This window comes from Aquarana catesbeiana, linkage group LG01 (assembly GCF_042186555.1).
Source record: "Aquarana catesbeiana isolate 2022-GZ linkage group LG01, ASM4218655v1, whole genome shotgun sequence".
Lineage (NCBI taxonomy): Eukaryota > Metazoa > Chordata > Amphibia > Anura > Ranidae > Aquarana > Aquarana catesbeiana.
This window is the reverse complement of record NC_133324.1, coordinates 628746091-628818179: the sequence shown is the minus strand read 5'-3', so window position 1 is coordinate 628818179 and position 72089 is coordinate 628746091. Positions and strand designations below refer to the sequence as shown.

General features: G+C 43.5%; 1 protein-coding gene across 2 annotated transcripts; it reads left to right on the top strand.

Moving 5' to 3' along the window:
- The first annotated feature begins 33701 nt into the window (after positions 1–33701).
- LOC141109020 (N-acylethanolamine-hydrolyzing acid amidase-like) lies at positions 33702–71654 on the top strand. Of its 2 annotated transcripts, none has more exons than XM_073600980.1 (11): positions 33702–33999; positions 39224–39391; positions 46346–46472; positions 48843–48933; positions 51915–51991; positions 52141–52313; positions 57882–57944; positions 63613–63679; positions 66534–66562; positions 66946–67023; positions 68260–71654. In XM_073600980.1, exons 1-10 carry the CDS (start codon positions 33734–33736, stop codon positions 67019–67021), a joined length of 1137 nt encoding a protein of 378 aa, XP_073457081.1. In that variant the 5' UTR covers positions 33702–33733; the 3' UTR covers positions 67022–67023; positions 68260–71654. The 2 variants fall into 2 exon arrangements, with proteins under 2 accessions (XP_073457081.1, XP_073457079.1); XM_073600978.1 differs by having other exon boundaries at positions 68256–71654.
- The last annotated feature ends 435 nt before the right edge of the window (positions 71655–72089 follow it).

The following is a 72089-nucleotide window of genomic DNA, read 5'->3' as shown; positions in this document are numbered from 1 at the left end:
ATCACCTCAGTGCTATCAGTGCCCTCACCTCAATAATGTAGTATACATGCATGTACAGTAATATCAAGCTCAATTCTCTCTGGCCAGATTGGTATTCCAAGATCCCAGGGTACTCTGTAGTAAGGTCTTCCTCCTCAGTAATGGGGTTGTGGTCCCTTTAAGAATGTGTGGTCCGTATACTGGGGTGCACTCATATACCATGTGGGGACATAGAGGATAGCTCAATAGTGTAATATGCTTACAAATCACTTTATTTAGCCTAAAATGCTGCTTACATCAATAAAAAATTACACAGACACATCAGGGATACCATTCCTCATGGTATGACATTACTGTTTAACTGCCTGCTGACCAGGTGCCGCAGTTATATTGCGGCAGAATGGCTCAGCTGCGCAAATTGCCGTACCGGTATGGCGGTCCCTTTAATTTCAATACTGTACTGGCACTGATTAGCACTGTAGTTCACTGATAAGCACTCACTGATGAGCACTGTAGGGCACTGATGAACACTCACTGATGGACATTATAGGTCACTGATGAGCATTGTAGGACACTGATGTGCACCGATGAGCACTGTAGGGCACTGATGAGAACTCACTGATGGGCACTATAGGGCAGCCCTCAAATTTTCCACTCACCTACTCGCATTTTGTGAGTGGAAAATGAGGACTGGGGAGCTGCCTGGGAGCGGGACGTGTGACTTATATCAAAGTCCCTGGGCCAGGAGGCGGGGCTATATGTGACAGTGAGCGTGGGGAACACACAGCAATTGAATTGAAAGCTGTTACACCGATGTTCCTCGGCACTCTGATGATCTGGCCAGAAATCCTCTACCTCTCCTCTCTTCCCCTGCATAGGTAGGCTGCATTGTTGGGCACAGGTGAGGCAGCATTGTTGGACACAGGTAGGCTACATTGATGGACACAGGTAGGCTGCATTGTTGGGCACAGGTGAGGCAGCATTGTTGAACACAGGTAGGCTGCATTGTTGGACACAGGTAGGCTGCATTCTTGGGCACAGGTGAGGCAGCATTGTTGGACACAGGTAGGCTGCATTGTTGGACACAGGTAGGCTGCATTGTTGGGCACAGGTAGGCTGCATTGATAGACACAGGTAGGCTGCACTGATGGACACAGGTGAAGCAGTATTGATGGACACATGTAGGCTGCATTGCTGGGCACAGGTAGGCTGCATTGCTGGGCACAGGTAGGCTGCATTGATGGACACAGGTAGGTTGCATTGATGAGCACAGGTAGTGTGCATTGTTGGGCACAGGTGAAGCAGCATTGATGGACACAGGTAGGCTGCATTGCTGGGCACAGGTGAAGCAGCTTGTACCGATAGCAGTAAGTACTTGGCTGTGACACACCTAATTCTACACCTTCATTCCTCTCAGTGCTCAGAGAGGACTGAAGGTATAGTGGGGTTGGAGATCCCAGCTGATGAGGAGCAAGGAGAGGTCCTCTTTGTTCTTTGGTGTGGGTCTTTAAGGTACGCTTGCCAACGAACTGCATGGCAGGTCAACATATGTCTGGTCAAGCATGTGGTGCCCAAGCGGGAGATGTTTTGGCCACGCGAGATACGCTTGAGACATATGTTGCAAATAGTAGCGGTGGGATCGCACTACACTAACTTGTAAATACTGTAGCTGCCTGCGGTACTGTACTAATAGGATCAGAAGAACACCACTAATTTTCTTCAGGTAGCTTTAGGTGCACACTATGCAGAGCACGCACTAACTAACTTGTAAATACTGCAGCTGCCTGCGGTACTGTACTAATAGGATCAGAAGAACACCACCAATTTTCTTCAGGTAGCTTTAGGTGCACACTGTGCAGAGGAAGCACTACACTAACTTGTAAATACTGCAGCCGCCTGCTGTACTGTACTAATAGGGTCAGAAGAACACCACTAATTTTCTTCAGGTAGCTTTAGGTGCATACCGTGCAGAGCACGCACTACACTAATTTGTAAATACTGCAGCTGCCTGCGGTACTGTACTAATAGGATCAGAAGAACACTACTAATCTTCTTCAAGTAGCTTTAGGTGCACACTGTGCAGAGGACGTACTAATAGGATCAGAAGAACACTACTAATCTTCTTCAGGTAGCTTTAGGTGCACACTGTGCAGAGGACGCACTACACTAACTTGTAAATACTGCAGCTGCCTGCGGTACTGTACTAATAGGATCAGAAGAACACCATTAATTTTCTTCAGGTAGCTTTAGGTGCACACTGTGCAGAGGACGCACTACACTAACTTGTAAATACTGCAGCTGCCTGCAGTACTGTACTAATAGGATCAGAAGAACACCACTAGTTTTCTTCAGGTAGCTTTAGGTGCACACTGTGTAAAGGATGCACTACACTAACTTGTAAATAATACAGCTACCTGCGGTACTGTACTAATAGGATCAGAAGAACACCACCAATTTTCTTCAGGTAGCTTTAGGTGCACACTGTGCAGAGGACGCACTACACTAACTTGTAAATACTGTAGCTGCCTGCGGTACTGTACTAGTAGGATTAGAAGAACACCACCAATTTTCTTCAGGTAGCTTCAGGTGCACACTGTGCAGAGGACGCACTACACTAACTGTAAATACTGTAGCTAATAGGACTAATAGGATCAGAAGAACACCAGCAATTTTCTTCAGGTAGCTGTAAATACTGTAAAAACACCTGCCTGCCTGCCTGTCAGTAGTAGGAAGAGAATAACAGGAACGGATCTAGCTAAACTGAATACAGTGTATAAATATATATATATATATATATATATATATATATATATATATATATATATATATATATATATATATATACAACACCTAGGGTGTATATATATATACACAATACACTGTAAGTGCAGATAACTGACTTGCCTGCCTACTCTATCTAACTCTATCAAATGACACTGTCTCTCTGTCTATCGATCTCTCTCTCAATGCCGGAACACACTACACAGGGCCGCCATGCAGGTGGCCTTATATAGTGTGGGGCGTGTACTAAACCCCCTGAGCCATAATTGGCCAAAGCTACCCTGGCTTTGGCCAATTACGGCTCTCTGTACAGAAGGCGCTGTGATTGGCCAAGCATGCGGGTCATAGTGCATGCTTGGCCAATCATCAGCCAGCAATGCACTGCGTTATGGGCCGTGACGCGCCACTCGAATTTGGTGCGAACGACCCATATCGTTCATAATTCGGTGAACGTTTGAACATGCGATGTTCGAGTCGAACATGGGTTCGACTCGAACACGAAGCCCATCCCTAATGAGCAGACGATCTGTCTGTTCTCCCCTCAGAGAACCAGAAACTGTATGTTTACATACACAGTTCCAGGTTCGCCGTGTCTAAGCAGGGATCGCGGGAGCCCGGCGGTGATCGAGACCGCCGGGCACTCGCATCGGCTCAGGGGGAAAGCAGAAGTGACATTACATAACGTCGTTTAGCCCAGCCATGCCATTCTGCCGCAGTACAACTGCGGCGGCTGGTCGGCATGTGGTTAAATAAGACACTTACAACCATTAGGTTGGAAAGGACAAGGCCATAGCTTTATTAAATTCCAACACATAAGGTGAACATATTTAACCAGTGCCAGTCACAGTCGTGCTGGACAGACAGCCTACTTCCAATTTTCCATCAAGGGCATAGCCCATTACAGCAACTTTAACTGCTGGCAAGGTCAAGAAACAGCAACATACTATAACAGAGGAAAAAGGGGGCGGGAGGGTGGGCAGCTCTTCCAACCGACTCTTCCGAAAGACCCAGAATTCCCTGGGGCACACGTTCTCTGAGATGAGGCCCATCCCATCCCCATGTTTCAACCAATCATTCCCCTTGACCAGCACCTGGCCATGCCCCCATCAGTCAAGGCTCTCTTTCCCTAGGGAGGGGGCTCAAGAGGCCTTCATTGTTAAATGGAAAAGTGCCTCTGAGAACAGAAGGGATTCACTTCATGGGAAAACAGTCAGTAATTTAAACAAAATAATTGGGAACAGAAGAACTACAGTACCCAGCATATACAGTATCTCACAAAAGTAAGTACACCCTCACATTTTTGTAAATATTTTATTCTATCTTTTCATGTGACAAAACTGAAGAAATTACACTTTGCTACAATGTAAAGTAGTGAGTGTACGGCTTTGTAAATTTGCTGTCTCCTCAAAATAACTCAACACAAAGCCATTAATGTCTAAACTGCTGGCAACAAAAGTGAGTACACCCCTAAATGAAAATGTCCAAATTGGGCCCAAAGTGTCAAGTGTAGTTATTTTGCAGCACAGCATTAACCCTATTGGGCATGGAGTTCACCAGAGCTTCACGGGTTGCCATTGGAGTCCTCTTCCACTCCTCCATGACGACATCACAGAGCTGGTAGATGTTATAGACTTGCGCTCCTCCACCCTCCGTTTGAGGATGGCCCACAGATGCTCAATAGGGTTTAGGTATGGAGACATGCTTGGCCAGTCCATCACCTTTACCCTCAGCTTCTATAGCAAGGCAGTGGTCATCTTGGAGGTGTGTTTGGGGTCGTTATCATGTTAGAATACTGCCCTGCGGCCCAGTCTCCGCAGGGAGGGGATCATGCTCTGCTTCAGTATATCACAGTACATGTTGGCATTCATGGTTCCCTCAATGAACTGTAGCTCCCCAGTGTCGGCAGCACTCATGCAGCCACAGACCATGACACTCCCACCACCATGCTTGACTGTAGGCAAGACACACTTATCTTTGTACTTCTCCCCTGGTTTCCGCCACACACGCTTGACACCATCTGAACCAAATAAGTTTATTTTGGTCTCATCAGACCACAGGACATGGTTCCAGTAATCCATGTCCTTAGTCTGCTTGTCTTCAGCAAACTGTTTGCGGCCTTTCTTGTGCATCATCTTTAGAAGAGGGTTCCTTCTGGGATGACAGCCATGCAGACCAGTTTGATGCAGTGTGCGGCATGTGGTCTGAGCACTGACAGGCTGACCCCCCCACCCCCCACCCCTTCAACCTCTGCAGCAATGCTGGCAGCATTCATACATCTATTTCCCAAAAAAGAAAAACAAAAAAAACTGCGCTATAAATAAAAATTTGAAAAGATGGTATATGCAATACACACATATATGTGACAATGATATCAAATCAGTGTTATAAATTAATAGCAAAGTTCATTAGTGTAAAGGAAACAGGAGGAGTCCCCTGGTAGTTCTCCGTAAGATTCCAGTGAAAAATGGAAAGCAAGTACACCCTGCACAGTGAACCTCCACCACCAAACATATGCGCTTACCAGATGGGAAGCACAAAAAATCACATCTCAGGACAACGTCCGGGTAGGACTGCAAGACAGTGGAGACAATCCTCTGGATACCCCCGTGGAAGGTAAGCATGCGAGCTAGATCCCGGTATGCTGTCTGCGATCTCTTTCCATGCAGCGTGGCTCCAACCAACCAGCAACCCAGGTTATAAACATAAGAGTGGAAGAAGGGCAGCCATAGCGTAAATCCGGTAAAGAGATTTATTAAAATACGGTAAAAAACACTTACAGAGTATCTGTTGTAAAAAGAGCAAACGCCGGCCGGCAAGCGAGCGCCCATTCGTGGTGAGTTGCTCTGACGTCATTGCAACTCACCACGAACGGGCGTTCACTTGCCGCTCATGTGCACAGGGCAGTTGAAACCTTTTCTGAATGCTGTAAACTTGACAGCTGGAAACAGTGAAAAACATCAGTTTTACAGCTTTTACATACCACGTTTATGTGAGTTTAGCAGCGGTTATAAGGTTGAGGTTAGAAGCGTTTTTAAAGATAACCTCAGGATACCCTCCCAAATGCCCACAATGCATGAAAAGCAAGTATATTATTAACTATGTCAGCCATTCAGTGAGAGAAGAGAGAGCAGCAGCAGAGAGAGCAGTGTACTTGTAGATAGCTGTCTTATTTTTTGTTTTCACTATCGATCCCATCATGAGCATGTGTGAGGAAATGATCCTGATGTCGCTGTTGCTGAGGCTCCGAAGACGTTGAAAATTGCATGAAAGAACCAAAAAAGCAAAAAAAGCACAGTTTTGCCTTTAAAAAGGTCCCCGACCCTTTAAAAAAAAAAAAAGCAGTGGCTGAAAAAAGCATAGATGTGAACGTGTTCCATATGAATCCATGTTAAATAGATTGTAGTGCATTGTTGTGCAGGGCGGGGCATTTGTTCTTAGGTGTGGTGTAGAGGGGAAAGGAAAATGTGGCATGCGAAGCGCGTCATGGCAAAAAATTGGCGTGGTGTTTAAACTAAATAGTGGGCGTGGCTTAAAGAGGGCATGACTCAAATGAGTGTGGTCCGAGTCTGAGATGATTGAGGGATGGAGGGAGAAAGAAAGAAATAAATAGGGAGGGAAGGTGAGAGAAGGAAAGAAAGAAAGAAATGGGGAGGGAAGGAGAGAGGAGAAAGGAAAGAAGGAGGGATGGAGGGACAGCAGGCCCAGATCCTACACCACAATAGAAATATGTGTATTCCATAAAGTTTAACAATCAGCAGATAAAGATACTCCAAATACCTGGTGTTAGCGTTCAATCATCCCGGCACCATGGTTGTTATGGTGTCAGGATGATTGAAGCACATTATTTCTATTATTACATTGTAATATAAAAAGGAAATAATGCAGAAAGAGTGGGAGCCCTGAGCTTGTCACTTGCCACGTCGCCTGCCACCAGATGCCATCAGGTGTCCTCAGCTTAGTCCCTACTTACATCAGACATTCCCAGCAGAGTCCCTCCTTACATCAAGTGTCCCCAGCGGAATCCTTCCTTACATCCTTACATCAGGTGTCCACATCAAAGTCCCTCCTTACATCAGGTATCCCCAGCGGAGTCCCTCCTTACATCAGGTAAGAAAAAGACAATCCCCTAATGGTGGACTTTTAAGGCACATGAAAAGTAAAATAGTGTTTTGGTACAAAAATAATTTATTGAGTGTATATTATAAAATCATGTCAGTCATGTAACATATAATATCCGGAATGCATATTTAACATCAATGTACATACAGTAATATAAAATACTCTTGCATCCTACGCGTTTCGGAGTGTGCGTATCTCCTTCCTCAGGGGTGGGTATAAGCAAGAGAAATTTCTATTATATTTGTAATGAATTGCTGAATTAGCATTCCGTATAATCCCAATTAAAAACAATAGAAAGGTAGGTCTGCCAGAAAGATTCTCGATTTAAAAATCCATGCCCGATCAAAAACAAAAGTATTCAACCCCCCCACACAAAAATGGAGAGAGGGCACAACAACAGGGTGTATTCTGAGGTTACACTGGGGCCAAATGGAAAGTCCTGAAGGTAGCCGTTGAAGAACCAACGAATGATAGTTGTAATGTATAGGAAGCTGATCGTGGCTTCACACTCGAGAATTGCTTAAGTTCTGACAGCTCATACCGGCATCCAGTAGCACAATGCAGTGTGTGCCCAGCAGAGTATCTCCTTACATTAGGTGTCCCCAGCGGAGTGCCTCCTTACATCAGGTGTCCCCAGCGAAGTCTCTCCTTACATCAGGTGTCCCCAGCAGAGTGCCTCCTTACATCAGGTGTCCCCAATGGAGTACCTCCTTAGATCAGGCGGCAGCTCCATGTGTCTTTGCAGGTCTTGGTCCCCTGTGTTCAGTGGAGAGGGGAGGGGCCTCCGATCCGTGCAGTTAACCAGCTTCAGCATAGAGTTGTCTACTTGTACACTGAAGAGAGAAGCCAATTGGCTGCACAGATTGGAGGCCCCTCCCCTCTCCACTGAACTCAAGGGGAAAGAACCTGCTAGCCGGAAAAAGAACCTGCAGCGGCGGTAGCCATATTTTTGGAGCCAGAAGCTCAGCTGCGGTGCCAAAAACAGTCCAGATTTCCTGGGACAAAAGCAAAATCCCGGGATTTTGATCGGGACGGCCTCAGATCGGGAAGAAGGTCCAAAAATCAGGATTGTCCTTGGAAAATCAGGACTGTTGGCAAGTATGGCTTTATTGTTCATTCCTGCCTAAATGAATAAATGGGTTTTACTAAACCACCACCCCCCCCCACTTCTACTTGCTTACCAGGGCTTAAATTACATTTTACTGGGCCCCATCAGGTCAACAGAGGGGTCCAGGAGGTGGGAACAGAAGAGGGACTTTTTTGAGTGTAAGCGGATAAAGTCAGTGCCGCTGTTCCAATGCACCCCGGGGGGTGTAGGTGGGTTTGGGGGGCCCTGCCAGGAAGGCTGTACACGGCCCCATGATTTCTAACAGTGGCCCTACTGCAAGTGTAGATTTTGTCTAATTCTTTGAGTTCAGCTTTAAAAGGACCTTGAATTTTTGCTGCAAGGGCTACTTTAGGATTCTTATATACAGTATCTCACAAAAGTGAGTAGACCCCTCACATTTGTGTAAATATTTTATTATATCTTTTCATGTGACAACACTGAAGAAATTACACTTTGCTACAATGTAATGAAGTGAGTGTACAGCTTATATAACAGTATAAATTTGCTGTCCCCTCAAAATAACTCAACACACAGCCAATAATGTCTAAACCACTGGCAACAAAAGTGAGTACACCCCTAAGTGAAAATGTCCAAATTGGACCCAATTAGCCATTTTCCCTCCCCGTTGTCATGTGACTCGTTAGTGTTACAAAGTCTCAGGTGTGAATGGGGAGCAGGTGTGTTAAATTTGGTGCTATCGCTCTCACTCTCGCATATTGGTTACTGGAAGTTCAACAAGGCACGGCAAAGAACTCTCTGAGGATCTAAAAAAAAGAATTGTTGCTCTACATAAAGATGGCCTAGGCTATAAGAAGATTGCCAAGACCCTGAAACTGAGATGCAGCACGGTGGCCAAGACCATACAGCAGTTTAACAGAACAGGTTCCACTCAGAACAGGCCTCGCCGTGGTCGACCAAAGAAGTTGAGTGCACGTGCTCAGCGTCATATTCAGAGGTTGTCTTTGGGAAATAGACGTATGAGTTCTGCCAGCACTGCTGCAGAGGTTGAAGGGGTGGGGGGTCAGCCTGTCAGTGCTCAGACCATACGCCGCACACTGCATCAAATTGGTCTGCGTGGCTGTCGTCCCAACAGGAAGCCTCTTCTAAAGATAATGCGCAAGAAAGCCTGCAGTTTGCTGAAGACAAGCAGACTAAGGTCATGGATTACTGGAACCATGCCCTGTGGTTTGATGAGACCAAGATGAACTTATTTGATTCAGATAGTGTCAAGCGTGTGTGGCAGCAACCAGGTGAGAAGTACAAAGACAAGTGTGTCTTGCCTACAGTCAAGCATGGTGGTGGGAGTGTCATGGTCTGGGGCTGCATAAGTGCTGCCGGCACTGGGGACCTACAGTTCGTTGAGGGAACAATGAATGCCAACACGTACTGTGACATACTGAAGCAGAGCATGAACCCGCCCCCCTTGGAGACCAGCCTGCATAGCAGTATTCCAGCATGATAATGACCCCAAAAACACCTCCAAGATGACCACTGCCTTGCTAAAGAAGCTGAGGGTAAAGGTGATGGACTGGCCAAGCATGTCTCCAGACCTAAAGCCTATTGAGAATCTGTAGGGCATTCTCAAATGGAAGGTGGAGGAGCGCAAAGTCTCTAACATCTACCAGCTCCATGATGTCATCATGGAGGAGTGGAGGAGGACTCCAGTGGAAACCTGTGAAGCTCTGGTGAACTCCATGTCCAAGAGGGTTAATTGCTGGAAAATAATGGTGGCCACACAAAATATTGACACTTTCGGCCCAATTTGGACATTTTCACTCAGGGGTGTACTAACTATTGTTGCCAGCGGTTTAGACATTAATGGCTCTGTGTTGAGTTATTTTGAGGGGACAGCAAATTTACACTGTTATACAAGCTGCACACTCACTACTTTACATTGTAACAAAGTGTCATTTCTTCAGTGTTGTCACATGAAAAGATATTATAAAATATTTACAAAAATGTGAGGGGTGTATTCACTTTTGTGAGATATTGTACCTGCCTGGAGTTCCGTTTTTTTGTCATGTAAGGCTTTGTAAGGCCCCGTTCCCACTTGTGATTATTTTGAGCAATTCGCATGTGGTTTTGCGTGTTGCCTGGTCAGCCTATTCACTTGAATGGGCTGCCCTACACAGGCTTTCTGCCTGAAAAGAATCCCCTGCTTCTTTTCGGGGCGAGAAACTTCATGTGAGGCAACAATAGCAGCAGAATCGCATCGCATTTGGGGCGCCATTAAAATAATACTAAAGCTTTGTTTGTTTTTTCTAAAAAAACAAACATGTCATACTTACATAGTTACATAGTTACATAGTAGGCGAGGTTGAAGAAAGACACAAGTCCATCTAGTCCAACCTATATGTGTGATTTTATGTCAGTACTACATTGTATATCCCTGTATGCTGTGCTCGTTCAGGTGCTTATCTAATAGTTTTTTGAAATTATCGATGCTACCCGCTGAAACCACTGCCTGTGGAAGGGAATTCCACATCCTTGCCGCTCTTACAGTAAAGAACCATCTATGTAATTTGAGGTTAAACCGCTTTTCTTCTAATTTTAGTGAATGGCCGCGAGTCTTATTAAATTCCCTTACACGGAAAAGTTCTATCCCTATTGTGGGGTCACCAGTACAGTATTTGTACATTGAAATCATATCCCCTCTCAAGCGTCTCTTCTTCAGAGAGAACAAGTTCAGTGCTCATAACATTTCCTTGTAACTAAGGTCCTCCAGTCCCTTTATTAGTTTTATTGCCCTTCTCTGGACTCTCTCCCGTTCCAGTACATCCTTCCTGAGGACTGGTGCCCAGAACTGGACTGCATACTCCAGGTGCGGCCTGACCAGAGTCTTGTAGAGTGGGAGAATTATCGTTTTATCTCTGGAGTTAATCCCCTTTTTAATGCATGCCAATATTCTGTTTGCTTTGCTTGCAGCATATTGGCATTGCATGCCAGTGCTGAGCCTGTTATCTACTAGGATCCCCAGGTCCTTTTCCATCCTAGATTCCTTCAGAGGTTCTCCCCCCAGTGAGTAGATTGCATTCCTATTTTTGCCACCCAAATGCATTATTTTACATTTTTCTACATTAAACCTCATTTGCCATGTAGTTGCCCACCCCAATAATTTGTTCAGATCTTTTTGCAAGGTTTCCACATCCTGCGGAGAAGTTATTGCCCTGCTTAGCTTAGTATCATCCGCAAATACAGAGATTAAACTGTTCATCACATCCCCCAGGTCATTTATGAATAAATTAAATAGGATTGGTCCCAGGACAGAACCCTGGGGGACCCCACTTTCCACCCCTGCCCATTCTGAGTACTCCCCATTTATTACTACCCTTTGAACTCGCCCCTGTAGCCAGTTTTCAATCCATGCCAACTTACCTAACTTTGTACAATAAACGTTTATGGGGAACTGTATCAAATGCTTTGGAAAATCATGATACACCAAGTCTACGGGCCTTCCTTTATCTAGATGGCAGCTCAACTCCTCATAGAAGGTTAATAGATTGGTTTGGCAAGAACGATTCTTCATGAATCCATGCTGATTACTGCTAATGATACTCTTGTCATTACTAAAATCTTGTATATAGTCCCTTATCATCCCCTCCAAAAGCTTGCATACAATTGATGTTAGGCTAACGGGTCTGTAATTCCCAGGGATGTATCTTGGCCCCTTTTTAAATATTGGTGCTACATTGGCTTTTCTCCAGTCAGCTAGTACCATTCCAGTCTGTAGACTGTTCATAAAAATTAGGAACAATGGTCTGGCAATTACTTGACTGAGTTCCTTAAGGACCCTTGGGTGCAAGCCACCTGGTCCCAGGGACTATTAATGTTAAGTTTATCATGTCCATTCCTAATTTTATCCTCTGTTAGCCATGAGGCTGCTTCCTGAGACGTGTCTTTAGGATAAACATTGCAGATTTGGTTACTGATGTAGCACCCTGGGGTTTAGTCAGGGAGCTCCTCACAAATTTACTTGCCAGGAGTAGTTATCCTGGTCGATTGATAGAGATCTATTGATTTCTCCCTAAGTTTGGCCTTGTTTCACTTTTCTCTTCTACCATTAGGTGGCCGTTTACTTGGTGGTACTAGATATGAGAAGGGCAACCCAAGGTCAGGTTATGAGTATATGGGGTATCTCAGCCAATAGGCAGGGGTTTTCTTGAATCCCTTGGCCTGCTGGGAGAACCTATATATTCGGGTGAGGTCAGGTGATCTATGTTCTGTGCCACCTGGGCAGCTGTCTGGGTGGACATGTGTTGTATTGCCCGGGCTGCTAGGCCGGAGATTGGGCCTATCCCGGGCAAATCTGGCTGCTAGGCTGCCTAAGGGCCAGTGTTAATTTTGGCAGCAATTTTCTATTTAGTTTTAGTCTTAGTCTTAGGAATAAAATGGCATTTTAGTTTTAGTCCCATTTTAGTCCTCTGCAATTGTTTTATTTTTTGTTGTATTTAGTTGACTAAATCTCCAGTACATGGGGGCGTGGCTTCGGCATGGCGGCGAGAGGACGCTAGAACTAAGAGCTCCCGGCCAGCGGCACCCTCGCAGCCTACAATAAGCAGTAAACCCCACATTACTGGTACCCACCGGCACCCCAGACAGCCTGCAGACCAAACCGCCGCTATCTACACTACATAGATCGATACCTGAGACAGCACAAACTGTCTGCTTCCACTCCAGCGATCCCTAAGATGGCGCTGGCCAGCCAAGCAGCAGTGGACACACAGGGAGAGGCGGCTGCACCAGAAATCCCACAGCAGCCAGGAGAGGACTTCACCATGCCGCCCTACTCTCATATCAGCGATCTATCTTCCTGCCTTCCAAGATCCCTGGCAGCCACGACCGACATAGAGGTGTTATTCAGCCCAAGACAGACGTCTTCATTTGCTTCTCCCTCCCATGCTGAACTCAGTATCAACTCGGCACGGCCTGCAGGAGAGCTGAGAAACACACTGCAGCTGCAGGACACAGTGAGTATCCCTACATCATCCCAGCACCTAGAGTTACCATTAGGCGCTGACCATGTGCACAAATTATGGTCACTTCCACAAAGGCTCCCCACCAGAGATGATTTTGAATCACTAGCTGCCAGAGTGGAGACAGCTATGAGGAGGGAGATACAATCCATCAAGCAGGAAGTGTCAGCACTAGACTCCCATATTGATATAGTGGAAAAAGAGCAGAGAGAGACAACCCAGGCTGTGCAAGCTGTGCAGACCTCACATGTTGAAATTATTGACCAACTGATACAACTACAGCTGCTTCTGGATGATCTAGAGAACCGCAGACAGAACATACGCCTCAGGGGGGTCCCTGAATCCATCCCGCAGTCTGAGCTCCGTACGATGGTAACCTCCGTCTTTGACCATTACCTAGACCGCCCAAGAGAAGAGACACGGATATAACTATTGATCGGGTTCACAGAACCCTCGGCCCACACCCTAATATGCCTGACAGACCCAGAGATGTGCTCTGTTGCCTACAAACCTTTAACCTCAAGGAAGAAATCCTTTGACAGGCTTGGCGAGTGGGGGTCCTGGAATTTGATGGAACAGCAATCCACCTGCTCCTTGATATCTCCAGGAAAACCCTGATGATGAGACGGGCACTTAAACCACTCTTGGACAGCATTGGAGAGAAAGGCCTCACATACAAATGGGGACATCCGTTCCACCTCATTGTTCACAAGGGTACTGACACCTTCTCACTACGTCACCCCTCAGAGCTTCCACATTTGTTCATGTTTGCTGAAATGAACCCGATCTCTGTTCCCAACTGGCTCTTGGTAACTGTACCGACGAACCCACAGCGCCAGCCTACTAATGGCAGAATCCAAAGAACCCGGAACAACCGCCGCTCCCAAAGAGGCCCAGCCAAAGTTCCCCGGGAACCGGTCTCCTGATCCTACATGTAGACCCGATGACACCGATTGACTCCTATATGACTCATGCATACTCCTCTTACCTGCATTACTCCACCCCTTCCTCATCAAGGAGCGTTCAACCATCCCGCGACCAGATTAGTCGGGCCCTTCGTGTTCACCATTGATGCCTGGGGTGGGACTGGACTTCCCGACATATCCCAAAACGAGACACTCCAGACCTTCCTGCTAAGTCAGTACCCCCTTTTTTTTCTTTTTCTGTGTCACTGCCTCCCTCTCTTTCAGGTTGGAGGGAATGGGACGTTCCCACCAAAGGAGCGAAGAGGAAGTTCGCAAACACAAGAAGCATTACCAACAAAGGAGAAAGTGTTTGTATTGAGTATTTTATAATAACCTGTTTCCACCTGTTATAGCTTGTATTTCTATTTTACTTTTTCGGTTTCATGCTGAGTTGTGGAGGGTCAGCCGGGGTGGATACAGGAACCTTGAGTCCCTGCCGCACCGGCTGACCCGCCACTTTGTTAGACCTGTTACCCTCAACAATACAGTCACCTGTTGGGCACCCCACTAGTCTCCTTAGAGGGCGCAATGCCCACACCCGATGGGTCATACACTGAGGGCCCCACTGGGGGAGTTACTCAAAAAAACACTGCTGCGTGATATTCGAGTTTTTCCTCAAGTGGACCCTCCGATTACCAGTGGGAAGGGACAGGCCCTCGGTAAGCCATAGAGATTTGGGTTACGGACACAGATGACAGGGTGACCATGAGACACACCCGAGGGCTGGGGAATGCTTGTTCATGTATTATTGGATTTTTGGATTTTCTCTTTTTTTTTTTTTTTTCTTTTTTCTCTTATTATGTTTTTCCTTTTTTCAAAAACCACTTGGTCTGCAAAGCCAGAATCTGGCGCTATAGATAACCATTAGCTGTTAACTGTTCAATAGTTTCTTTACTGGTTTACATGGTCATTGTCGGGTCCTCCAATATTGAACCTAATAAGATTGTATTGCCTTACATGTTGGTGCTGCTGTACCGGTAATATACCGACATTGCTGCAGGGGTCCCAAAGGCTAGGGCTCTGCGATTGACTGTGCCCTTCCACCTCCCACACTAGGTATACTCTGCCCTGGTGGCAGTAGCTCTCCTCTACGGAGCTCCTTCTCTTGATAGACCCCTTACCGTTTCTCTTATCTTTCGTCTAACTCTTTACGCCCCATCTTTTTCCTCTTTCTTTTCTCCCTATCCATTTTACTTCATACCAATTACCTTCACCCTTCCCCCTCTCCTCCCTTCCACCTCAACCCCACCCACCCTTCTCCCTCTCACCTGGGGAACCGCAATGGCTCTTAAATTCCTATCATGGAACATTAAATCTAAAGGGAAGGAGTATCCTCTTATCCAAATCCCTACAATGGCAGTTCCTAGATGAACACCAAGATCACGAGGGCAGGTTCCTTGTATTGAAGGGCAAAATCAATTCACATACATTTACCCTTGTGAACTTCTACCTACCAAATACAAACCAAGCCCAAGTCTTGGGAGCTTTTTTAACCACACTATAGTCTTTCCGGGAGGGTACCCTTGTTTTGGGAGGGGACTTCAACCTCACCCTAGATCCTTCTAAGGACTCCACTGTAAATTCATCCTCCCTACCCCAAAGTGCAAGACGAAATCTGAGAGAGCTGCTACATGCTCACCAACTGGCCGATATCTGGAGAATTTTCTATCCCCAGGAAAGGGATTACTCCTTCTACTCCCCCATCCACAGATCCTACTCTAGGATTGATTTCTTTCTACTACAACACTCTGCGATTACCCTGGTCTCCAAAGCCGAGATTGGCCAGATAACGCTCTCCGATCACGCCCCAGTCCTCTTGGAACTCACTCTCCCATGCTCACCCCCAAAGACACCAACGTGGCGCCTGAACACTCCTCAAAGAGCTGAAACATCAGCGGATTTTAACAGAGAAATGCGCACCTATTTTGACAACAATACAGGCTCGGAAGCTAACCCGCTTTCAGTGTGGTCTGCACACAAATGTTACATCAGGGGGGTCCTCATAAAACATGGCCACGTGGCCAAGCAACGCCGTGCCAAAACTCTGACAGACCTCTTGACAAAACTCCCCGCCTTTGAGAAGCAACATAAGAGACGACCCGACCACACATTGGAGGTGGATCTGTTTCATACTAGAGAAGCGATTAGAGAACACTCCCTATACAAGGCCAAACATGTCATACTAATGGCCCGCCGCACCTTCTATGAGTATGGTGACAAATGCGGCCGCTTGCTGGCTAATGCTCTAAGAGAAAAACGCACCCAATCATACATACCTGCCCTTCGAGCACCTTCCAGATCCAAGATCCATGCCTCACCAGATCTAGCAGCTGCCTTTCGGGACTTTTACTCGAAGCTCTATAACTTAGATCCGGCACATGCTGCTAGCCCATTAGCCCCATGCCTCTCCAATATACGGGAGTACCTACAAGAGGCAAAACTCTCTTCTCTTACGCAAGCAGAACAGGAACAATTATCCCAACCTCTCCGGGCGGAAGAGGTTGAGGCTGCCATAGCAGATACACAACCAGGGAAGGCCCCCGGACCTGATGGCTTCACGCTCCCCTATTACAAAGCATTTCAGACCCAACTAAGCTTTTCACAAAAATATTAGTTTCCAGGCTCAGCGGTCTAATGCAATGCCTAGTTGCGCTTGAGCAGCTGGGTTTCAAACAGACACGAGAAGCAAGTGATAACACTATCAGGACATTAAACATAATAGAGAAAGCAAAGAGAACCAACACCCCCTTTTATTCTTATACACCGAGGCCGAAAAGGCGTTTGACATGGTGGACTAGGTGTTCTTACAGGAAGTGCTCTATTCATTCGGAATGCCGAATTCTATCAGAAACTGGATCTCTGCCCTCTATACCAACCCCACAGCCATTGTCTGAGTGAATGGGACAGATTCTGATAGGTTTGCAATATCCAACTGCACTAGGCAGGGATGCCCACTTTCCCCCTTACTGTTCATCCTATCCCTAGAGCCACTTCTTCGCCATATAAAAATTAGCCCAAACATTAGTGCCGTTTACTCCAACCGCAACTGCTATTTTATCAACATAAAATAGCGGCATATGCCGACGATCTTTTATTTTTTATCACCAAACCTATAACTTCTCTGCCCTCATTGCTACAAGATTTGAAACAATATGGCACTCTCTCCAACTTTAAAGTTAACCTCCAAAAATCGGAAGCGATTACCATTTCTGTACCAGACCGTACCCTGTCAAGCCTACGCCCCTTTTAACCGTTTAAATGGGCCACCCGTTCTATCCAATATTTGGGTACCAGAATCCCTGCAAACCCAAAGGATATCTTCCCCCTGAATTTTCAACCCTTCCTATTGACGCTCACTGCAGATCTCAATAAATGGGACCCCCTTGCCCTCTCCTGGTTTGGCCGCTGTATTGTTTTGAAGATGAAGGCAATGTCAAGACTCTTATATTTGTTACAAGCCTTACCAGTCAAACTACCCCAGACTTTCTTTCATGCTGTATGCTCAGCGTTTATTAAGATCCTCTGGTGCGGCAAACATCCACGAATTGGTAGGTCGTTGTTACTAAGGCTGAGAGGTGGCATCGGCTTACCAGATCCCGCTTTATATTACACAGCGACGCACATGACACAAGTGGTGGACTGGTGACGCCATGGGTAGTTGAAGCTTTGGGTTGCGCTGGAGCAAGAAATGGCCTGGGCACCGCTGGCCGGGTTGCCATGGGCGGGGAAGCAAGCAACCTCTCACTTAAGTACATGTCTGTTGGGGCGTGTCCAAGATGGCGACCGGAGCGGACGTGCAGTAAGATAGCTCCGCTGCCTTCCCGGTCAAAAATCCTGCTTCCCTGCAGATTATTACCCCTGATTGCCCAAAACAAGCTGCAATCCACAGCGGAGGTCGGTGGGACCCTGGGGAAGAGGCTGGGTCGCACTCCACGGACCCCACGGAAGACGCCCGGGACCTGCTGTAGCCGAGCCTGCTACTAGGCCCGAAATCCCGCTCCCGGCCTGCAGTCCTCTATCCCTGTGAACTGCGGACACAGATTGCTCAGGAGGAGGTGGTGATCCACGGCAGGGGAAGGTAGGACGTGGAGGGAGACACTGTTACACAGCCCGCGGCCCCCACAGAGGTCACTTTGATTCCGCTGCTGATCTACCTGACTCCCCTGTCTGTAGGCCTCAGACCCTACTATATTGCAGCCCGCTCCCTGTGCGCGGCCCCCACAGGCTGAAGTAGAGGTGGAGGGAGATATGACCAGGGGGAAGGGTGCTATATCAGCCCGCAAGTCCCAGGACAGTGTCCCAGGTACCCCCACATGGACCCCACGTCCCGCTAAGGGCTCTAAGCATGCATGCATGAGGACATAGCATGAGGCATGCATGAGGACATAGAACAGGCTCCTCTAGAAAGGGAACAGGAGCAATCTAACTTTGAGGCACTTATGCAGGCTATCACTAATTGCCAATCTACCCTCACAGGGAAAATTGAACAAATGCAGCTAGATATTAGCCTCATAAGAAGAGACATGGACACATTCAGAAACCGCCTTTCTGAGGCTGAACGCCGTGTGGGAGATGCGGAGGATGTATTGCAAGATCATACGGTCTCACTTCGCACGCTACAGACAAAAATTAAGGCCCTTGAAACTCGTGCAGAAGATGCCGAAAATAGAAATAGAAGGAACAACCTCCGTATAGTGGGTCTCCCAGAAGGTACTGAGGGTGCTGAGCCCACATCATTCACGGAAAAACTCCTGCGTGAATTATTGCCACAGGCGGCTTTTTCAGATGTCTTTGTGGTGGAGAGGGCACACAGAATGCCTGCTACCCGGGGGCCCCCGGGAGCTCCTCCACGCACGTTTATTCTGAAATTACTGAACTTTAGAGATCGGGACCTTGTTCTCCGTGAATCTAGAAAGATCGAGCAACTGCGCTATGAAGGGGCTAAACTAATGATCTTCCCAGATTTTTCAATTGATACCCAAAAGCAGCGACGTTCATTTGACCAAGTAAAAATGAACCTACGCAACAAGAAAATAAAATACAGCATGCTGTTCCCGGCGAGGCTGAGGGTTCAGGACGGAGAGAAGGTGCGCTTCTTTACTTCCCCTGAGGAGGCATCGCAGTGGCTGGAAACCATTCAGAGACACTGATGAGCTGCTTTAGATACAAGATTGCAAGGATCAATAAAGTCAGAAAAAGGGGAGAGACAGAACATTTCTACTGTTCGTTCTTAACAAAGCGGTTCCCCCCTGATGATATCACTGAGGAGGCTTGCGAGGGAGGAGAGTAACAAGTTCAAGATAAGTGCCCCCGGAGGAATCTGTTTGTTTCTCCGGGTGAAGTTGACTCTTTTATTCTGCAGGGAACATTTATCCTTCACCAGCAGGGGGAGGTTCGGTCCCCTTTTTGTTCACTACCTCAATTGGCAGTTGCCATGAAAGTTTTTGGGAATGAAGCACACCGAGGTTTGGGGGGTGGTGCGGGGTGGGGGGTGGGGGGACGGATGGGGAGCACAAGTTCTTGCTCCAAGTTGAGACTTTTGAATTTTTTTTCTTTCCTTTTCCTTTTTTGCTGCTACATATACCTAGTCTGCTGTGTTACTATATACTATATTGAAGAACAAGGCTATTTGCATATGTGTCCACTAGATGGCATGAGAGGGCTAATGTCTAACTCTATGTGTACAAGCTGTATGCTACTTTTGATTTCATTTTTCCTCCTTAAACTTACAATGACCCTGAAGAGGGTTGACTATCAACCTGGTGTTATATTTTTTACAGTGAACCAATGCCACCACTGACAGTACTGTCGTGGAATGTTAGAGGGCTAAATTCCAAAATCAAACGATCTCTGGTTTTTAACTTCCTGAAAAAATATAACCCGCATATATGTCTGCTACAGGAGACACACCTGGTGGGGGGCAGGACGCCGGCACTGTGGAAACCGTGGGTCGGTGCATATTACCACTCGACTTATTCCTCATATTCCCTGGGTGTCAGTGTCCTAATTCACAAGTCGGTGGGGTTTACACTGTTGGATCTCCATCTAGATGCAGATGGCAGATATATAGCTATACATGCAATGTGTGATAGAGTGGAGCTACTCATAGTAGGGATATATATCCCCCCCCCCCTGCCACGGTGGAGATCCTTAAAAAAATCACTCCGATATTGGCTCAGTACCCTTCAGCTGGGATAATTATAGCAGGGGACTTCAACATGACCCCAGACCCAGACCTGGATAGAATGGGTGTGGGGCCATCCGGGGTGACCCCCTTGGCACTGTGGGCTGACAACTACGGATTTACAGATGTCTGGAGGATGAGGCATCCGGGTGTGAGGCAATACACATGCCACTCTGCGGCGCATGCCTCCTTCTCTAGGATAGATCTGATATATTCCTCTGGATCTCTCCTCCCCAGAATACTTGAGGTAGATATTCTGCCTCAGGGTATTTCAGACCACGCTCCCCTCCTATTAAAAATACAGACAGACTCCCCTGTTGCCAACGTTCTTTGGCGACTATCGGGGCTCTGGATTGCGGATGAGAGGGTGGTTCCCCTGGTGGAGGGCGAGTTGGAAATCTATTGGACGATCAATGAGGGTACAGTCTCTCCCCCTACGCTGTGGGATGCCTTCAAGGCCTACACTAGGGGGCAATATCAGACGGCAATTGGGAGGGTCAGGAAAGATACCCGGTTGGCACTAGAAGAAGCTGAAAAAAAAGTACTCCTTTTAGAAAAAGAATATGTGCACACGAGAAACGTATTAACATATGATACTATGCAATCCTTACATAGAGAGATCTCTCTTTTGCGAATTGAGACCACTAGAAAACAGCTGCTGGCTCAGTCGCAGAGGATCTTCGAGCAGGGAGAGAAGACGGGTAGAATGCTAGCCTGGTTGGCCAAGGAACGTTCACCTTCCATGCATATAGCCCATATTAGGGATGACGAGGGCGTGATCCACTCAGACTCCGGGGATATTAATAGGCAATTTACACAATACTATCAACGATTATACACCTCTAGGGTCTCCTTTGATGAGGAAGATCTGTGTACATTCTTGGATCGGATAGATTTTCCCCAACTGACCACAGAGGCTAGAAACAAATTAGAGGAACCAATTACTCTTAGAGAGGTCCAGGTAGCAATGACATCTCTCCAGTCGGCAAAAACCCCGGGCCCTGACGGCCTACCCGCAGAATTTTATAAGGCAAATAAGGACCTTCTTAACCCTATCTTTCATAAACTGCTCCTCACGATGCTAAAAGAGGGCTCCCTCCCTCCCTCAATGTCGGAGGCGGTGATTGTAGTCATAGCTAAACCCAACAAAGACCCCACGTTGTGCTCATCCTATCGTCCCATATCACTTTTAAATGTGGATGCCAAAATAACTACCAAGATCCTAGCAAATAGACTTAACTCGGTTATTTTATCAATTATACATGGCGACCAGACAGGCTTTATGCCAGGTAAGGGCACTGACATAAACCTACGCAGATTATACACTAATATCTCGCACGCGGAGAGGTCTCAGTCCCGAGGTGTAGTGGCCTCCTTAGATGCCGAGAAGGCCTTCGATTCAGTTGAATGGAGGTTCCTGTGGAGTGTGCTGCAGCGATTCAATTTTGGCCCCCGGTTCATTTCATGGATAAAATTGCTCTACTCACACCCCACAGCTAGAGTCCGTACAAATGGGCTGCTCTCTCCCCCGTTTTCTCTAGAGAGAGGGACCAGGCAGGGGTGCCCACTGTCCCCGGGCTTGTTTTCCCTAGCCATCGAGCCCTTAGCTATTTTGCTTAGAACGTCCCCAGAGATTGGGGGTATAAGGGTTGGTCCGCTGACTGAAAGGCTTTCCCTATATGCTGATGACGCGCTGCTGTACCTTCCAGATGCGTCGGCATCGCTGTCATCAGCCCTTGGAATCATTAACCAATACGGATCCTTCTCGGGCATTCGGATCAACTGGTCTAAATCCATCATATTTTCGTTGTCTCCGGCACTGCCGGATGTTGACCCTTCAAATCCTCTAATGTTGGTCTCTAGGTTCAGATACTTGGGGATTGAGATTCAGAGAGACCCAAACATGTATCTAATAGACAATGTATATCCAATTCTTCATCAGCTTATTGCCCGATGTCAGGCCTGGAGGTCCCTCCCGCTATCACCAGTAGGTAGGGTTAATTTGTTAAAGATGACGTTCCTCCCCAAATTCCTATATGTATTTCGTAATACCCCAGTTCTTATCCCCAAATCTTTTTTTGATAAGCTGGAACAGGTTGTTAGCTCATTTGTATGGGGGGGATCTGCCCCTAGAGTAGCACGAACCACCCTCCAGCTCCCCTTAACGATGGGAGGCCTCGCGCTCCCCTGCTTTCGGAAATACTACTGGGCGGCAGTAATAGTTACTGTCCGGTGGTGGTTCTCTCAACCGAAATCTAACCCCTCACTTAATCTTGAGGCAGCAATAATGGGATCATACTCAGCTCTGAGTAACCTGGTCTTCAGAGGGGTCAAGACACATAAAGATATGACAACTCCAATGCGAACGACGGTCACAGTATGGGAACAGATGTCCAAAAAGATTGCAGGGCCTGCTACTATCTCCCCCCACACGCCGTTATGGGGCAACCCTAAATTAAAACATCTCCAAACAGTCCCAGAACCAGCTCTATGGGCGGGATATGGAATAAAAACAATACAGCAGGTATGGTCTGGGGATGGAGTTATCCCATATGACACTCTTAAAACTGATTTTCAACTTCCCTCAAAAATGTTTTTTCGCTATTTACAATTGAGACATGCAGTGCGGGCCCAATATCCAGGCGGTATTACTTTGCGGTCACATGGAGTAGAAAGGCTTCTTATTTCTAAACACTTGGACCGAACTTTGTCGTCCATATACAACCAAATTCTCACTGACGAACAGACTGGAGAGATGGGCCTGTATGATAGGTGGAAGGGGGACGTTCCGGACCTGGCACCAGATGACTGGGAAGAGGGTCTGCAGCAATACATTCCTCTTATGATATCGGCAAGGGATAGATTCATACAGCTCAAGTTTATTCATAGAGTATATTACACGCCACAGAGATTAGCTAGAATATACCCGACGCAAACAGACAGATGTCCGAAATGTATGGGGGAGCTGGGTACGTTTATTCATGTAGTATGGGATTGCCCGCTTATACAAAAATTTTGGACTGAGGTGGTCGAAGTGATTAATGCAGTAGGTAATCTAAATATTCAGAGAAATCCGATTATTCTACTCCTTGGGGTATGTGACAATGTTATACCTAGTGTGCACAAAAGATTATTTGTATTCTACGCCTCATTTTATGCCAGGAAGGCTATTCTCCTTAGATGGAAGCAACCCGACCCTCCTACGATAACTCAATGGAGGGGTATAGTAGACTCTGTTCTGCCACTCTATAAAGCCACATATATCAACCGTAAATGCCCCAAGAAATTCTCCAAGATCTGGGGAGCCTGGGCCAGGCAGTAGCAGGGTTTGGTAACGACCAGCTCAATTAGGATATCCGTCTATTTCTTGGTGCCCTCCCCTCTCTCCCTCCCCTTCCCCCCCCCCTTCCTCCCTTGCCCCTCCCCTTTCACCCCCCCCCCCCTTCCCTTTTTCTGATCCTTGATCACAGACATATTAATACTTAATGAGGAAATGATTGACAAATGGATAACATACTGATTATTTGCTGCTGGTTAAACTAATGTAGAGGAAAAAGTGGATAAAATGGTATAACTGACACAAGAACTCCTTCCTCCAGTAAGGAGGATGCACAAGCAATAATGACACAGTAAACTGTATACTATGACCCTGTATTGTATCACTAGGAACTACGCAATTGTTTATAGAAATATAGCTGGAAATGTGTAGCAACGTTATATTCTCTATGTTCTTTGTAAATATGTTTGTATGATGAATATTCTCCGGCTGGAGACAAATAAAAACTTTTCTGTTAAAAAAAAAAAAGTACATGTCTGTTGATCGGCCCCACACTTACAGAGATGGACAGATTCTATCAGACTTCTGATAGTCAGGATGTCACACGCACAGCACAGGGTGCGTGATGCAGATTAGCAATGGGAACGCCCGCCCAATCCCCCTTATCCAAGGATATGGAGAGAAAAGGAGAGGGAGGGCGCCCAGCGCGAATCGCAGCTCCCGGGAATCCAAACACACACCAGCCCACTGGCCGCAAATCACACGATACCCTATCAGTTCAGATGAGTGAGAGGCCAGCAACAGTGCATATCAATACGTGCCATGCACTGTAAATTTCATATTGGAAATATGATCTGACCAAGTAAGGTCAGCTGTAAAGATTGATAGTCTCAGACCATATAACACACCTCCATTCCTATTAATATATGAAGAAAAAGGGGGGAACATTTGGGACTTTAAGTGAGACATAGGGGAAGGTTTACGCCTCCATCCCTGTGCTGTATTCAACATAACAGGGGGGGAGGTTTGGGACTTTGAATGAGGTGTGTATGGTGAAACCAAACAAATCATGTAAGTGAAAACATCCTTATGTTTATTACTAAACCATTAAATGGCATGACATAATACAGCATAACTTACATAGTACAGTTGTCAAAATTACATTGGAAAAATTGTTAATGGCATGGCACATACTAGTAAAAGATATGCATACTAGATAGTCGGCAGAATGCAGTCTGGTAAAAACGTCAATTGGTAAAACCATTTAGAATATTGATGTACACTGGATGCATCAAGGTAGGCTCGACGCGTTTTTGTGGACTTCATCCACTCATCAGGAGCCATGCAACCATGTTCTAACAAAGAAGGGGATAAATGACCATTATAGTCTAATGTATCACCCAACATAGGGAACTTAGAATCACTAGAAGATTGCTGGCCATACCTAAAATTACTCATGCATGAACTAAAACGTGCGATAGCGTGTGCCAGTGGGCTGGTGTGTGTTTGGATTCCTGGAATCTGCGATTCGCGCTGGGCACCCTCCCTCTCCCCTCCTCTCCATATCCTTGAATACGGGGGGATTAGGCGGGCGTTCCCATCGCGAATCGGCACCACGCATTCTGCGCTGTGCGTGTGACTCCTGATTGGGCATCCCATCACGCACGCGTTTGTTATTTTAGCTTGGCTGACACGAGGGGAGTCACTCCGGCGGCCGCCGGGCTGTCTCTCCTTATGTGTCATGCCAGTGTGATGCTGGAGAGGACCTGATGGTCATGCTGGGCTTGGGTCCCTCAGTGGTTCACAGCCTTTGTGTCAGAACATCTGTGCAGTTTTCACACAGAGCTTCTCTCCCTGTTTCACCATGATCCAAAAAGGTAATCTATCAGTAAGCACTTTACACACTCTCTTTCACCTTAGTATATCCTTGGAGCTAATTCATGCACATTTCTGTTCCCATCTCTATGTTCTTTTGATGTTTTCTTTCACTTTACCTTTTTATTCTGGTTCTATTATGAACACTTACTGACTGTGCACATTGATCATATTCTCATTCTCCCTTCGTGGTTATGGGTTCTTCTCTAACCCTACATATCTACGCACATTGATATGGTTATTTATATATATATATTACTCTATTTCACATATTCCAGAACTCCCATTAACCATGACATTACGTATTCACTTTCCATGGGGGATTGCGGCTGCACTCCCGGCTTTTCCTATTGGATCCCTTCCTCAGCTTCCGGGCCAGACATATTTGACCAATCCCTGGCACGCGCTATCACAAGTTTTAGTTCATACGTGAGTAATTTTAGGTATGGCCAGCAATCTTCTAGTGATTCTAAGTTCCCTATGTTGGTTGATACATTAAAAAGAAAACAAAAGAGCAGGCTTAGCACATATTTATCCACTTCAACAAGTGAGGTGGTCACCCATAGATCATTCATGGTGTAGGGTGCCATTATCGTAACCAAAAAGCATATGTCACAAACAAAAACCCGGCATAGAGCACCAGGAAAGAGTTACTTATGGCAACAGAAATAGATCATATTAGAGTTATCAAAAATACAAAATGTATTATATTAAAAAAGATTGGGCACAGTCAGGGGCCAGTGTCAAAAAGGAAAGCAGCTTCACAATAATTGGCCAGCAACAAGTCACAGTTATGAGATAATCATCACGCACACACACAAACACAAGACACTACATATAACAATTAAAAAGAAATGTCGGGACGCCGTAAAACGACACACAGGTAGGCTGTCAGATGAAAAAAATCATCATAGGTTTTATCTTTAAGAAAAAAAAGCAGCAGTGGCTATATCAATAAGTGACAGCCTGACCTGTGTGTGGCTCCAAAGAAAGATAGGTTGGGGAACATGGAGTGGAAAGAGGAAGGCTAACTGTAGTAAATATAATTATCAAGGAGCATGATCTGCTCAAAGGTGCTGGTAATGGGGGACATTGATCCAGTTCACTCCATCAGAAAAGTGACCATGGTTGCTTTGCTCTAGAGCTAAAGGAAATATCAAATGGAAGTCCAATATATATATAAGGATTTGCTCATGAAAGTCCCGGTGCCAATGTCAGCAGTGTTTTAGATGATAAATCCTTGTATAAGAAATTACATGCTCCTGGTACTATGTACGCCTTGGTTGGGTATTTAGTTAAGGTCCCTTCAGGGTAATGCAATATGGATTGTGTCTCCAAACCCTTATAGGATAGGGGATAGGAGACTACCTATATGCAGATAGTATAGCATGGAGTGTCCTGTTATGGGCTTAATGCGGTCACCCTTTAAGGGAGGTACTTTACCGTCCTGTGCGATGGATATACAGGTTGTCTCCGTCCTCCGTAATCCCATCTGTGGGTTATATATGACCATATCTTCCACAAAAGTATCGATGCGTGCCGGTCTATTGGTTGTCCAAGGGATTCGACTGCATGCTGTGCATGATCAAATGTGTCCCAGCCTCGGTTAGCGTCCTCAACTCGGGGAGCTTTGCAGAAGGGGCCACATGACGGAACAGTTGTGACATCAACGCGTTTCGTTATTGAGAATAACGTAGCTTAATCTGGACATTTTTAATATGATAAAGTTTGTATTTTTGATAACTCTAATATGATCTATTTCTGTTGCCATAAGTAACTCTTTCCTGGTGCTCTATACCGGGTTTTTGTTTGTGGTTGATACATTAGGCTAGAATGGTCATTTGTCCCCTCCTTTTTAGAACATGGATGCATGGCTCCTGAGAGTGGATGAAGTCCACGAAACGCGTTGAGCCTACCTCGATGCATCCAGTGTACATCAATATTATAAATGGTTTTAGCAATTTAAGTTTTTACCAGACTACATTCTGCCTAATATCTAGTATGCATATCTTTTACTGTCATGTGCCATGCCATTAACAATTTTTCCAATGTAATTTTGACAACTGTACTATGCATGTTATGCTGTATTATGTCATGCTATTTAATGGTTTAGTAATAAACATATGGATGTTTTTACTTACATGATTTGTTTGGTTTCACCATACACACCTCATTCAAAGTCCCAAACCTCCTCCCTCTTATGTTGCATACAGGACTTTTTTTTAGCTCTTTTTAATTTATGTCCCATTGGGATGCACTGGCTAATGCCCTTATTTAATATGCTCTTAAAGTATACCCATTTCTCCTCCATGTTCTTTGTTCCTAAGATTTTATTCCAATTTGTATTTTCTAGCAAGGCTCGTAGTTTAGGGAAGTTGGCTCTTTTAAAATTCAGCGTCTTTGTATTCCCCTTATGTTTTCTATTAGTGTGATTTTTACTGAAACAAATTGACCTGTGATCGCTGTTTCCTAAATTGCCCCACATCCATGATCAGGTCTGTATTGTTGGTAATCATTAGGTCTAGTAATGCTTTGTTTCTAGTTGGTGCCCTTACCATCTGACCCATGATATTGTCCTGCAAGACATTTTGGAACTGGCGAGCCTTAGATGAATGCACGGTTCCTTCCACCCAGACTGTGTCTGGATAATTAAAATCCCCCATTATGATGACACTTCCCATTCTTGCTGCTAATCCAAATTGTGATAGTTAGTCCGCCTCCTCCCCATGGTTATGGGGCCTATAGCATACTCCTAGTATTACTTTCCCCTTAGTTTCATCCCTTTGCATCTCTACCCATAACGATTCCACCTCCTCCCTTGATCCCTTAGTGATGTCATCTCTCACATTCACTTATCTGCTCTGTGCAATGGTTTTGCACACAGCAGCCCCAATCCTCTTCTTTACAATTATCCTGCAGGCTCCTGGCTCCTCACCCTCGAGCAGTGCCCCCCAGAGAAAGCCGCTTGCCCTGGGGGCACCACTGTGTGCTCTCTCCGAGCAGCTGCTCTATGCATCCATAAGACACAGATAGCTGCGGCTCGGCCAAACCCCCAGCTCTCTTCTCATTGGCTCACTGGCTGTGATTGACAGCAGCGGTTGCCAACGGGCTCCTGCTGCTGTCTCAGCCAATGAGAAGGGAGAGTTCCAATCCAGCCAAGGCTATTGTGAAGATTGCTGGATTGGAAGGGGCTCAGGTAAGGATTGGGGGGGCTGGGGGGGGTGCTGCACACAGGTTTTTTACCTTCATGCATAGAATGCATAAAGGTAAAATACCTTCAGCCTAGATAGAAACCACTATCATGGCACCCAAACATGCATTGCAGAGTGATTGGCACTTGATTTTAGGATCGTAGGCAGAATTTCAGCGATTCTGCTCACGATCCCAAAACGAGAGATGGACCTGGGCTTTACAGCGAGTAATCATGAGGGTGAAGTCATTCATATTTACTGCAGAGAGATTAGCATGCTCGGCTACAAGTCACCCTCCTTCAGCAATTTATAGCTATGCTATAGAGGTGAATGCAGAGCAGATGGCACCGGCAAGCTTGTCGCAGACATGAAACACTCCACAAACGCAGTCGCCAAGTGGTTGTACTGCAAATTGCTGTAAAATGAGTGAGATCGATTCCATAGAAACCAACTATGATTTTTTTACCGAATAAATAAAAATTGAATTGACGGTTATTATTATATAGTCAAATCTGCCGCTGGAAATAGTCAATACTGCCACTAGTAGGATCGCTAAGAGGCTGCCTGTTTGGAATCGCTCCTTCTGTAGCTGAGGCAGGCAGATGTTGCCATCTAAGGCTCGAGATTTATAAGTGTTCAGGCCAGCCACGGAGCAACATCCCACTGCATCTGGGTGCAGAGCATGGGCGTGCGCATGGGGTGCAGCAAATGTGCCTGGGCATACCCTAATTACCCCTGTCCTGCACAGATTCCCCCTGCTGCCCGTTCAACCTCTCGCCTCGCAGTGCTGCCGGATTCCCTCCTTTCCTTTCCTGCTGGATGCTGCTGTGGGCACACATGAGGATGTTTCAGGATGGAAAGTGGGGGAAGGGGCCCGTAAATATGTCATTTACAGATCCCTTTCTTTACTGAATGAACACAGTGAGCAATTGGTACCGATCCTCTGTCCATTCATAACTGAAGTGCAAACTGAGTTTAACCCCTTCAGCCCCGGAGGATTTGGCTGGCCAAAGACCAGAGCACTTTTTGCGATTCGGCACTGCGATGCTTTAACTGACAATTGCGCGGTCGTGCGACGTGGCTCCCAAACAAAATTGATGTCCTTTTTTTTCCCACAAATAGAGCTTTCTTTTGGTGGTATTTGATCACCTCTGCCTTTTTATTTTTTGCGCTATAAACAAAAAAAGAGCGACAATTTTGAAAAAAAAGCTATACAGTATTTTTTACTTTTTGCTATAATAAATATCCCCAACAATATATTAAAAAAACATTTTTTTCCCTCAGTTTAGGCCGATATGTATTCTTCTACATATTTTTGGTAAAAAAAAAATCGCAATCGCTTATTAATTGGTTTGCGCAAAAGTTATAGCTTCTACAAAATAGGGGATAGATTTATGGCATTTTTATTAATAATTTTTTTTTACTAGTAATGGTGGCGATCAGCGATTTTTATCGTGACTGTGACATTATAGCGGACAGATCGGACACTTTTGGTGCTATTTTGAACCATTCACATTTATACACCGATCAGTGCGATTAAAAATGCACTCATTACTGTGTAAATGTGTCTGTCAGTAAAGCGGGGGCGCTGCAGGGGTTAAGTGTGTCCTAGGGATGTGTTCTAACTGTGGGGGGGATGGGTTACGTGTGACACAACACTGATCACCGCTCCCAATTACAGGGAGCTGTGATCAGTGACAGTGTCACTAGGCAGAATGGGGAAATGCTTGTTTACATTAGCATTTCCTCGTTCTTCCTCTCCGTGAGACGATCGCGGGTATCCCCGCGGACATTGAGTCAGTGGGACCCGCGGAACTTGCGGCGGGCACACGCGCCTGCTATCCAAGCCCCGTGAGATCATGTAATATAATGTGATTTTGCACAGTGGAGCCAACCTGCCCCAGTAAAACTGCGGCGGCTGGTCCGCAACCGGTTAATATGCTTCAGTTTGTGAGTGAACAGGAAGCCACTCAACACAGAACACTTCCCATTCATTCACTGTCCAGTGCAGTTGAGGCTACTGAAAAAGGGACTGGGGAATCTCTGTCCTCAGTTTCAAAAGTGAGGCATCTACAGTCTGTTTAGATCCCTGATATTTCACTAAACCCCCCCAACAGGGCTCCTAAAAAATTTGCCAAAAAACGTAATAATAAAAAATATTGTAAAAAATAATAAAAAGATGAAATTGTAAGAAATAATTAAAAAAAAAAAAAAAAACTACTGACACCGTCCACTGCCCTACTGACACCAATCTCTGCCCTGACACCAATCTCTGCCCTACTGACATGTCCACTGCTTTACTGACTGACACCATCCACTGCTCTAATGACATCATCCTCTGACCTACTGACACCATCTAGGTACAAAACAAGGCCAAGGATAAATCCAAGGGAAAAAAACAAGCTTAATTTACCACCAGCCCGCAGACAACCAAATAACCTGTCTAACAGTATGCGTTAAAAGCACGGGTTTAGTCTGCACACATTTGCAAATGCATGCGTAAACCAAAGAGCCTCGTCAAGGCACCCTGGTATCTGTGGTACCTAACACTAATTTATAAGTGTCCCCACAGTGGAGACACACGCATTCTGATGGATACTGCTCTACGGACTGACACCATCCACTGCTCTAATGACATCGTCCTCTGACCTACTGACATGTCTACTACTCTACTGACTGACACCATCCACTGCTCTAATGACATCGTCCTCTGACCTACTGACACTGTCCACTGTCCTACTGACACCAATTTCTGCCCTACTGACATGTCCACTGCTCAATGGACTGACACATCCACTGCACTAATGACATCGTCCTCTGACCTACTGACACCATCCACTGTCCTACTGACACCAACCTCTGCCCTACTGACATGTCCACTGCTCAATGGACTGACACCATTAACTGCTCTAATGACATCATCCTCTGACCTAGAGACACCGTCCTCTGACCTACTGACACCATCCTCTGTCCTACTGACACCAACCTCTGCCCTACTGACATGTCTACTGCTCATGGAATGCGTTCACAAATGCACCCTTGGTGTGAATGAACCTGGAGATCTGCCAAGTATGCAGTGCAAGGTCTTGCCTGATTGGATACAGATTGATTGGATAGATTAGATAGATCTTAATTACATAGTTATGGTAGATCTAAAGTTGATTGTACAGTGATTGTGCGGCCAGAATGTAATGTGAATGGTGACAGGGAGACCCTAAGGGCAAAACTTAAAAACCTGGTAAAGTCTCTGAAAATCTTAGACACTAGAAATGAAAGTGCATGCACACCCGTCAGAATTCTGCCTGTACAAAGTGACACACATTCTGATGGATACTGACTGACACCATCCACTGCTCTAATGACATTGTCCTCTGACTTATTGACACCATCCACTTTCCTACTGACACCAATCTCTGCCCTACTGACATGTCCAGTGCTCTAATGACATTGTCCTCTGACCTACTGACATGTCTACTGCTCTACTGACTGACAACTTCCACTGCTCTAATGACATCATCTTCTGACCTACTGACACCGTCCACTGTCCTACTGACACCAATTTCTGCCCTACTGACATGTCCACTGCTCAATGGACTGACACATCCACTGCACTAATGACATCGTCCTCTGACCTACTGACACCATCCACTGTCCTACTGACACCAATTTCTGCCTGACTGACACCATCCACTGCTCTAACGACATCGTCCTCTGACCTACTCAAGGCTTTTTTTCTCAGACAATAGGTGCAGGAACTCCCCCTTTCCGAGTCACCCCTTTTCTCTGTCCATACCCACCTCCAAGCACCATCCCTTCTTTCCATCCCCTACCCACCTCCCAGTACCTCCCCTTTTAGACAACACAGAACCAAGTATCATTTTGTGTTGCTAAGTAATTTGTATAGAATTTGGTAATGATATCAAGAAAAGCAGTAAAAAAGATCCCCTGCAGCCACCAACAATAGATCCCCCTAAAAGCAATGGAGCAACCCACAACAAAATCCCCCCCCCCCCCAGCAACAATAGACACCCAGCAGCATGAACAGATCTCTGTACAACCAGCATCAATAGACTCTCTGGCAGCCATCAACAATAGACCCCTCCCCCCAACATTAGATCTCTTTCAGCAACAACTGACCCCCCAGCAACATAAGACCCACCCCCAGCAACAATATATCCCCCAGCAGTGAGCATCAATACCCTGCAGCACACCCCAGCACAGCCTACCATTACATACAGTCAGTCCAGGAGGTGCCGGAACTGCGTTCCCCTGCGTTCCTGCTGAAAAAAAGCCCTGGACCTACTGACACCAACATCTGCCCTACTGACATGTCCACTGCTCTACTGACACTGTGTGTTTGAGCTTTGGGGTGCACACCCTAATGCAATATGCTGAGCACACATATGGTGCAGAGGAAGTGATTCCATGGGGCAAGAAGGCAGCCTCTTTAGTGATTCTGCCACTGATGATTTGCCTCTAGTGGAAGTGTTGCCCACCTGAGATCAACCTATGGAAAACAAGAGCATTTCCATACAATGTTTAAAACTTACCACACACAGACACAACAATCTGGTTTTACAATCACCTTTAGGGCTCATTCACACCATGCGCTAACGTTGCATTGCAATGCCTTGCATTTTTTTGTAATGTGTCAGTGTGTGCATCTTACATGCATTGCGTTTGTTTGGTGTTTTCGCGCCTTTTCGTGATTTTTCCTTTGCTTTGCGCTTATGCACATTTGTGAGCATGTGAATGCGTTATGCAGGAAAAGGTAGTGCATGCTGTATTTTCTTAGGCGCTGAGCAAATGCAACGCACCACTGGCGTAAACTACATTCATAGGGAACCATTATTTTTTTGGTTGTCATGCATTGGGAATGCGTTCACAAATGCACCCTTGCGAATCTGGTGTGAATGAACCTGGAGATCTGCCAAATATGCAGTGCAAGGTCTTGCCTGATTGGATACAAATTGATTGGATAGATTAGATAGATCTTAATTAGTTATGGTAGATCTAAAGTTGATTGTACAGTGATTGTGCGGCCAGAATGTAATGTGAATGGTGACCAGGAGACCCTAAGGGCAAAACTTAAAAACCTGGTAAAGTTTCTGAAAATCTTAGACACTAGAAATGAAAGTGCATGCACACCCGTCAGAGTTCTGCCTGTACAAAGTGAACTGTAAAAGTTCATTAAGAGTGTGCTTAGCAATGTTGGTGTACGTCGCCCCTCCCAGTCCGGGTCAGCTGCACTCCCTCCCTTTTCTCACTTCCCTATTCCAGCATGTCTTGTTTGTTCTCTACTTATATAAAGGCAGGCCTTACACTGTCAGCTGATTTCTCCAGTGTCTGTACTATCCCTACCATGGCCTCAATGCCCTCCTTGTTGCTGCTGCTGCTGCTCTGGGGCTCCTTCTCCTTCACACTGCAGGACTGGGCAGCCCCACGTTATAATGTCAGCCTGGACCTGCCACCCGAGCAACGCTGGAAGGCAATTCTCTCACATTACAACCAAACCTACCTCAAAGAGAGCATGGAATTTGTCTACAAGTAAGTTTTTCATTTAGAAACTTATGTAACCTGTCACTGTTGCTTTTACCATCTAGGAATTCAATAGACGTAAAGAGGTAATAAACGCAAAAACAAAAATGTATTATATTGCAGCTTATCAATTCTTAGATGTGATAGCTGCCTTTTTTTTTTTCCTCCTTTTTTTCACCTGGTGATCTGGCCAAGAAGTCTGTTTATTTTTCAGCTTTCAGACTAAGCTATCCAACAAAAGTGGCAGTTAGAGGGTCGCTACAAACCATTAAAAGTGGATCTAAACCCATGAATGTAACCGTTTTCCAAAGCAGTTATATTTAAGGCATGTCGTGAATAACTGTCACAGGTAAGCTCACATAGAGGGAGATTTACTAAAACTGGAGAGTGCAAAATCTGGTTCAGCTCTGCATAGAAACCAATCAGCTTCCAGTTTTTTTTGTCAAACTTAAAGCGAAGTTCTACCCACATTACAAACTTTGCCCCATGCAGAATTTTTTTTGCAGGCTAAAAATATATTGGCATTTTTTTTTTTTCCTTTTGATTTACCTTCTTTTTAATGCCTTATTTTTTTCCTTCCTGTATCCCTCGCCGCAGCGAGGTACGTCATTTCTGGTGTCGCATTGGCTCCTGGGAGATGAGTGTCATTAATCCCAGGAGCCAATGGGCATCGCCAGCTAGAAGCATCACCACCATCAATACGGAAACCCATCCGACATGCATTGGGGCCAGCCGATATCGCACTGCACATGCATGAAATTGGGAGGTGCATGCTGGGTAGCCAGCATGCACAGAATCCCAGAAGATAGACACAGCGGCTTCACATGCCCACACTCTAGATGGCCGCGATGTACAGAAGAAGAAAAAAGTAAGTTTTAAATGCTGCACAAAAACAGAACAGAGGACAGTTTTAAAGATATCTAAATGTAAACAAACAAGCGGTGACTAAAAAAAAAAACGTCCGGAACTCAGCTTTAAAGTGGCTGTAAAGGCAGAAGGTTTTTTATCTTAATGAATTGTATGCATTAAGATAAAAAGCCTTCTGTGTGCGGCAGCCCCCCTAATACTTACCTGAGCCCCATCTCTATCCAGCGATATCCAAGAGTGCCTCGGTTGTCAGGGACTCTCCTTCGCCAATCAGGAGAGAGAGGGGGTGGGGCCAGACTGTGGCTCCTTGTCTGAAAGGATACACGGAGCTGCAGCTCGGCTCGGGTGCCCCCATAGCAAGCTGCCCTGTACAAAACTACTGCACAGAGCAGGTAAGTATAACATGTATGTTATTTTAATAGAAAAAAAACAAAAAACGAGACTTTACAATCACCTTATCCACTTGCCGACTAGCCACAGTATATATACTGCGGCAGGTCGGCTCTCCTGCGCAAACCGACATACATGTACGTCGGTCCGTGCATGTTACACTGCAGGAGCCCGCCCCGCGGTTCCCCGCGGACTCTATGTCCACCGGCGACCCACAATCGCGGTACACGAAGGCAGAACGGGGATCTGCCTATGTAAATAAGGCGGATCCCCGTTCTGTCAGGGGACATCATGGGGATCTGCTGTTTCTAGTGATCAGGAACAGCGATCTCTGTGGTGTTCCAGTAAGCCCATCCCCGATACAGTTAGAACACACCCAGGGAACACAGTTAACCCCTTGATCACCCCCTAGTATTAACCCCTTCCCTGCCAGTGTCATTTGTACATTGATCAGTGCATTTTTATAGCACTGATCAATGTAATAATGTCACTGGTCCCCAAAAAGTGTCACTTGGGGTCAGATTTGTCCGCCACAATGTCGCAGTCCTGCTAAAAATCGCCGCCATTACCAGTAAAAACATAAAAAAAAATAAAAGTCCATAAATCTATCCCCTATTTTGTAAATGTTAGAACTTTTGCGCAAACCAATCAATATACGCTTATTGTGGTGTTTTTTTTGCCAAAAATATGTAGCAGAATACATATTGGTCTAAACTGATCAATAAATTAGTTTATATATTTTTTTGGATATGTATTATAGCAGAAAGTGAAAAATATAGTATTTTTTAAAAAATTGTCAGGCTTTTTTTTTTTTTTTTATAGAGTAAAAAATAAAAACCGCAGCGGTGATCAAATACCACCAAAAGAAAGCTCTATTTGTGGGAAAAAAGGACATACATTTTGTTTGGGTACAGCGTCGCACGACCGCGCAATTGTCAGTTAAAGTAACGCAGTGCTGAATCGCAAAAAATGGCCTGTTCATTAAGGGGGTAAAACCTTCCGGGGCTTTAAGTGGTTACAGTAGAACTATAGGTTAAAAAAAATATATATTTTTGGATAGAGTAATGGAAGGTTATAAGCCCTGTCAGTTTATTTTTTTGCCATTTGCGTCCCATTGGGGAGATTTCACTTCAGTTCCTGTCCCATAGCCAAACAGGAAGTGAAAAGAAATCTCTGGAAATTAAGGGAATTCGTTGGGGATCCCCAGGTCACCAGAACTAGTGTCCCCATTGGAAATTTCCCCCTGTATTACTTTTCAGGGGACAACCCGAAATTAGGGTTTTCTTTTACTTTCAGTGATAAAGGTAAACAGGGCAAATAGGGCAAAGGTAGCCATATAAACCTAATAGGTGTTCTAATACCTCTCCCCTCTATCCAAAACATAAAAAAAAAAAGTTTTGCCTTTAGTTATACTTTAATTCAGTGGTCTCCAAACTGCGGCCTGAGGTCCAAACTGCGGCCCTTTGATTGACTTGATCTGGCCCTTGGGGCATTATTCTTCCCACTGACCTCAACAACAGGGCATTGTTATTCCCAATGACACCAACAATGGTGCACTGTTCGTGCCACTGACACCAATGATGGGGTACCATTCCTGCCACTGACACCAACAATGGGGCACTATTCCTTCCCCTAATACCAAAGATGGAGCATTGTTTACTCCCACTGATTTCAGGACATTTTATACTTCTGGCCACACTCCGGCCCCCCAAAGTCTGAAGGACTGTAAACATGGCCCTTTGTTTAGAAAGTTTGGAGACCCCTGCTTTAATTGAACAAACTGAAGTTGGAAGCTGATTGGCTATCATGTACAACTACAAAAGATTTTAAAGTCTGCAGTTTTAGTAAATCAAACCCATATTTTTTTTTGATCAACCAGTAGGTTGCATGAAGAAAAACTGACAGATTCCTGCAGCAACACAAGCGATGTTGATGCGGGGATCTCTCCCACTGTGTCTTTTTATTCTGACAGGGGACCCTCCCCCCACCCCCCGGCAGAATACACCGATCAGCACTGAAGCCATTGGCTGCAAGTGCTGATTGGATGCAGGACTATTCAATAGAAGCCAGACTAGCTTCTGTTGAACAGAGAAGAGAACACACAAACTTGGCTGGTTCACTGATGTTTTCAGGTGTTTTTTAAAAGTTTTTTTTCAAGGTTTTTACAAGCATTTTGAAAGCATTTTAGAAGCGTATTTCAAGCATTTTACAGCTTCAGGTGTTTTTGTTTATCCAATAAAAAGCACTAGGAGGAGGAGAGGGAGAGAAAAGTAGGGGTGGAGAGCTGGACGAAATGCTCGTAAAACGCTCAAGTCAGGCATTTCTATTGAAGTCTATGGGGCAAAAACACTTGTAATTTGCCAAAAAGAAGCTCATGCACTTTTTTGAGCTTGGCTTGTTGAGCGTTTTGGATTTGGCTTGTTGAGTGTTTTAGAGCTACAAGCTTTAAGCAGAAAAAATCGCTCAGGTGTGAACAAGGCCTAGGCTCGGTTCACACTGCCCGACCTGCAGTACGACTTTGCCAGGTGACTTCAGCACGACTTGGTGCAACTTTGAAGCAACTTCAGGGAATGCTTGTATAATCTTCCTGTAATGTTGGATCCAAATCACATCACTTAAGAAGAGGATCCAACTTGGAGGCGACTTCAATTAAAGTTTATGGGCACAAGTCGGATAGACGTCACCTTGAAGTAGTACAGGAACCTTGGAACTTGGAGTGACTTCAGTAGTGCTAATTAAGACAGTTCTTATTGATTAAAATAGGATTTCACATGTCATGCAACCTGGAGTCTCACAAGTCGGAGCCCAAGTCAACTGAGCCTCATGGACACACAGAGCAGGCCTTGGGTGGCGGCTGGTGGTTTTTTTTTTTTTTGGGGGGGGGGGGGACAGCAAACAACCCCCCCCCCGTTGGTTGGTCGGTCGACGGCACCCCCCCTCCCCCCGGGCACTTACCCCATCTAGGTGGCGGCCGGGTTGCGGGCAGCAGGCGGGTTGTGAGCAGAGACTCCTGTGTCCTCTCCTCCTCGGCTTCAGCAGCGGGCAGAGGGTGGGTTGTGGGCAGGGGCTCCCGTGTCCTCTCCTCCTCGGCTTCGGCGGCAGGCAGTGGGGCGCCTGTGTCCTCTCCTCCTCGGCGGCTTCCGTCGTGCGGCTCCTCCCTCCTCCTCCTAGGCGTCCAGTAGGATCGCCTGCCCTTTCAGCCAATTGGGTGACGGGTCTCAAGACCCACTCCCTCACTGGCCAGGAGGAGGATCAGTATGGCGATAGCGAATATTTATTCGCTATTGTCACACAACTGGGTGGGATTCGGCCGCAGTACTCTGTGCCCCCAAGCCCACCCTTTTTTGAAGCCTATTAGAGCCTCTGGCTCTAATCACGTGCTTCACAAAAACACACCCCCGCCATTGTAGTCCATGAGTCTGGCACCCTGTATGTAGATCAGGGGGCTGAACGCATGGATGGGGGGGCAACGCCCATGCGCCCCTAATGGACGGGCCACCACCAGTAGTGAGCATGCACAAGCTTCCCACTTAGCAATCCGCTTGCTATATGGGCACTCGGCGGGGGGGGGTGTTGCCAGAAGCACCAGAGGGGGAACCCAGAAGAGGAGGATCGGGGCTGCTCTGTACAAAACCATTGCACAGAGCAGGTAAGTATAACGTTAGTTATTTTAATGAAATAAAAAAACAACGTTTTACAATCACTTTAATACAACTGTATTGCTAAAGCATTTTTTGATATGTGGTGTGTTTACTCTATATACGGTATTTAAAATTACAAACTCTGTACAGAACCAATTAATGTATGTTTCAAAAGTTTGTGATATTGGCTTCCTTTTTTACTGCTAGACTCACTTTAAGCAAAATTATGAGATGGTAATACAAGTAAATGTGGAAATATGTGTCAATTTCGTATAATTTCCCTGACTGTTAAAGATGGAAAATCTCTTATTTAATTGTGTACATCTGTATTGCAGATCATCAGTACCAAAATGGGTTCAAGCCATAATCTTACCTCTGGCAGAAATTGACTTAATATTTTTAGTCCGGGAACCCTATGCTGGTGAGATAAGAGGAATAGCTAGAACACTTGGAGCCAGTGTTGGATATGTATTGGGTATAAACTTCGCCTATGAAGCTACAGCGTAAGTAGCACTGTAAAGGCCCCGAATGAAATATTGTCTTGTTTTTATTAATGTTATATTAGAAAAATGTTCTAACTTCAATGGTATACTCGCCAGCAACAGGGTTGCTGTTTGTGTTGTTCCCTCGCCAGCTGGATGAGCAAGTCAACACACTTGTTGGTGAAAACCACTGCAGAATATAAGTTGTCAGTGTGAGACCAAGACCCCATACACACTATACAACTTTTGTTGTCTGATTTCATTTAGATTTACCAAAGCCATGTAGTGCAAGGCCCTGCCTGATTGCTTACAATTTGAAACTCTTATGCCGCGTACACACGAGCAGAATGTCCGACAGAAAAAGTCCGATGGGAGCTTTTCATCGTATATTCCGATCGTGTGTATGCCCCATCAGACTTTTTCCGTCGAAAATTCAGACGGACTTAGATAGAGAACATGTTCTAAATTTTTCAGACGGAACTAATTACTATAGGGAAACCTGCTCGTCTGTATGCTGTTACGACGTACCAAAAACGACGCATGCTCTGAAGCAAGTACGAGACGGAAGCTATTGGCTACTGGCTATTGAACTTCTGTTTTCTAGTCCCGTCGTACGTATTGTACGTCACCACGTTCTGGACGGTCGGACTTTTGTGTGACCATGTGTATGCAAGACAGCTTGAGCGGAATTCCGTCGGAAAAACCTTCAGAGTTTATTCCGACGGCAAAACCGGTCGTGTGTACAGGGCATTAAGGTTTGACCTCATATTATATGGTTTTGGTAAATCTGAAGGAAAAAAATTTACAGAAAATTGTATAGTGGGTATCCAGCTTAACACTATTCTCCATCGGCAGTCTAGGGAGTGACACATAAGGGCCATACACACGAACGGACTTTTCGACAACAACGGTCCGACTGACCTGTGTTATCGGACCACCCGACCGTCTGTATGCTTCATCGGACAATTGTTGTTGCTTTTTCAACAGACATATGTTCGTTGTGCATGCTCTCAAACTTTTCAACAACAAATGTCCGATGGAGGATAATCTGATCGTGTGTACACAAGTCCATCGGACTAAAGTCCAAAGTACAAACATGCATGCTCAGAACCAATGCTAAACATCAGCCAACAATAGCAGAAGTTGCCCAAAGGGTGGCGGTAAAGAGTTGAAAAACCATGTGATTTGGTGAAAGTTGGCTGAAAATGTTCTGCCGTGTGTATGCAGAACAAGTTCACGGCCAACGCCCATTCGGACAAAAATCCACAGAAAAGTCCGATGGAAGTCTGATCATGTGTATGAGGCTATAGAAGTAGCTGCGTGTTTAACTACCCCACTGTGCCGTGCATAGGGATCCTGTCAAAGTGTGACATTGGCCTTAAAGTGATTGTAAACGATCCCCTTGTAAAACAACCCATTCAGTTTAAAATAGAAACATTTTTGTACTGATATTAAAAAATCAATATAAACATATTTTTTCCCTTTTTAAGAAACAATCACATTCCCTCTGTGTTCACATGCATAAGAGCTGAGGGAGGAGAAATAGAAGCATGCTGGGCTTCCCAGTGAATAGCTGTACAGTGGGGGTGTGTCAAGACAAGTGTGATCATTGGAGGAGAGCAGGCTAGGTTCCCAGCACTGGTAGAGAACTGACCACGGTGTGCTCTCTTGCTAAGTGTGGTCAGTTTTTATTAGGAAGGCAGAGGGACTGGCAGGAACACCAGGGATTTCACACAAAGGAAGCAATACAAAGAGAACAGGATACTTTTTCATACAAGTACATGGTACAGCAGGCACATATCAGGAATATGAAGTGTTGGGGTAACAAACTCTTTAAAGTGTTTGAAATTTTCTCATCATATGTCACCATGCCAGAAACCTGAAAAAGTTTTCCATGTACTGTATGTTCTGTTAGTGAAACCTTCATATCAGCTAGACTTAGAGCTAGCTATTACGAATATTAGGGTGTCTTGCCCCTGAAAATTCAATTTTCGTTAAAGTGATTGTAAAGTCAACAGTTTGGATTTTCTCATAGTTTGAACTTGTTTACATTTTTGCTGCAAAACATTGAGACTGCAGCATGTGTATACCCTTGTCCAGTTGCGTTTGCAGCTTAACCTCTTCCCGCCTAAGGTACGTCCAGGGACGTCCTTGACTTTGTGCGGGGATATCTGAATGATGCCTGCAGCTACAGACATCATTCAGATATCATCTTTTAGTGCCAGCGATTCCCTACACCATAAGAATGATCATAACGGCTGTTCCACCACTTGATCGCTCTTACGGGCGGTGAGAGGGGACACACCCCCCTCCACTGAATCCACACCACTCAAAAAAAATTTAAATTGAACAATGACCAAATCGTCATCCGGACGAGATATTTCCTCCAATACCAACAGTTAGCTATATGAACTTAAAGGAATGGGGGGGGCTCGTCCTCTCACCTTTCTGACCTGCCAGGCTGCATGCTCGGATAAGGGTCTGGTATGGATTTTGGGGGGATCCCCTGCTGTTTTTTGTTTTTTGTTTTATTTTGGCATGGCGACCCCCTTAAAATCTATACCAGACTCAAAGGGCCTGGTAGGAATTGGAGGGAGGGAACCTCATGCTGGGTTTTTTTTCATAAATTTTAATAGCCGGAATGTTTTCTTTACATTCAGCTGTCAGCGGCAAACATGCTGACAGCTGATGAGTCATCTGTTTTTAAGGATGTGGCGGCTGGCTTCCTAGTCTGCTCCTTAGCAACCAGCTCAGTGCAATAAATTACCGCATGAAAATATGCGTTAATTATCGCAATATCAAAACTTTGCCACAGTAGTTATTTACCGCACAATTCTTAGGGAATTGAACATTTGAACAAATGTTTCCGCATGCGCTATTTTACCGCATTTTCTTTAGCGTTATTAACTCTTAGTGAATTGACCCCATAGAGAAAATGAAGATCCCATAGAGCAATAAAAACCTGACAGAGATTCATACTTCCCCTATTTTACTCAAAACAAATAAAAATGTTTGGTATTAGATTAAGCATACCTCCTAACTTTTTGAAATGGAAACGAGGGACACCTATTAGCAAAAGTATGTAGGCATAGGACACACACCCCTGCCACACCCCCTTAAAGGAGAATTATACACAAAAAAAATGATTAGTTAGACCCACAAGTGCTTTTTTTTATCACTACTATTCCTTTATACTGGCTTTCGAAATTTACAAATGCAGCAATTTAGAAATTGGATGAAAGGTTTAGCACTGAGAAACACTTTTTGAAAGAGAAAAAGTGCATTTTATATACAACTATATAGATCAGACCAAAATGAGGGACAAATGAGGAGGAAATAGGGACTTTGTTCCAAATCAGGGACAGTCCCTCCAAATCAGGGACAGTTGGGAGCTATGGATAAAGTTTAATCCAAAACTGAATATGAAAACAAAGCTGTTAACCTTTCAGCATTTTTAAAACCTGTGTACAGTAGTAGTAGTAGTAGTACTATCTATGTCCAAGATTAAAAAGATAACCCCAAAGATTAGAGTTTAAAGGACAGGTTTTTATATTGGTGTGCTATTGTGGTAATGTAGGGTTCAAATTCCATGGTCTTTAGTTTTAATTTTTAAACCCTTAGGTGTTAAAGGTTATAGCATGTATATCATACACAGCGCACTGTGCATATTCCAGTGCATATCCTAAACTAGAAAATTAGAGTTCCTATTCAAAACTGTACAGGTAAATGTTTTTGATGTTGATGTCAATAGATATGCAGTACTTTAAAGTACTTTATCAGCTGGTTGGAGTTTTTATTTAATGTGAATAATGTTATTAAAGAGGAGGTCCAGTCCCCCACGATAAATTAAAAGTCATCAGCTACAAATACTGCAGCTGCTGACTTTTAATATATGGACACTTACCTGTCCAGGGAGCCCACGATGTCGGCATCCCAGCCGATCTTCGTATCGGCTGTCGGCTGCAGCTGCCGCCATTCCTGGTAAGGGAACTCGACAGTGAAGCCTTTAGCTTTCGCTCCCTACAAGGCATGCGCATAGTGTGCTGCGCTTTCTAATTGGTCCGGCAGCGGAGGAAGGAGGAGGGGGCTGAACTTCTGGGAGACCGGGCCGTGGCCTGGTCTTCCAGAAGGGGGTTTGGTACCTGTCAGAAACAAGTACCCGTTCCCCCCTGAAATGTAGCATCGGAGGGGGGAAGGAGACGGATAAGCGGAAGTTCCACTTTTGAGTGGAACTCTGCTTTAATGTGCTATGATGTATAAAAACTTTTCAGTGTACAAACTAATTATATATGAACATTGGGCAACTATATTTGCTTACGTCATATAAAGGCTGTGCTTCCTCCTTACAAGCATGGCACATTAAGTCTAGCTTTCTGTTCTTTCTCATGAAAATTCTCTCATTGTGTTAAGAATTACTGAAAACACTCTCCAGTTGGAAAAAAATGAATATCTACTATTGCGGTACCAAGCCATTAAAGTGGTTGTACACCCTGTATAACCACTTTTACCTACAGGTAAGCCTATATTAAGGCTTACCTGTAGGTGCTGGAAATATCTCCTAAACCTCCACAGTTTAGGAGATATTTCTGAAAAAGCCGATCGCCAATGACTACGGCGCATGCGCCAATGTCATCAGTGCATGCGCACTTTAGAAAGGGCACATATGCTAGCAGAAGGCACTAATATTCTTCACCTCAGGACCTGCAACATTACAAAACTGTGCTTACTTACAGCACCATTAAACCTAGCTACAAATAACTAATACATTAGAAAAGACAACCTTCAATATTTAGCAAGGGGAAGGAGGAGGCAGCAAGACGCTTTCTATCCAGGCAGCAAGACGCTTTCTATCCAGCCATCAGCTGCCTCAAGGACACCTCCTCCCTCCTCCTCCCCCCCCCTTCTGCTGCCAGGATCACACGGCTCTCCACTCTAAAGGATCTCTACAGTTTACAGCTGTGTCTACACACTTCTCCTGAGACAGGCACATCTGACAGCCTAACAGGACCGCAAAAATAAAATACAATCTATTTACATTCTAATTTCATCCATAGAACACCTGGGTATGGAACTTGGAATAATCAATTGTCCATCACAGGACACATCCTCCTACTAGCCACACCACCTCTCCCCATGTACACATGTCAGCCTACCGGCCCATACAGACTGTGCTCCAGTTCTCCTGGCTCTGATGAAGAGGTTTTCCTCGAAACGCGTCAGCATTCCTTAAATACCTGCCTCAACATGGGCACACCCCAATTTTAACTTCCTAGTACTTATTTTGTTACCTGTTTTTCCTTTTTTTTTTTTTTTTTTTTTATAATATTATGTAGTATTTGTATGATTTTATATCTATATGACTATATGTCTGTATTCTTTTACATAAATAAACCATACATTTCTTGATGTAAGCGTCTGATCACGCGCTTTCCATCCACTTCCTACTAAATAGTAATCTATATGCCCTTAACACAGTCGCTGAGAGGGAGGAGAGAAGACTTGTCAACTTCTCAGCTCCTTCTGGGCTGCAAACACCTTTGAGAGGCAAACACACAACAAAAAGAAAAGGGTTACACAAGTACAGTAAGCACAGTTCTGTAATGTTGCAGGTCCTGAGGTGAAGAATACTAGTGCCTTCTGCTAGCAAACGGTGGGGCCCTTGTTTTAAGAGAAGGTTTAAACAAGCTTGCATGGAGCAGTAATCCTCTAGAATGTTCTGATAGGTAAAGATTTAAAAGGGCAAACTACTAGAGATGGCAGCTCCAAACAAGCATCCCGTGACACTAAAAAGGGAAATTGGTGTCTGCATGCAGTGTCAGTATGGTGTCAAGAAGGATGTTGGGTTTACACCCACTAACCAGTCCTCTGTGCGATGACACAACAATAGTCCCAGGTGCTGGTTCAGGCTCCTGATGCTCCTAGCAATGTTGTAAGGCACTGGATCTCTTGCTAAAGGCCGATCGAGATGACTGGTAGCGAAACTCGCAAGGTGAACAGGCAGCGGCCAATCCGATGCCTGGATGGGTATCTCGATCCCTGAAAGGAGTGGTGCTGGGCTGCTGAGTAGGATCCCTGGACTAAATAGTAGTGGACCACGTGGCTGTCTCTGCTCCTGGCTCCCCTTTAGGCGTCCTTACTCCTCCATCTCCAGGCAACACTCTCCTGGCAGTCTCTGGAAAAGCTTGGCTTTCTTCCCCTCTGATGCTGCCAGAGTCGCTCTCTCTCAGTCTCAGCGGTTTTCCTCACATCTGTCACCTCACCACACTCTCTCCCTCTCTTCTCAGACCGCTCTCCTTATTCTCCTCACAGACTCTTTTTTTCCAGGCTTCAGGATATCCCTCCTCCTCTGTTGGAGCACACAGTCCCTGGTGTCAGCAAGTGTCTCTCTCCTCACTCTGGCACCTCAGTTCCTTCCCCTCACACACTCCTCCTCTCCTCACTGTTAAGTGTCACTGTGTCCCAGCAAAGGACTTTTTGAGCCTTGGTATCTCCCTCTCTGTTGAGCAATCTCTTCTCCTCTGTCTCCTGTCAGCACTCTCTCTCTCTCTTTTACCTCAGTACTTCCCTCTCTTCTGTCCCCTCAGCATTTCCTGAAGCTCCCCTTTTTCCCAGTGTTCTCTCTCTCTCTCTCTCTCTCTCTCTCTCTCTCTCCCTTTTCTGAAAGGACCAGTCAGCATCTCTCTGTCTCCATCTTGTGGCCAAAAGGAGAAATTGCATTACAACATGCCTGCTACATTTGTTTGTGCTTTTTCAGGTCTAATGGCTGAAAGCATGCCTGTTGTTTGCATATTTTTACAGCACTGTTATTTTTCTGTGATTATATTGCTGTGTGGTCCATTTAGGTGCATATACACATATACAGCAGAGTTCTTCTTTAATACTTCTGTATAGAAGTACTTCATAGAAAAGAATTATAGAAGTATTTCATAGAATACGACTAATATCATGTTTGTAATTTTGTATTCTGAAATATAGGTATTGCACTAGTATAATTGCTCAAGACACAAAAGGAAATATTTATCATGGGAGAAACTTGGACTATGCTTTTCCTGAAATACTCAGAAACCTCACCGTGGATTTGGATTTTATTCAGAATGAAACGGTAGAGTATAATTTGTGTTCAAAAAAAGTAGATTCTTTATTTCTGTAATACTGTATGTAAATAGAAACCCCTTAACCACTTGAAGACTGGGCCTTTTCTGACACTTTGTTTACAAGTAAAAATCTGTATTTTTTGCTAGAAAATTACTTAGAACCCCGAAACATTATTTATTATATATTTTTAGCAGAGGACCTAGAAAATAAAATGGCGATCGTTGCAAATTTTATGTCACCCTTTAGTGAATTTTAATGCAAAAACACACAATATATAACCCAATTTTTGGTTAAATATAAAGGATGATGTTACGTCAAGTAAATAGATACCTAACATGTCATGCTTTAAAATTGCTTGTGCTTGTGGAATCAGGACAAACTACAATACTTAAAAATCTCCATAGGTGACAATTTTTACAATTTTTACAGGTTACCAGTTAAGAGTTACATAGGAGGTCTAGTGCTAGAATTATTGCTCTCACGATAACATTTGCAGCAATACCTCACGTGTGTGGTGCAAACACTGTTTACATATGCGTGCGTGACTTAAATATGCGATCGCCTAGCGCAAGCATAGGGGGACAGGGGCGCTTTAAAAAAAATGTAATGAATATTTATTTAATTAAAAAAAATATTTTTACACTGTCCCTTTGAAAAAAAATTGTTATCACTTTTATTGCTGTCACAAGAAATGTAAACACTCCTTGTGATAGCAATAAAGCATGACAGGTCCTCTTTATGGAGACATCTATACAGACCCCAATTTTTTCCTTTACTCTTGAAAGCATGGGATAAAAAAAAACATTGATCTCATGGTTTCCAGACAAAAGTGACGAAATGCTCGTTGCTTCTGGTCTCCTAGACCATAGAGATGATTGGAGATGTTCCCAATCAGCTCTATGATCAGCTGGCAGAACTGCCTGCATTAGTGCTGGGCTCCCCGGTCACCCAGGATAGCCCAGAGAGGCAGCAGCGGTGGCAGGAGGTTAGGACGACCCCTCCAGCTGCTTGTTGTCACAAGAAATGTAAACAGCCCTTGTGATAGCAATAAAGCATGACAGGACCTCTTTATGGAGACCTCTATACAGACCCCAAATCTCTCCTCTACCCTTGAAAGCATGGGATAAAAAAAACATTGATCTCATAGTTTCCAGACAAAAAAAAAATAGCTCTGTTTACATTTTCCCTAACCAGAAGTGACGAAATGCTTGTCGCTTCCGGTCTCATAGACCATAGAGATGATTGGAGATGTCCCCAATCAGCTCTATGATTAGCTGGCGGAACTGCCGGCATTAGTGCTGGGCTCCCCGATCACCCAGGATAACCCAGAGAGGCACCAGCGGTGGCGGGAGGTTAGGACAACCCCTCCAGCTGCTTGTAAAAGTGATCCAGCGACTAATCAGCTGCTTGAGTCACTTTTACAAGTTAGGGAGTTGCCGGCTAAAAATGTTAATGCCAGGATTATGGCAGACAGCTGTAGCCATGGCCCTGGTATAATCACTCAAACACAATTTTCTACATGTACGTTATTGTGCGGCAAGTGGTTAAACTGTCTATAAATATTACGTGCATCCATCCCTTCACCCCTGTTAGAACAGCGATCGGCCTTGTTTACTAAGGTAGATCACTGTTCTGTGTTCTTTACCGATGATCGGCGAGTTCTGCAGGACATCGAGTTCACAGTACCTGCAGATTACCTGCTGAGTCAGCAAGTGATTAAGTGAGAGATTTACAGAGTAATTTTGAAACTACATGCATATGGATTCTAAAATGTTTTTTTTATTTACTTATGTTGTAATTTAGAAAACAATACACCTTTTAAAATGGTGTGTGGTAAATATTTTACTTGGTTTAAATTCTTGGAGCAGAATTCATTATTCAATGTGATTTTCTGAAGAAAGCTAGACGAGATGCACCACAAGTGCTAGATTAGGGAAAATATCCATAATAACAACCATGCAAATTTTTGCTGCTGAGACAACACTAGCACTGATAACAGAGGTTAATCAGTAAACTTAGGAATTTGGTTTTGTATGTGGCTACCAAACAAAAATAAGACTTCCAGCCAGAAGATATGTCATTCATAACTTACCGGTATGTCAAACAGTCATCTATTATTCTTATGAGGATTGGTAGAACCTGATGACAATAAAAAAAAAAAAAAATGACAGCCAGGACCAAATGTTTTGAGCCTTTGCTATTGTTTGTGGGAAGGACAAGTTTCCTAGAATTATCTAGTAACTTTTAAATTGCTCTGAAAAGCTCTACAGTGGGTTTGTCTACCTCTCCATAATAATACGATACTGAGCACATAGCATTAACAATAACAACACAACACTAAAGTGTCTCTAAAATACACCTATAATTTGTCCTCCAGATTGCTTATACAGGAACTACCTTCCTAGGTTATGTCGGATTATGGACTGGTCAAAGCCCCTACAAGTTTACTGTATCAGGGGATGCAAGAGGTAAACAAAAATCCTATTATTGCTATGTACATCCATACAGAAAGCTATATATGGACAATATACTACCAAAAGTATTGGGAAGCCTGCCTATACACATCACGCACATGAATCTTAATGGCATCCCAGTCTTAGTCCGTAGGGTTCAATATTGAGCTGGCCCACCCTTTGCAGTTATACCAGCTTCAACTCTTCTGGGAAGGCTGTCAAACTAGCTCATCCATGTCTTTATGGACCTTGCTTTGTGCACTGGTCCAAATCATTTGGTGGAGGGGGGATTATGGTGTGGGGTTGTGTTTCAGAAGTTGGGCTTGGCCCATTAGTTCCAGTGAAGGGAACTCTTAAGGTGTCAGCATACCAAGACATTTTGGACAATTTCATGTCCCAACTTTGTGGGTACAGTTTAGGGATGGTCCCTTCCTGCTCCAATATTACTGTGCACCAGTGCACAAAGCAAAGTCCATAAAGAAACAGATGAGTGAGTTTGGGGTGGAGGAACTTGACTGGCCTGCACAAAGTCCTGACCTCAACTGGATAGAACACCTTTGGGATGAATTGCGACTGCGAGCCTGCTAGCCAGGCCTTCTTGTCCACATCAGTGCCTGACCTCACAAATGTGCTTCTGGAAAAATGGTCAAACATTCCCATAGACACACTCCTAAACCTTGTGGACAGCCTTCCCAGAAAAGTTGAAGCTGTTATAGCTGCAAAGGGTGGGCCAACTCAATATTGAACCCTACGGACTAATCCCAATACTTTTGGTAATATAGTGTATATATAAGGAGTAAAACATGTTAATAAATCTTATCTAGTTTTGTAAAAACCTGATAGGGTTGATTTATTAAAAGCAAGTAGACTGTTCACTCTGTAAGGGATGTTGCACTTTTGCAAAGTAATTTGCCCCAGAACTTCGTGAATGTGGTGAAATTTCACTTTGCAACAAATACCCAATCTTATGTAAGGAAAGAAAAAATAGCATTTTTGCTTGCACGTGATTGGATGATGGAAGTCAGCGGAACTTCACCACATTCACCACCCAGTGCTGTACCTGGGGCCCTTTGGCACTTTTTATGTGGCTCTCAGGGCCCCTGATGAAAATGGTCTGTATTTTTCCCATCTAGGTGCTTACTCAAGCCAGTGAAGAGTAAATATTCTTGGTCCTATTAGTTAAATTGTTTAATTTGTTAAACTCTGGGTTTTTTTTTTCCTCTGATCTTTTATAATGTATCTTGCTTAAGAGAAACATCAGCTGTGGCACAAGTAATTTTAGGGGGTCTGTACAAAGCACAAATGTTATGTATGGCCCTGGTAGTACTGATGTTGCATTTGAGGCTCCCTGCATCAAGAAAACTGACCACTACTGGTCTTGTGTAGGGGTCTCCAGACTTTCTAAACAAAGGGCCAGTTTACTGCCTTTCAAACTTCAGGGGCCTGGACTGTGGCCACAGGGAGAAAAAAAACGTCCTGGCATCAGTGGGAGCAAACAATGCCCCATCATTAGTATTAGGAGGATGAATGGTGCACCGTTAATGTTATCAGTGGGAGGAATAGTGCCCTATCATTGGTGACAGTGGGAGGAATAGTGCCCCATCATTGGTGTCAGTGGAAGGAATAGTGCCCCATCATTGGTGTCAGTGGGAGGAATAGTGCCCCATCATTGGTGTCAGTGAAAGGAATAGTGCCCCATCATTGATGTCAGTAAGAGGAATAGTGCCCCATCATTGGTGTCAGTGAAAGGAATAGTGCTCCATTGATTGTATCAATGGTAGGAATAGTGCCCCAACATTGGTGTTAGTGGAAGGAATAGTACCCCATCATTGGTGTCAGTAAGAGGAATAGTGCCCCATCATTGGTGTCAGTGGAAGGAATAGTGCTCCATTGATTGTATCAATGGTAGGAATAGTGCCCCAACATTGGTGTCAGTGGGAGTAATATTCCCCCACGATTGGTGTCAGAGGGGGGACAATGCCCTGTCACCGATATCAGTGGGAGGAATGGTGCCCCATCATTGGTGTCGGTGAGAGGACTAGTGTGCCATCATTGGTTTAAATGAAAAGAATAGTGTCCTCCCATTGGTGTCAGTGGGAGGAATAGTGCCCCATCACTGGTATCAGTGGGAGGAATAGTGCCCCGTCATTGGTATCAGTGGGAGGAATAGTGCCCCGTCATTGGTTTCAGTGGGAGGAATAGTGCCCCGTCATTGGTATCAGTGGGAGGAATAGTGCCCCGTCATTGGTATCAGTGGGAGGAATAGTGCCCCGTCATTGGTATCAGTGGGAGGAATAGTGCCCCGTCATTGGTATCAGTGGGAGGAATAGTGCCCCGTCATTGGTATCAGTGGGAGGAATAGTGCCCCGTCATTGGTATCAGTGGGAGGAATAGTGCCCCGTCATTGGTATCAGTGGGAGGAATAATGCCCCGTCATTGGTATCAGTGGGAGGAATAGTACCCATCATTGGTATCAATGTGAAGGAATAGTGCCCCATCATTGGTGTCAGTGGGAGGAATAGTGCCCCATCATTGGTGTCAGTGGGAGGAATAGTGCCCCATCATTGGTGTCAGTGGAAGGAATAGTGCCCCATCATTGGTGTCAGTGGGAGGAATAGTGCCCCATCATTGGTGTCAGTGGGAGGAATAGTGCCCCATCATTGATGTCAGTGGGAGGAATAGTGTCCCATCATTGGTGTCAGTGAAAGAAATAGCGATCAGAAACAAGAAAATGAATCTTCGTAAAGGGCCTGAATCTTGATGGCACGCAACATTTGCTTTCCTTTTATATATATTTTTTAACACTCCTTTTATATATATTTTTGTCCCTTTGGTCCTAACTTGGCTTAAAATCATGAAACCTGAGGTGAACAAAGTAGAGGCTAGTCAGGCTTGTCCCCACCCCACCCCACCCCACCCCACCCCATCACATCACACAAAATAACCATAATATTTTTAAAGAACGATTGTAACTTTTACATTTCACTATTACACAGCAAAAGGAAAGTGGTGGGAGAATGCCATCGCTGCTTTTTTCAAGAGAAGCTCACCTGTCAGCTGGCTAGTAAGAGATGTAAGTATACGAGCCAAGCTGTCCAGAATGATTATAACGCATTTTCAAATAAGATTCTTTGGTGCTTTATCAATCCAGTGTTGAAACTGTAAGGGTTGCAGAAGTAAAAGAAGAATAATTTATGTCTGCTGTATCTTTCTTTCCATCAGGTATTGCATAATGCCAGAGATTTTGAGAATGCTGCACTGCAGCTTTCAAAGACTCCAATTATCGCTGATACGTATTACATCATGGGTGGCACTCAGTCAAGAGAAGGATTGGTCATCACCAGAAATAGGGGTGGACCTGCAGACCTCTGGCCTTTGGATCCCCAAAGAGGAGAGTAAGTGAAGCTTATTACAATTCATTACTCACCAACTTGACCCTGGTAAGTATTGCCCCCTTCCTGACCAGGCCCTTTTTTGCAATACGGAAATGCGTTACTGTTGTCCCTTTTTTCCCCACAAATAGAGCTTTCTTTTGGTGATATTCAATCACCTCTGCGGATTAAACTTTTTGCGCTATAAGCAATTTTGAAAAAACATTTTTTTAATTTTATTTTCTGCTATAAAACATACCCAAAAGAAAAATGTAAAAAACATCTAATTTCTTCATCGATTTAGGCCAATATATATTCTGCTACATATTTTTGGTAAAAAAAATCCCAATAAGGGTATATTGATTGGTTTGCGTAAAAGCTATCGCGTCTACAAACTATGGAATAGTTTTTATTTTTTTACTAGTAATGGCAGCGATCAGCGACTTATAGCCGGACTGCGATATAGCGGCAGGCAGTCGGGAAACAAACTGACACTTTTGACACTTTTTGGGGGCCAATGACACTAATCCAGTGACCAGTGCTAAAAAATATGCACTGTCACTAATGACACTGGCTGGGAAGCTGTTAACATCAAGGGTGATTAAAGGGTTAACTGTGTGCCTGGGATGTGCTAACTCATTGTGGGGGAGGTGCTTTAACTAAGGGAAGGCAAAGATCTGTGTTCCTGCTTAGCAGAAACACAGGATCAATGCCTTCCCTTCTGATAGAATGGCAATCTGCCTTGTTTACATAGGCAGATTGTCATTCTGCCTGTGTCCCGTGTAATCGGGTGCCGGCAGACATCAAGTCCGCGGTACCCGCCGCTGGGCTCCCGCTGTGTGTGATCACAGCAGGAGTGGGTTGCTGGTGGCGTGCGCATGCACCCCAGACCCGGAAGTATCAGATCACATACTGCACACACATCACTCCCTGATGGGAGGTGGATTGTACAGCTGGGAGGTAGGACCAGTGATATCCTGACTCTGCCACCCTCGGACTGGACATTTTCAGAGAGCTGTCATAGGCTTGGAGATGAAAATACAGCGGTAAAAATACAGCTCTTTGGATTTTTACAGAACAAACTATAAAATGGTGCGTGTATTTGGGAACTATGAGGTTTACAACCACTTAAAATTAAACACACTTCCACTCAGGCTGGGGCAGCAGGAGGCGTGCACCCTTCACTCATGTCTGTCAATCAAAGGAGAGGGGGCGTGGTGACACATTTTTTGCATGTGTCTGATTTTTTTTTTTTTTCCAGTAGCAAAGCGGGGAGGATTACAGATGACTGGCTGCTCGTATCCCTGCACAAATGAGTTGTGCTGCTTAGCTGAATTAGCTAAAATGTTCAGTTTAATTTTAGTTATCTGGGTTTACAACCACTTTTCCGTGCATTACTAGTCATTTTGTAACCATTAGGGCAGGGATCCTCAAACTACGGCCCTCCAGCTGTTGCAGAACTACACATTCCATTAGGCATTGTAAAACTCTGACATTCACAGACATGACTAGGCATGATGGGAATTGAAGCTCCTGAACAACTGGAGGGCCATAGTTTGAAGACCCCTGCATTAGGGCATCTTATTGTATAATAAGTATTAAAGTGTTACTAAAAACCCACAACAGTAAAATCAGTCTGTATATGCAAAATAGCATGCTTGTTATACTCACTGTGGAACTTAAGGGGTTAATCCTCTGCAATGTGTAAAAAGGCTGTTTGATCCTGTATGCACAGATCCTCCCCCTCCTGCAGGGTCACTCTTGGCAAGGCCAGATAAGACACAGTCAGCGTAGACCCCCTGCACATGCTCAGTTTGGTCTCTATTGCTGAAGAGAACATTTCCTTGTTGAGCTGAGCTAGCCAGGTCACATGATATTGACATCACACATTTGGGGGTGTATACAGACGAATGTCACATCTTGATTCATGGATGATCCATCTCCCATAACAGGCACAATGACACAGGCTGTAGCGGAAATCTCCTCCTACCTGAACACTCAGCACTCAGCAGACCCTGCAGTTTATCATATGACCATGGTATACAGATCAGCCAAAAAGGTATATAGTGGCAGTATTTTAATGTAAAAGAAGGATGAAACTATTTTCATATTACTGGGTTTAGTGACACTTTAAGTTCAGCACTTAGAAAGGCTAGTAAACACCTAGCTTTAATTAGGTTATGGAAGAGGGTAGGGAGATTTCTCAGCAGACACCCTGCTCCTATAGTGTCCAGCTAGTTATATATGGAAGGAATACTAAAATAAACTTGTCAATCAGTGTTGGTTGCACTTATTGAAACCTATAAGCCTTTAAAGAAGTATTGAACCTAGAAGCAAACATTTATTATATTGCAGCTTGTGAATTCTTAGATGTGATGGCTGTATTAGTTTTCTTTTTTAGGCTTTCTTCTATTTTCATCTGGTGTTCCAGTCAATAAGTCTGTTGTTTTACAAAAGAACAAGCTGTCTTCCAGATGTATCAGTTTACAGAGATGAGGCAAACCATTAACTGCTGACAGGGGTGCTTACTGTTAGCTGAGTATTGAAATCATGTGCTGGAAGCTTCTTGTTTGCAGCAATAGCTTTGCTTTTATGGAGGATTACAGAACATATCTTACAGCATGAGAAACATGAATCATAGACACCTTTAGTTCCCTTTATTCCCTGGACCCAAGTGGACCTGAGGGTCTCTGAACAGAACATTTTTTTTGATCAAATACCACCAAAAGAAAGCTCTATTTGTGGGTAAAAAAGGACGTCAATTTTGTTTGGGTACAGAGCCGCATGACCGCACAATTGACAGTTAAAGCAACGCAGTGCAGTATCCCAAAAAATGGCCTGGTTATTAAGGGGGCAAATCCTTCTGGGGCTGAAGTGGTTAAAATAGAAATGAAAGATAAAACATTTGTGTACAGATATAAAAAACATTATAAATACTTTTTTCCCTTCTTTTATAAGTGATTACATTCTCTGTTCTCAGCTGCATAAGAGCTGGGGGAGGTGAAGCAACAGCACACCGATCTTCCCAGTGAAAGGCTGTGCAGGGGGGGATTTTCGAAAATCCGAAAATTCGGAAATTTGAGATTCAAAAATCTGAAAATTTGAAAATTCAAAAATTTGGAAATTTGAAAAATTCAAAAATCTGAAATAATAACTTAACTATTACTAAGTATTCAATTATAGGTAATGGAATTTCCTTTCAAATTTGGCTGTTAGTGAACGTAACGTATACAAATTTATCCAAAGTTACAAATTTTCTGAAATAACGAATATCATCTCTAAATGAATGGAACTTAATTAATAATAAATAACAATAATAATACAATCTTTTTATTATTATTATTAATTTGTTCCGTTCCATTTGTTTAGATGTGACATTCATTATTTTCGGATAATTCGTAACTTCAGATAAATTTATATTCGTTACATTCACTAACAGCTAAATCTAAAGGGAAATTCCAATACCTATAATTTAATAGTTAGTTATTATTGTTTAGTTAGTTATTATCTAAAATTTTCGGAGTTTTGGATTTTCGAATTTACAAATTTACAAATTTTCGACTTTTGATCATAACGAATGACCCGAAAGACGAAAAAAAGCCAATGAAACGAAAACTAACACATTTTTCGGCAGTGCACATGTCTAACAACAGCACACTGATCTTCCCAGTGAAAGGCTGTGGGGGGGGGGGATGTCAGAACAGGTCTGCTCATTGAAGGAGAGCAGGCTAAGTTCCCAGCACAGCTAGAGAACTGACCACAGTGCATTCTCCTGCTTAGTGTGGTCAGTTTTTAATAGGCAAGCAGAGGAACACCAGGCATTTCACACAAAGGAAGCAATATAAAGAGAACAGGATATTTTTCATACAAGTACATGGTGCAGCAGGCGCATATCAGGAATATGAAATGTTGGGTTTATATACTCTTTAAATCTGCTAGTGATTCTAACACTCCCCTCCCCCCCAGACTGGCAATGCTGCTGTCTGCTGTGCCCTCTGTGCTCCTTCATCCAGACTGGGGGCACTCTAATACAGGAGGTATGTTACTGGTCAGAACACCAGCTGAAAATAGAGAGGGAAAGCATTAAAAAAGAAAATGGATGTTGCCACCACATCTAAGGATTGGCAATCTGCAATATATTGCATTTTTGGTTTTAGGTTTAACACTGATTTAACCTCCCTGGCGGTATGATTGTGTCAGATTTTTGCGTCTCAAAGCGGTACAATGTTTCGCATGGAAAATTTGGCGTTTTATATTGTAGGCCTGTAATTCTTAGGAATAACTCACTTAAATCTGTCCAAACAAGAGTCTAGTAGACATCCCGGGTATGATAAAGTTTGAAACACAAATCATAAATTTTAATGTTATAAATAAATATAAATAATTATAACAAATAATAATATAATAATAATATTTATTCAATAGTGTAATCAAATCAAAAACACTGAAGTTTGCTCAGTTGCAGAATTGTCGCTGTCATTACTTTCAGTGTTTGATGACAAATTTCCCCACAATTCACTATCGCTCAATTCTGTAAGTTATTCTAATTTACTATCGCTGTTTTCTAGCTGGTCTAAAACCGCTGTTGACGTAAACGGAAACTTTTTGGTTGGCATGGACAATCTCAAGTTTCCAGGCAGAAAGAACAGTATATATAATATAAAAGTTCATGCAGGGCATTGGACAAAGCACTGGGGACAAAAGGGATGTGAAATGATTTGATACAGTAATGTAATCTGTAAGATTACAGTGTACTGTATGTGTTACGTTTTTGCACTTTTTGAATTTGCAGCCGGGCTCCGCCCCCATGTGTCGTGATGCTCGCAGGGAATGGGGCCCGGCACAGTGATGAATCAAGCAGAGTACACGGCCCGCGGAGGATATCGCAGGATCCTGGGGACAAGGTAAGTAACTTTCCCAGGATACTGCGATGCAATCCCGAGTGTGGCTTGGGGTTACCGCTTTTGGTAATAAAAATTCACCCCGAGCCACACTCGGGATTACCGTCAGGGAGGTTAAGTAACCCTATGGGGCTTATTTACTAAAGGCAAATAGGCTGTTCAAGGGAGTTTGCAGTTTGCAAGGGATTTTTCCCTAGAGCTTAGTGAATGAGGTGATGTTATGCTGATGCTTATCTTACAATCATGTGCACACAAAAAATGCTGTTATTTTGTGTTCCTTGCAAAGAATTGGATAGTCTTTGCAAAGTGAAATTTTACCACATTCACCAAGCTATAGGAATAATTCCCTTGCACTGTGCAACTTCCTTTGCAAAGTGAACAGTCCATTTGCCTTTAGTAAATCAATCCCAGTGTTTTTTAAACCAAATGCCACTAATATAATTCAGCACAGTCACACTGTAGGCCATGGGACCATGAATGGGTGTGGGTCCTGGTATCACTGAAATGCATACAACATGATTTTATTTATGAGTGTAGTAAGGTAATGCATTATGTCACTGCTGAATACCTATGATACATGTTAAATGGTGTTAATGAAAGACTAGAACTTTTGTGGTGCAAATTAGCAAATGTGATTTAGCTGTAAAAACATATCTGATATTTTAAATCTATGCTTTATCTCTCATTACAGATGGTTCCACGTAGAAACAAACTATGACCACTGGACCACCCCACCACCATATGATGACCGACGGTATGAGTCAGAGCCTCAAAATAATCAGTCAGATTAATCAATATTCTGATAAAAGGGAAAAGGCAGCCTCTTTTTCTCTGTTGCCTGTAGGTTCAGGCTTACTCTGTCTAATGGTAAATTCAGCTATGGCCATATCTATCTGAATGCATTAATAAAAGAGGGGCAGCCATTCATAGTACAATCAATGAACACCAAGTTGGTAATGACTGAAGTATAGAGATATTCAGAAGATTTGTGGTCTAATCTTTAACTTTCCTATGGTTAACTTACACACGCCACACTGGTTCTCGTTTCCAGTTCAGTTAACAGTTGCGGTGAAAACCCGCTTGTCTATTCTCAGCACAAAGGGGAAATGATCAACTATCAGTTCCAAATTTTAAAAACATTTTTGAGTGTTAACAATTTCCCACATTTGCTGATATATAACCCTATATAACCCAATTTTTTGGTAAAATATAAAAGATGATGTTTTGCCGAGAAAATAGATACCTAACATGTCACGCTTTAAAATTGTGCACAATAGGACCCCAGATATCTACCCTGGAAAGCATGAGATTAAAAAAAAAAAAAAAAACATCAATCTCTGCTTAGAATATCAAATTATTACATGAAAATGGTCCTTAAATATTTATTGAGTATTTGTTTACTGTAAATAGCATTTTTCAAATGAGAACTTGTTTACCCAATTGAGGGTAGTTAAGAATGTGCTTTTTGCCTTAAACAATACAGGAGATCTCTGAACAAATTCAATTGGAACTTATACCTGCAGCTGTGTGAGGCCAGGAGGCATGATTTGTCACACATTAGATCAAAAGTGTTTCGTCACCAATCAGGAACCCCCCCAGTTTCAGACACTAGTATTTCAGGGGAAGTTTTTCAGGGGAAGAAGCTGCTCTGAATAGACAGTATATCACTATACCAGGAATTACAAAGACTAAAAATAAAGGACTCTCTCAGTATTTATCAAGCAATGGACTTTACAATGAGATTTTTTTTCACCTCCCTACTTTTTTCCCCTATTCTATTTTGCTTTAATATTTTACTTTCATTATGTTTTATTTCTTTATCTTAAAACCAGAGAGAAGCATTTCAACCTAAAATAGTTATCATAACATCTGTACATATTACATAATACATATTGATCTGTTAATATCAATACATTTGACATTTAAGGAAATGCTGCACAATGGCTTTGCATAGCATAAATAACTGGGTGTCTAAGTATTTGCACACTGATACTTAGATTGGGTTCCGTACATTGGGTGTTTTTTCCCTAAATTTATAACAGGGGTGAGTAAAATGTATCACTCCAGTCATAATTTGAACTTTGTGGAATCAGTTGTTTACAATATGCTGAAGACTATGACATATAGTGGTGGCTGGTGCTAGATATTTTTTGGGGGGGGCAAACTCTGCAAGCAACACCCCTCCCCGCACGGGAGACAAACGGCGAGTAGGAAGACGGCGATCGGTGGCGCAAGCACCCCCCTGCCGGAGGCGGACGGAAAGACAGCAATCGACACAAGCACAACAAGACCCGCCCCCCGGGCATTATGCAGATGAGAAGGCGGTGGAGTCTAACCTTATCATAGGAGACAGGGGGAATAAAAAGCCGGGCCATTCTCCTCTCCATTATCCTCTGGGCTGAACAGGAAGTGTGTCCTGAGACACAATTGGTCAGTGTGTCCTGAGACACAATTGGTCAGTGTGTCCGGAGACACGATTGGCGAGTGTGTCCGGAGACACGATTGGCGAGTGTGTCCGGAGACACGATTGGCGAGTGTGTCCGGAGACACGATTGGCGAGTGTGTCCGGAGACACGATTGGCGAGTGTGTCCTGAGACACGATTGGCCAGTGTGTCCTGAGACACGATTGGGAGTCCTAAGACTCCCGGGCCAATCAGGTCTCAGGAGCTGCGTCCTGATTGGCTGCTCCCCTGCGCCCCCTATGGACGGGCTGCCACTGATGACATATATAGATGTAACGAACCTTCCACCTTTCATGGTGAAGATACTGGCAAGAATTTCTACTGCTGTTTTGTCTGGACAGATACTTTGATAGACATAAATGCTAAGCTGATACTATCTAAACCATCTTATGTTCTCGTTCAGTGGAATTATAGACTGAATGATCCTAGTAACTGCTCTATTGAAGGCAATGTGGGGTCGACCTACAGCAAATTACAAAAGCAACTTGTGGCTGGCAGAAGTTTCATTTTGGATGTTAATGCTAAAACTGAACAATTCATCTTTAAAAATGAAACCCCTGAGCCTGGAAATGGAGAAATTCTGGATTTATGTGTTTTGGAGCTCCCAGAGCATGATACCAAGCATTACTTTCAGTGGTGAGAAATGACTCATGTAACAAAGTCAAAACGAAGGCTGAACTGTGATGTTGGCTTGTCTTTATGCAATACTCAAGATCTTTGGTGTGATATACTGAAGAAGCTAAAAGCTATGAAATAAGGCCTGGCAGCTATAGTGGCCACTGACATTTACCAAATCCTTTTTCAGTCATGGTCTAAAGTTATATTATCTAATAACGGTTTCATTTTGAGAGGCTGGTTAAGAGAGATGTAACCAGTTTTATATTCCATATTTTATATGAGCCATTGTGAAGCATTCAATGCCTCAAATCACAATGCAACCTGTCTAGTTGATATTATATGTTTGTTGTTTGATTTGTGGAACAGTTCTAATTAGAACCGATCCAAGTGGGGGAGTTTGGGTTGGCAGACAAGTTGCATTTTGCAAATCAAAAGGGTCAAAGGAAGTTATCAACAACAATAATCTCAATAATTATATTAATAATAATAAAATAATGCCTTTTATATCACAACAATGACGCCTCCCAGGATCATAGAGCTGGCCAGGGACCATCCAGACCCTGGCCAACTCTATGGAAACCCTCTGTCACTGGATCAGATGTGATCTCTGGCTCCCCGTTCGCACGGGAAAGCCCTGAGGGGCGGCGGGAGGCAGACGACATCTCCTCCCACTGCCTGTAAAAGCAATCCAGCAGCTAATCAGCCAATAGGATGGCTTTTACAAGAGAGGGAATCGCTGTCTTAAAACAAAGATCTCCACATCAAGTCCAGGATGTTATATGAGGTCCTACGGTCGGAAACTGTTAATTGAACAAGCTAAAGTTAGAAGCTGATTGGCTACCATGCACAGCTGAGTCAGATTTTGCACAATCCGGTTTTAGAAAATCAACCCCGGTCTTTTTTCTGCAGCAATGATTGAGCTCAAGTTATATAGTTTAAAAAAAGATGGCAAGCTCATTTTAGATTGAGCATGTATTAGTTTAAAATAACAATTTCTATTAGGTTGGACCAATACCAGTGTTCTCTGTAGTTTATATAGGGTCAGTCAGAATTTTATCTGTGCAAAAATAGTTGTTGTATAATGCAATGGAGGAGATTTAATAAAACTGTAGCACACAAAATCTGGTGTAGCTGTGCATAGTAACCAATCAGCTTCTAACTTCAGCTTGTTTAACTAAGCTTTGACAATAATATCAAGAAGCTGATTGGTTACTATGCACAGCTGTACCAGATTATATGTGCAACAGTTTTAGTAAATCTCCTCCAATGTGTTTTTCATAGTGTGAGAAACACTCCTGGTTTACATAGACAATTTTTCCATATGGAAGCATAGCATTGCATATCATCCAATAGGGTGTTATGCTGTTTCAATTAAAAAAATGTTGTTGAGGATCACTTTTGCCTAGTATAAACATTAGGCCTGGGCATCAGAGGCACGTGCCCAGAGTTTAGTAACAGGTAATCTGTAACTGCACACTCTCCGCATTATAAAAAAGACTCTTCTTCTGTCTTTGCCCTCTATTGTTCCATGACCTTCAGCTACTGATTGGCCATTACCTATTTTCAGTAAAGATCTAGGGTTCATAATATAGTCTTCAGTATCTCAAGGAACACTAAAACTGGCCATAGATAGGTAGAAAAATAACAAATTCCGCCATCCATAAAATCAAGGTGGATAGAGGAATCCTGCCCAATGAGACATTGTATTTTGACAGCAGGGACTCTCCACTGTCAGAATACACTAAACATTTTTGCAACAAGCCAGTTCGACAGAAGTGGATAGTTGGATTGACTTCAGTCAAGCAGGAGTTACCACACATGTATTGGAATTTGTCCGGTCTCTGTTGAACTGGCCAAATTTTGATCCATGTAACAAGGAAAAGAGCCAGCATATTCTGTAACTTTGGTCTCTCTCAGATATTCTGCTCTCTGCTGAATGGATAGGGTTGATCAGGCGATGCCACTAGTAAAATGATAGGCTTCGTTTTTAGTGTTCCTGCTAGTGAATAAAAGGGTTTTCTTCCCCAGAGATGTTTGAATAGCTAGGCTGCATTCTTAGTGACATTGGTGGTTTTAAGGAGTTGTAAAGGCAGAATTTTTTTTATCTTAATGCATTCTATGCATTAAGATAAAATGTCTTCTGTGTGTAGCAGCTTCCCCAGCACCCTTACTAATTACAGCTTATTACTTACCAGAGCCCCATCTCTCTCCAGCAATGTCCATGAGTGTCTTAGCCATCCAGGACTCTCCTCCTGATTGGCTGAGACACAGCAGCGGCACCACTGGCTGTCAATCAAAGTCAGTTAGCCAATCAGAAGAGAGAGGGGGTGGGCTGGGTCGGGGATCCGTGTCTGAATGGACACACACAGCTGTGACTGGGCTCGGGTACCCCCATAGCAAGCTCCTTGCTGTGGGGGCACTCGACAGGAAGGGAGGGGCCCGGAGCAGCAAAGAGGGACCCGAGAAGAGAAGGATCCAGGGTGCTCTGTGCAAAACTACTACAACAGAGTAGGTAAGTATAACATGTTTGTTTTTATTTTTTCAAACAAGATTTTATAATCACTTTAAAGTATAACCAAATGCAAATTTTCTTAAAGTTTTAGTTTTTTAGCAGAAGGGAAACAGCAGGCCTGGAGGGCTAGTGAAAATGGTGAAGGCTGAGAGTTGAATTCATCAAAGCCTTGTGTATAATATAGCAGGAGAACATAAACCAGACCTTGTAAAAGTAACCCTGCAGAAAAAAATAAAGTACTTGTAAACTCTGAACTGAAAAATGAACAAAGCATATCCTTCTACACTGTGCACTTGCCTCTATCCAAAACAGGAGGTGTCTTTTCTTTCTGCTGTCTTTTCCGTCTGCATCAGTCACTCCTACTAGGTAGGCTAATGACGCAACATAATCCCAGGTGACAGCCTCACCCCCGCCAGCACACAGCAGATGACTGACAGCCTCAGCTCTGTATGTTTCTCTATGAGCCAGTGTGTCCCTTCCCTCCACTCAGCTCTCAGATTACAGGGCTGTGTGCCCTAGCTGTGCAGTGGGTGTGACGTCAGATCCCTGCCCCCTGCTTTCTACTGCTGAGAAAAATTCTTTGGTCTGTGTACTTTGAACTGATGTAAAGAAAAGAGGGCTATAGATAAACATATGTAGGAGGATTTATTTAATCTCTGTGTACCACCTAAGGCTAGTCACTTCTCTGGTATATGTAAGTGTACAACCACTTTAAGGTAAAAAAGAAAAAGGCGGTTCTTATATTCTTATATCTCCAGGTCAGCTTCTGATTTCATTTTTTTTTCGTATTTACATATTTAGTTAATTTGCTTCTTTTTTTTTTTTTTAGAACTCCAGCTATAAAAGCCCTGAATGCAACTGGACAAGCAAACATCAATGCAGTCTCGTTATATAAGGTTGGATCCATCTTATTCTTTTAACTGGTGCTAAAGAAAATTGAATACCGAACAATTCATATGGCATACACTTCTTCTGATTTCATGGTTTTACATTTGAACACAAAGAGATTTGTATGTTGTCATTTGTAATTGTCTAGCCTCTACTTGCACTGTAGCCTGCTAAAGATAATACGTAATGTAACAGTAAGACTTAGTTTATGCTTGCTTTTATAATAAAAGTTGATACCACCCTCCAACCGCCCCTTAAGCTGCAAAGGCAACTGGATTGAGTTGGACGCATGCCATGGCCATGATGCTTTGCTTCACAGCAAAGCACATATTTTATTCCTGTCACTCTTAGCAGGCTGTACCCCCAGGGAGCACAACCCACTTAGGTGAATGGGGCCACATCGCACCTGTGAGCCAAACACTGGGCTCACAGTTGTGGCGACTACTTCCATGCAAAAACTCATTAAAAACAGACATTCAGAAGGTGGTAGTATCACCTCCTGAATGTCTGTCAGCCACTCCTGCACAGCTCTCCGAGTGATCCACCATGGCTGTCCTATGCATGTACTACAACACAAAAAAATAAACATGTATATGTGTGACAATTGACATGCATTATAATGTGAATGAAGCTGCAGGTTTGGATTTCTTAAATGTTGATTGATGTTTATGTAGCATAGTGGTCTCCAAACTGGGGCCCTTTGTTTGCCTTTATTCAGTCCCTGGGGCACTATTCCTCCCACTGATATGAGATACTATTCTGCCAACCGACAGTGGCAATGGGGCACCATTTCTCCCATTAACACCAACAATGGGGCACCATTTTCTCCCATTGACACCAACAACGGGGCACTATTCCTCCCAATAACACTAACGATGAGGCACTGTTCCTCCACATAATACCACATGTGATGTTTACTCCCACTGATGCCAGGAAATGTTCCACTCCCTTTAATCACAGTCCTGCCCCATAAAGTCTGAAGGACAAAAAAATGGCTCCTTGTTTGGAAAGTTTGGAGACCCCTGATCTAGCAGATGACAGTGCAGGGGATGAGAAAACAGCATTCAGTCTTTACCATGTTCCTGTTTTATTATAGAAATTGATTAGATGTGGCTGTACGCACTGTATTGGGGTTATGTTTATGTAAATATAGTAACTATCTTATAACTGTCAGAAGTGAACCTGTCAAATGTAACATTAGCTGTATTGTATATAACTGTACCTGTCTCTATCTTTAAGTCTACATTCACATGACCATAAAACTTTTACTAATGTTTCTGAAACAAAAGTTCCTGCATAAATGATACTTGCTTTTAGATCATTTTTTTTAAATGCGTAAAATTTCCCTATTTTTTTTTCATGTTTTTTTTTATTTAATACCAGAATGCATTTATATATGGTATACTTGTCCTCAGACACAGATTTTTAGATTTTTTGTTAGGAATCTGGATGCTGCGTGTGTCTATGCACCTTTGTGAATGTCCTCATTGAAAGCAATTCAGCTGCCATCAAATCTGTAAATTAAATTACCTGTAAATGGTTTTTGCTTTATTCCTTCTTACAGCCATGTGAATGTATCGTAACTACAACCAGAGCTTCTTGCATATGGCTGGAGAGCCATCCTCTCCAAATCTTGACTTCTTTCCTCCAATTTTCTAATTTTCTCCAACTCAGACCTCCAGCGCACTAAAACCTCCTTTTTACAATGGGACGGCTCTCTATTGTTTGCTGAGGCTAAATGTTGTATTGTAAGATAATGGGGGGTATGAAACAGGAAACTGAGTACATCGAGGATTTCAGGAAAACCGTGCAAGAAGATAAAAACGTAAAACTGCAAACAGGACACTACCTGCATAGAGTTTTCATGTTCTCCATGTTCTTGCATGGGTTTCCTCCGGGTACTCTGGTTTTCTCACCAAAGATATGGAAGTCGGTTAATTGGCTCACATCTAAATTGGTATGGGTATGTCTATGTATGCATGTAAGCCATGTAGGGACTGATCTAAAAGTATAATACGTTAGGTGCTGCATAAAATTGTCAGCACTATATATATAACTGTAATAAATATTAATAAATAATAACTCTCCTCTACATTGCATATAGTTAAAAAGTAAATTCAGTCCCCATAATGCTGGCCCCGCCCCCCTGACTGGCCATCTTTAAAAGTGTAGCACATGTACAGATGTGCTAAAGGCTCTGCCTGGCCTTCGCGAACTGGCAGAGACCTCTGGCATATCTGTGAATGTGCAGAGTTTCCCCATGCATGCATAGACAAACAGAGATCTGGGACCTCCAAAACTGCACCGTCTTCACGCATGCCTGTGGGAAACCCCACGTGCAGATGTTCCAAATATCTTTCCTAAACATGTAATATATAAAATAGAACTAAAGGCATTTTTTTTCATTTTGGATAGAGTAAGAGAGGGCTATTTTTTTTTTTTGCCATCTGTGTCCCATATTGGTGATTTCCCTTCACTTCCTGTCCCACAGCCAAAAAAGGAAGCAAGGGTAAATCCCTCCAAAGTGAGGCAATTTCTGGTAGTCACAAGGGTCACCAGAACTAGTGTCCCAATTGGAAGATTTCCCCTCTATTACTGTTCTGGGGAAAATCCAATTTGGTATTTTCTTTCATTTTCAGTGCTAATGGTAAACAAACAGGGGCAACAGGGGCAGGGGCAGAGACGGCAATAAAAACTGACAGGTGTTCTAATCTATCTCCATTCTATTCAAAACTTTTAAGGTATAAAACTTTTATATCAGTATAATAGAATAAGACAACTATATTCTCTATTTTAAATTGCCAGTCATTAACATTTTTAGCATGAAGTGTAATATTTATTCTTTGCATTTCTAACTTACAGGTGCTGTCTGTAGAGCCAGTGCTAAACGAGTAAGTCCTATCCTATTATTAAAATTATTATTAGTATTATCATGAGAGCAATTTATTTGACCAAAAGATGATTTAAAACAAATGTACCATGTTTTTCATATATTTTAGCTATTATGTAGTAATATATATGAAATATATTTGTATAATATAGTATGAGTAAAAATATCTATTTATCAGTATTTAGTCAGAAAAAAAGAAATATTTATAATAATACAAATATTTTCTGTGGGGACAAGGGTCTGTTTCTTGTTTAGTTAGTGATGGGAGATGATGAATCCTCAGTATTCCTGCATACTCATCCTCCTCAATGAACATGTACAAAAACTACAGGACTTATTTATGTAATAATTATTTAATGGCCTTTATTTGTCTGCTCATTTTAGTATGACCATCTATACAACAACAATGAGTGCTGCTTTTCCTGAGGAATACTCAACTCAAATTAGAAACCTAATATAAAGGTAGGACACTCATTTGTCATTCTTATTTCTGATACTAGTCAAGGTGTTGGTGTTTTAATACAAAGGCCCATATTTTTTACAAATATTTTCAGGTCGAAAAAAATCTCCTACAGAGTCCCCCCTTACATCACGGACCTCATCAGAGTTCCCCTTACATCAGAGTTCCTGCCCTTACATCAAGTTCCCTATCAGAGACCCCCCCCTTTATAATAGGGTCCCAATCATATTCCCCATTACATCAGAAATGGAGACCATAGGCAGTCTCAATCAGTTCACATTAAAGTGGTTGTAAAGGCAGAGAGTTTTTTTTATCTTAATGCATTATATACATTAAGATAAAATGCCTTCTGTGGTCAGCAGTCCCCCTCAGCCCCACTAATACCTACCTGAGCCCCATCTAGATTCAGCGATGTTTCAGGAGTGTCTCAGCTGCCCAGGACTCCCCTTGTCATTTGCTAAGACAGCAGCGTGGCGCCATTGGCTCCCGCTGCTGTCAATCAAAGTCGGTCAGCCAATGAGGAGAGAAAGGGGCGGGCCGAGACACGGCTTCCTGTCTGAATGGACACAGGGAGCTGTGGCTTGGATGCCCCCATAGCAAGCTGCTTGCTGTGGGGGCACTCAACAGGAGGGATGGGCCAGGAACGGTGAAGAGGGACCCAAGAAAAGGAGGATCCTGGCTGCTCTGTGCAAAACCACTGCAACAGGGCAGGTATGTATGACCTGTTTGTTATTTTTAATAAAAAACAAGACTTTACAATAACTTTAAGAATATGCCACTCATCCTAGCTGAGGGCCGAATAAAATCTTGTAGCGGGCTATATGACTCTAAGATTGGACATTAAAATTTCATATTTGCACCTTCCAGCAATCTGGTGATGCACTTGAGGGTTCTGCAGCTGATCATCAGCTGACTATGCTGTGAATGACCTAAATAACCTATCTTGAGGATAGTCAGAGGGGAGACCTATCCCCACTAGCTGCTATGGACCTATAGTTAAACGACATTGGTTAAACGGAAGCAGCCAGCAAGTGGACAGTCAGTGTTAGGTTTTCTTATTAGAAAGCCCAGCATGCTCCGCTTTTGGATCCACTATATTAAATGATTTTTTAGCTATGGGAATATTTAATCAAATAATTAAAAAAACATATAGAAAGATGAATTTGTAACCGAAAAATAAAAATTTAAATCAGCTAAAGCCATTAATGTTTCCCTTTTATCTCTTTTTTCTAAGATAGCAGTTCTGTGGACAAGGAGTGGATTTCGTTTGGCATGCCCTACTGTGCCTCTCTTCCTTCTTTACACCATTGCTCTTGGCACCATGTTGTTAAATAAGTGCCAATGTGATTTTTGTTTTTCTACAGAATCAGACATTTAAAATACTTGCTGTGAAACCCTGCATCTATGCATTTTACTATGATGTGCCACAAATGAACCACTCATAAGTGCCTATAGAGTCATGTACTACCAATTTCCAAGTGCCATTGTGATGTTCTTTTAATCTGTTCTTTGTGTTTACGTGTTGCAATGTCTTTTCAGATGTTTTTGAAGTTGGTTATTTTTTATATTTAACATCACATTTTCACATTTTTTCACATAACAAAATAAGATTTCAAGGAAAATACATGTGGATCAAAGTGGGGATGAGTAGACAACAAACTATCTTACTCTATTTGCACTCCCACTCCAAAGTGGACAGAGAATACCAGATCTGAGATAGGGCCCTTACACCCTTACTGTGAACCCACAGTGATATAGGAGTGCACATGGTGTAAAATTGCCTCAACAGCCTCCATCTTTGGGAAGATGAAATACGTTCTCTGTCAATGGCTAGCTTAGTCTCATAGTGTAGCAGTGAGGCTTATGTATACAAACTGAAAGAAAGAAAAATGCCTGTTGCCCAAAGTAAAAAATATAAATCCAAACTCAGGACCCTGCACCTCCTGCAAGACTGATTTTTTTCTTTTGAGTGAATACGAGTAAGTTATAAAATCGACGCTTGGGCAGTATTGCCAACCTAACAAATTGAAATTTACTGACACGACATCCAAAATTTACTGCAACAGCATACGTTTTTACTGGCATTTCCAAAAGTTACAAAATTACAGTTTTAAGTACAAATTTCACTATTTAGGCTACAAACAAGTATAATATGGAATTAGCAATGTGATATAACCTCCCTGACGGTATGATTATTTCAGATTTTTGATGCTGAAAGCAGTACAATTATTTTGCACGGAAACGTGGCATTTTATATTGTAGGCCTGTAATTCTTAGGAATAACGCACTTAAATCTGTCCAAACAAGAGTCTAGTAGACATCCCGGGTATGATAATGTTTGAAAAACGAAATTAAAAATTATAATATAATAAATAACTATAAATAATTATAACAAATAATAATATAATAATAATAAAAATATTCAATAATGTAATCAAATCAAAAACACTGAAATTTGCTCAGTTGCAGAATTGTCACTGTCATTACTTTTAGTGTTTAATGACGAATTTCCCCACGAATCACTATCGCTCAATTCTGCGAGTGATTCTAATTTATTATCACTGTTTTCTAGCTGGTCTAAAAGCACTTTTGACGTAAACGGAAATTTTTTGGTTGCTATGGACAATCTCCAGTTTCCTGGCAGAAAGAACAGTATTTATAATATAAAACTGCATGCAGGACACTGGACAAACCACTAGGGACTAAGAGGATGTGTATTTATTTGATACAGTACTGTAATCTGTAAGATTACAGTATACTGTATCTATACTGTGTTTTTTACTTTTTGAATTTGGCGCCGAACTCCGTCCTCGTGCGTCGCAACGCTTGCATGGAACGGAAATGGCACTGTGAATCTAGCGAGACACGGCGGCTCGCAGATCACAGCGGGGAGACATTGCAGGATCCAGGGGACAAGGTAAGTAACCTCTACATGGATCCTGCGATGCGATCCCGAGTCTGGCTCGGGGTTACCACTTTTGGTACTGAAATTTCACCCCGAGCCAGACTCGGGAATACCGCCAGGGAGGTTAAGGTAGATAATAAGGCAAAAAACATATTTCTTATTTTATTTTCGCTATAGTAAGTAAGTAGCTCAGGGACAGGACTCAGGAGGGCAAGAAATTGAAATTAGAATGGGCGGCACACACATGAAATTGACTCTCACGGTGATACTGACAGCAGTGTGCAGCAGTACAGATTACTGACACGACACGTCCCCTCCTGAGTCACAGTGACAGTCTCTCTCCAAGCCAGGTAGTCCCTCCAGTCCAAACATCACTGGTGATCCTGCTCCCGGCCTGCAATGCTCCCATCCCACAGACCCACACACAAAGCTCTGGCCGCTCTACTTGGCTCCCTTGCACTATGACATCACTGGACATGCTCAGGCACCGCCTCCACCAGAGCTGCCCGAACACACTGTAGCAGTGGTCTCGGCTGGCTCCGGGCCGAGCGTCACAGCCATATTTTTTACTCACAACCTTTTCTTTTTACTGTCATTTACTGGCAGAAGAATATTGCCTGTTTTTTACTGGCTGCCAGTAAAAATAGTGACGATTGGCAACACTGCGCTTGGGGTAAAATTCAGGATTTAGCACACTGGAGTATAGCCGATCTTTTATATAAATGTATAAAATATTGTAAAAATCATTCTCTACTGTTCTTAGTGTATTGGTAGTTAATTTTATATTACAGTTTTTAATTTAACATGAAATTTAGAAAACAAAAGGCAATGCAGTACAATAAATAAGCTTGTAGTCTCTACAAGCTATTATTTAAAGGAAAGACCATTAAAAAATGCCCCCCTAGCAGCTGATGAGAAATCTGTTATCTGCTACTAAGGTTTATTCAAACAGTTGAGGGAGGATTTGTTGGTTATTTGATCATTTAGGGTTCAAACAGAATCAGTTTGATTTACTAAAGGCAAATAGACTGTTCACTTTGCAAGGAAGTTTCACTTTGCATAGGAAGTTCCCCCAGACCTTAGTGATTGAGGTGGAGTTCTGCTAACTTCCATTGTCCAATCGTGTGTAAAGTAAAAATGCAGTTTTTTTATTTTTCTTGCATATGACTATGCATTCTTTGCAAAAAGAAATGTCAACACATTCACTAAGCTTTGGAGACCCTTCCCTTGCAAAGTGAACAATCTATTTGCCTTTAGTATATTAACCAAAATGACTTTAAAAGTAGATGTTGCAAGATTGTGCTTGCATTACTGATATCATAGAAAAACATATTCTCCTGCACCGTGAATGATGGCTGAAGTAATACAGGTGCTGTCCTAACCACAACTGCTCTTGGCCAGCTTGTTATTACATCAATGGCTTTATCAGGCTGTCAGTATCTGCTCTGTATATAAAAACAGGAGGTACACTAGTTGCTTCTTTGCCCAAGTTGAAATTCCACTTCTTGCACCTGCATCATTCCTCTGCAGAATTCCAGTTTTTCTAACACCACTTGAAGTAGTTCAAACTAAAAACTTTTTGTCCTCTCTATCTTAATGATGTAACATTGACTGTAAATTTTTTTTTTTTTACTTAATGTTTGTTAAATTTATATTTGTGCTTTACAGTGTAATTCAAATTGTTATTAATAACAATTAAATAAAATGTAAATGACCTACTTGACAGTATTTGCTATGACTGTGAATCATTGTTGAAATTATTTCAAAGTAAAAAGGTTCCTAAATATGCATTACTTTTAACTGTAGTGTCATACTTAAGCTCTTGAGGTGTTGAGATATTTAACGTATATACAGTGTTGTGATGAAGGAATATTACTTTATATTTACTGTTGATACTCCTAGGAATCCTGATCCCAGGAGCTCTGATATCCAAATTTTAACAAGCTCTCCCAATAAACAGCCTGCTCCCACTCCATCCTTCCTCTTTTACCTCATTATAATGCTGATGATCTTTGCTGCTGGCTGGCCTTGAAGCGCTTGTTACCCCAACACTTCATATTCCTGTTATGGGCCTGCTGTGCCATGTACTTGAATGAGAAAGAATCCTGTTCTCTTTGTATTGCTTTCTTTATGTGAACTCCCTGATGTTCCTGCTAGTCCCTT

What these genes read in the sequence shown, in the direction of transcription:
- LOC141109020 (XM_073600980.1), top strand. Translation starts at nt 33,734, where the DNA reads ATGTCTTGTTTGTTCTCTACTTATATAAAGGCAGGCCTTACACTGTCA. An exon ending in TGTATCAGGGGATGCAAGAG is followed by an intron (nt 48,934 to 51,914) that starts GTAAACAAAAAT and finishes ACTATTACACAG; the next exon opens with CAAAAGGAAAGTGGTGGGAG. An exon ending in CCACCATATGATGACCGACG is followed by an intron (nt 57,945 to 63,612) that starts GTATGAGTCAGA and finishes TTTTTTTTTTAG; the next exon opens with AACTCCAGCTATAAAAGCCC.